The following is a 72,089-nucleotide window of genomic DNA, read 5'->3' on the forward strand; positions in this document are numbered from 1 at the left end:
GCATTGATAGTGCATCATATTTGATGGGGTAGATAAAAATGGTAATTGCTATGGCTTTATAAAGTTGTGAGACTAGAAAACCAAGTTTTTTCATAGCTATTCCAGTACAATCAGAAATTTAAAATGTCTTCTACTTTCCTTGCCCTAATTGTCCAGATAGGCAGTGACATTTTTAGTAATGCATTTTTGTGTGATGGCTTTACTTTAACCTGTGTCAGTCTTGGAAACAAAAGGAGAATCAGTATATTTCTGTGTTTTCTATAAGCCTGTCAACTTTTAAGCTGTGCTTCCTTTTATAGCTATACAGTTTGAAAATTTTAGAATTCATATACTTCAACCTCCTTATTTCCCCCTATTTATCAGCCAGAAAAAATTCAAAACCCTTAGTTTGGTATTCCAGCTTAGTTGTTGGGTATTCTTTCTTTCTCTTGCTCTCAACCTCCATATATCCCCTGGTAGAGATGGAAGGGAACTCTCCAGTTCTCTAAATGGGGATACACAACATTTAGTGATCCTATGCTTTGCAATTTCTGTTATTTTTGCCTAAAATGCCTTCTAATCTCTTTGTTTGTCTGAACAAATTTTTACCAAACCTTCACAATTGAGCTTTTGTATAAAGTCTACTCCAAGTCATACCCAAGTGAGCTCCTTTGTTACATCTTTTATTCAGTTGTATCTCGTAATATATCAGTTAGGAATCTGCCTCTCCAACTAGGCTGTGCTTTTTTTTTTTTTTTTTTTTTAAGATTTTATTTATTTATTTGACAGAGAGAGAGAGAGAGAGCACAAGCAGACAAAGCAGCAGGCAGAGAGGGAGGGGGAAGCAGGCTCCCTGCTGAGCAGAGAGCCCTATGTGGGGTTCAATCCCAGGACCCTGAGACCATGACCTGAGCTGAAGGCAGAGGATTAACCCACTGAGCCACCCAGGCGCCCTAAGGCTGTGCTTTTTTGAACATAAAAATCATGTCTTGTTCACTTTCCATTATCAATATCTAGGTTTAGGGTGGAAATCAAACAGATCCAGATTTAAATCCATTCCAGCACTTACTCTACATGATTTTGAAAAACTCTGCAGAACCCATCTCCTCACTTGTGAAACGGAGATAATGTTTGACTTGCCTAGGCTTCGGTAGAATTCATCATATTATGTAAGGAATGTAGTACAGTGTCTGAAGCATAGTAAACATTCAGTTAATTCTTGCTAAATAGTTGTGGGTAAATGGACATTTTGACTCACTGGTAGTATTTTGTTTGCTACTGATTTCTCAAAGACAATTTCATTTATATTTGAGATCTACATTGGACATTTATTTGTATTTGGTTTGGTCCATTTGTGCATGGATGGCTTTCTGTTCCACAGTCTGCCTAAAAAATAAGTTGGAGTGGTTAAAAGAGTTGTCAAAGTCCCTAAAGAAAGTAGAATTTCCAGTTCTCTCAGGTAAAGGAAGATTGACGAGGTCTTTGTAAATGTATCTATCATCTGATGTGTAAACCTGATCTTTAGTTCTTTAGAAGACAGGCCAAACCAGAGTGCCATCATAGTTTTCATCCTTATATCGGAAGGTCAGGCATTTTCTACAGTCTTCTCTTATTTTCCGGGCCACGGCTTTATAAATACTTCTCTCCTGGTTCAGATCCCCACAGGGTGAATTAATGACTATTTTAGGGCTCAGTTGTTGAATAAATAATCATGAAAAGGATTGGATGGGAAAGTAGGGGCTATTCACTAGAGACTCCTATTATTAGTGACACTACCACTAGTAAAATAGTAACCAACATTTTTATAGCAATTTACAGTGTATTTGAGGGCATCACTAGATTTCATTATTTAGTTTATTACTTACCATGATACACTAAGTTGGTTACAACAGATGTAATTCTTTCAGATTGATTGTTTTGAAGACAGTGTTGTGTAGAAGATAAAATTATGGGTGTTGAAATTAGGCCCAGGTTTGTATTTTTGCTTGTCCACAGTTTCATAACTTTAGATAGGCTACTAAAACCTCTGAAACCTCAATTTTCTCATTTATAAAATAAGAAAACAGTACTTTCCAGCTCAGAGCATTTTGTATGGCTAGTATTGGAAAATATGAGTATAGAATTTAGACCAGTGTGGGCAAAGAATCTGCTGTTAAGAGTTGCTCCAATTGTTATTGATGTGGTTAACTTCCTTCTCAAACTCTGCATACATCAACTACAGATTACCTCACCTCAAACTGAAGATTTTGTTTTTAAAAACCTTCACTTTTTTGGTTTGTTTTCTCTTTATTTGTGGAGGGCGTCATCATGCTCTCTCTTACACAGGTGGGGAGAGCATAGGTAAAGCTGTATTTAAATCTTCACTTTCCAGCCTGTAGCTTAGAAACTGCCAAGATCTCCTAGCCCCTCTTAGTTCAGCTGACCTCCAGGCTAGGTGTGCTGTTCCACATCAAGTCTGCCTTGTTATTCCTTGCTTGGATTACTTTCAAACCATCAATGTGACACTGAAACTTCTGTTTCAGTTATAATCTATTCCACAAACATATTCCTTCCTCCATGTGTTTTCACCCTATTGAGTCATCTTGTCCCTGGAGATCTAAATCCTGTCCTTCCACCTTTTGTGCTATTTATTAAAAATACTAGTTCTTGGGCACTTGGGCGGCTCAGTTGGTTAAGCGCCTGACTTGGCGCTTTGGCTTGGGTCATCACCAGGGAGTACTGGGATCGAGTTCCACATTGGGCAGGGGAGGGGGGGTGGGTCCCTGCTCAGCAGGGAGTCTACTTCTCCTTCTCCGCTTCCCACTCTCCCTGGGATCCTCCCTCTCCCTCTATTCTTCCCCCTCACCCCCACTCACATAAATAAAATCTTTAAAAACAAATACTAGCTCTCTTGTTTTCAGTGTTAGTCTTTATCAAATGCTTATTTGGTGTCAGGAAGTATGCTAGATGCTGTGATATGTTCTATATCCAGTGTATTTGCTTCTAACATCCACAGAATCCTCTTCCTAGTCGGTATGAATTGTTTTAGACCCTTTTGGAGATAAAGAAACCAAAGCTGCCAGAGGTCAAGTGCTTTGCTAATGGTCTTTGTAGCTCTCTGTTTGCTGCTGGAGCAAGGATTTGAATCTAGTGGTCTTTAAGAGCTCTGTCTCTCAAACTATTAAGATCATTTGCCTTCTCTTGGGTCGCTTGTCCAAATTTTCTTTCTTCCTGATCCTCCCTGTCAAAATGTCTCTCTCTTCTGTTTCTATTACCAATTGTCTGTGCCTTTTTTTTTTTTTTTTTAACATGAACTGTCATAGTGTGTTTTGTAATGAAGGTCTTTGTGTATATATCTAATCTCCTATACTGTGTTCTCAATTCAATAAGAACTTACACCATTTCCTTTTCAACTTTCATTTCTCTTGGTGCCTTAATAGATTCTTACATGAAGCAGGTATTTACTAAATGTAGAACTGCACTAAATTGAATTAAATTGATTGCATTGACCCAGTGCCCACAGGTATTCAACACAGAGGCTGGAGTTGAATCAGGTTTCTCCTTAAGCCATATGCACTTTAAAGCCTCACACTGTCAAAGAAAGTCAACGCTAGAAAAACAGTAAAAGTAAAATCCACACTGTGAATTTTGATTTTATCTCACACCTATGTCACTTTTTCTCTTTCTACATAAAGTGGGAAAAAATTACATAGATTGCAGATGTGCATCTTAAGGATTAAAGTAGAGAGCATATGTAGATCATTTAACGCATTCTCAGTCCCTTATATGCTAGTTAATAAATGGTAGTTGTGTTCAGTATTGTCCTTCCTATTATATAACAATATAAGAAGTAAGAACTACGAGCTTCCTTCCAGTGATTTTTTTTTCTTTTTTTTTTTTTCAAAGTAGGAATCAAAATGAGAGTGAGGAAGTCTGAATGAATAAACAGAATTGTTTCTAACTAGAGTAACTGTCAAGTCTGCTATGAGGAATCAGCAACCTTAGAAAGTGCTCCAGGCAAATCAGAAGGAGAGTGAGCCAGTTTTAAGTTAGAACCAAGGCTAATAATCCCCACTTTGGTTTCATTAGGTAGTTGGTAGACAGAGAATGGTTGGGAAAATAGAATTGAATCAGTTTAAACTGGAACAGAATGTAAGAGTAGAGTCCATGTGCATTGACTTTCACATGCATGAACTTACTTAACAAGCCACCACCTTATGAAGGGAAAACTGAGAGACTGTCACCATGAAAAACCAGTCAGCAACCAGAATAGAAGAGGATATTCAGAGTAGGCCATTTACAGAGAAACCATCTACATTTTTTTTTAAAGATTTTATTTATTTATTTGACAGACAGAGATCAGAAGTAGGCAGAGAGGCAGGCAGAGAGAGAGAGAGGAGGAAGCAGGCTCCCTGCTAAGCATAGAGCCCGATGCAGGGGTGGATCCCAGGACTCCAGGATCATGACCTGAGCCGAAGGCAGAGGCTTTAACTTACTGAGTCACCCAGGTGCCCTGAAACCATCTACTTTTAATCTCACCTTGACACTCGAATGACATTGTTCTAGTCTATGAAGCAGATATTTCTGTCCTTTGTCTCCCAGATTTTACAAGCAAGAAAATGGAGCCCCAGAAAGACAATAGGATGGTAAATGTATCCAGTCTCTGCAGATAAGAAATTTGTGATATGATTTCTGTTAAGTTAACTTTTCATTTTTTTAATGAAGAGTATGTTGTGGAATAAAGTAATATAAATCAGATTTCAGAGGTGACTTAGAAACCTACTAAAGATTAATTTATTAAAAAATATTTATTGAATGATATGTTAAGAATAATGGAGTAAATTTAAATGCAGTATTACAAATAACATTAAAAGAAAACAAAAAAACCCAAAAAAATCCGACATACTCTGTTCTCAAATATCTTAGTCCATGGGAAACAAAGATAAGTGAACAATACAATTTGGTGTGAGTTGTCCTGTGATAGAGAAAAACAAAAATAATGTTAACTTTTTTTTTTTTTTTAACAAAGTCTTGGGTATTGTGCTAATTTTTTTTTTTAAAGATTTTATTTATTTATTTGTCAGAGAAACAGCAAGCGAGAGCGAGCACAGGGAGACAGAGAGGCAGGCAGAGTCAGAGGGAGAAGCAGGCTCCCCGCGGAGCAAGGAGCCCGATGTGGGACTCGATCCCAGGACGCTGGGATCATGACCCGAGCCGAAGGCAGCTGCTTAACCAACTGAGCCACCCAGGCATCCCTTGTGCTAATTTTTTAAAAACTCATTTAGTTTCCCCTAAAAACTTATTAAGTACTGTTGTTACCACTAGTTTATAGACGTGAAACTGAAATAGAAAGGGGAAACTGGTTTTGTAAAAGCAACAGGATATCAGAGCTGGGATTTCACCTTGGTTTCAAAGTTTGTACCTCTAAATTCTAGATATGCTACATCCCTAAATTGCTGTTGAAAATAGGGTTGCCAGATAAAATACAGGGTATCCAATTAAATTGGACCTGAGGTAAACAATATGTATATTTTTTTAATTTAAGGATTTCAATATATGAATTCTGGGGAAACATAAGAATTTGTTCTGTAGCAATGATTTAGTTTTTGGGTTTGGCACTTTACTCCTAATCACAATCTCAGTTAATCCTCATGAGTTCTCTGTAAAACAGATATTAATAGGTAAGTATTAATAGTCCCAGGTGGCCCATGAGGAAACTAAAGCTCAGGGGAAATTATGCAGCATGACTTACTCCTCAGTACTTTCACTTATTACAAAGCCATCAAAATGATGTTTTAGTGAGCAATTTAGTCATATGATAAAATGTGATACGTTGATATACCTAAGAATGAGGATATGCAATTTTGATATAGTGCATACTCAGTTAAAATAGACAAAAGGGCAGAAAAATTACAATATGATTTTTAATTTCATTAAGATATCGGTCCCTAAAGTTAGTACATTTGATTTCTCCCTTTTCTTCATTCATGGTTTCTCTTCCCCTTTAACATTTTATTAGCATTTTTGAACATGACTTGTTGGAATATTTTGTTACTTTTTGATGGAAACTTTAAGGTGGCAATAAGGCAGAAACCCTGCCATGTTCAGATCTAAAATGATAGCACAAAGGTATGTTGTAATGTCTGCTAAACTTAGTTCTAGGATTCGGTTCTGGCTGTTTCATTTAATCAGTCAAGTTTTGTGACATTTCTGCCAACTTAAAGGCACAGGGCTCAAGGCTTAAGCTTTAGTTTCTAATATTTAAAATTGTTTTAAAAAAGAAATAATAGTTGTTAGATTATTTCTAACTCCCTTCCAAGGTTGGTATTTTTGGTTTGCCTATGCATGGCTTCCATGTTATAGTTGAACCCCGACATAAACTGAAAGTCATGGAAAAGTGTATGCAGGTTGTTTTGAGGAAAGAAGCAGACAGAAAAACAAACAAATGAATGTAACCCAAATCATTTATATACAAATTACCCTCCACTTAATATAAATTACTCAGAGAATTACCAATTATGTACTAGTATAAGCCTAGTTTAAGTACAATAAAACTATTAAATTCAGCTGTTCCTTTAAGTACAATAAAACTATTAAATTCAGCTGTTCCTGAAACAACTTGTTCTCTCACAAATATTTGAAGGGTATGGAAGATAGATTTTAACATAGTCTTGAGATGGAGATCTTTTATTAAAATTAAAACTTTAAAAAAATTATTTATTAATTTATTTGACAGAGACATAGCGAGAGAAGGAACACAAGGAGGGGGAGTGGGAGAGGGAGAAAACAGGCTTCCTGCCAAGCAAGGAGCCCAATATGGGGCTCGATCCCAGGACCCTGGGATCATGACCTGAGCTGAAGGCAGACACTTAATGACTGAGCCACCCAGGTGCCCCTAAAATTAAAACTTTTAAAGAAAATTCACTCATTTATAGAACAATTTTGAACACCTTTGCACCCTGAACACTTCATTAGAAGTGAAACCTGTGCAGAGAAACATGAGTTGTGTTTGTTACCACTGAGTAGTTCATAGTTGGAAGAGAGGAGAAACATGTAAAAGAAATAAATATAGGTTACTTGTATGACCTCAAACTCTTCAGAGGCTCACATATCCCTTCCTCAACTGCCTATAACTATTCCCAACAGTCTTGGGCAGTTTAATCCACCACTTGTGTTTTTTCTCTGAGAAAAATGCACATTTCCCATATATTTGTACCCACTGCATCTTGTGACCTCTTTCTGCTAACCGCTGCTCCTGGCTTCTTCATCAGTTACATCTGGCTGGTTGAAACTGTCCCTTTGTGTCACTATAGTGTCAAGTCATAGATTTAGGTTATCTCTTGATTCCCCAAAGCATAGATGGCATAGACTATCAAGTTCGACATTTCACTAATATAAAGGGATTTCAGCATAGAAAATGTTATATATAACTCTCTTAGCATTCAGTTTACAGGCACAAGTAATCTTGGACCCCTTGCAATAATTTCATGATCCCCAAAGAGCTCACATCCCCTTAGGTGAAAACCCTAGTAATAGAAGTACCAATATTCAGAATCCAGAAGATGAATTCTAACATTGGACTTTGAATTACCATGCTAGACATATGATGGAGATTCCCAAGGGGTTGGGGCTATGAAATTTTGCCATATCACTTAATCTGCTTATAAACTCTCAAAGGCTCTCTAACATTCAAGCACGAGACCAGGCTCCTCCAAAAGGCACACACATTCTCAAAGCCCTCCCTCCCTTACTTTTCCAGTGACTTTTCTACCATTCCCTGCTCCAAACTCAAAACCTCAGTAATACCAAAATATATGCAGGTTCAGGTCTCTGGCAAGGAAATATCATGTCTCAGAGCCTTTGCTTCTGCTGTGTCCTATGTCCAGGAGGTACTGCTTACTCCACTGCTTAGCTAACTTTTTCAGGAAAGTCTTATTAAAGCCTCTGTTTCTAAGTCCATTCAGTATTTGCTGTCATATTGATTTTTAAATGAACCTTTTTATTGAATTATATACATGAAAGTTATCATGAAACAGGAAGATATTGGCTTTAGCATTAACCTATCAGTATTCATATCCAAATCATGCTACTTATTACTATATAGGTTCCCTAGGCCTAAGTTTTCTTATTAATAAAAGAGATACAATAGTAATATATTAGTGGAATTATTATGAAACCTGTAACATGTTCATTCAATGTACAGAGTTATTCAATAAACAGTAACTACAGGCATACCTTCCACATATTGTGGGTGCCGTTTCAGACTGACACAATAAAGTGAGTCAAATGACTTTTTTTGCTTTCCCAGTTCATAGCAAAGTTATGTTTACACTATACTGTAGTCCATTAAGTGTGAAATAGCATTATGTCTCCAAAATGTACTTATCTTAATTTAAAAAATACTTTAATGCTAAAAAAAATGCTAAGCCTCATCTGAACTTCCAGTGAGTGATAATATATTTTTTTTTGATAGTGCAGGTTCTTATCTCAGTGTTGATGGCTGTTGACAGATCAGGTGGTCCCTGAAGGTTGGGATGGCTGTAGCAGTTTCTCCAAATAGGACAACAGAAGCTTTCCCCATCAATTGACTCTTCCTTTCGTAGACAATTTCTCTGTAGCATGTGATGCTGTTTGATCGCAATTTACCATAGCAGAACTTCTTTCAGAATTGGAGTCAATCTTCCCAAACCCTGCCACTGCTTTATCAACTAAGTTTATGCCATATTCTAAATTCTTTGTGTCATTTCAACAATTTTCACAGCATCTTCACCAGTAGATTCCATTTCGAAAACCACTTTCTTTGCTCATCCATGAGAAGCAACTCCTCATCCGTTAACATTTTATCATGAGATTGCAGCAATTCAAATAAAATAATAATGAAAAAGTTTGATATATTGCAAAGATTACCAAAATGTGACAAAGAAACACAGAGTGAGCAAATGTTGGAAAAATGGTGCCAGTACACTTGCCTCAAAGTGGGGTAATCACAAACCTGCAACTTGTAAAAAACACAATATCTTCAAAGCACAATCAAATAAGACATGTCTGTATCATAATTTGCCTCATTAATGAAGACTGATAAGAAAGCTGTATCAAATTAACAAACTTTTAAATTGACTGAATTTTATTTTATTTTTATTTTTGTTTCTTTTGGGGGAAAGAGAGAGAGTGCATGTGCAGGGCTGGGGTGGTACAGAGGAAGAGGGAAAGAGAGAATCTTAAGCAGGCTCCATGTCCAGCTCAGAGCCAGGCATGGGGCTTGATCTCATGATCCTGAGATCATGACCTAAGGTGAAATCAAGAGTCTGATGCTTAACTGACTGAGGCACTCAGGTGCCCCTGAATTGACTATTAAACACGATCATTTTGTAACATTCTTATGAAGCACAGAAACTCTTCTGATATTGGCCAACAACCTTATGATAGCCTTTTCTATGTAAAAATAAGACCTTTTTCTACTGGTCTAATTATTTATTGCTGTGTAGCAAAGTACTGTAAAACTTAGTGGCTTAAGACAGTGCCAATTACTTATTCACTCACAAATAGAGTAGGATTTGGCTGGGACAGCTTGTTTCTTATCCACTAAACATCAGAGGAAAGCACTTCCACCGAAGTTTGGAGATTTCCCATTCAAACTGGCATGCTCACAAGGCCAGGGATGCAGGCTGTGTTTCTCTCCACCCGGTCCTCTCTGAGGACTGCTTGGGCTTCTTCAGAGCATTGTAACCAGGTTCTATGAGTGGCCAGCCTAAATGGAGACTGCCAGTTTGATAAAGTCTGAGCCAAAAACTGACACAGCATCATTCTCCCTATGTTCTATTTGTCAAGAAGTCACAGAGCCCAGATTCAGGGAAAGACACATAGGCCCCCACCATTTGGTAGAAACTGTGTTAAAGAATTTGGGAGACATGTTTTAAAAGTATATCTCTCAAACCTCCCAGCATTTAATGCTGGAGTTAGGAAGTGACTGCAGACTAATCTGATGCTAAAGCCCATTTCACAAATGCTAAAACTGACTTGAAGAGAAATACAGAAACTTTAATTTGCTCAGGGGAAAATGGTAAATGAATTCAGTCTTTAAATTAGCTGTCACAATATGATTCACATGATAAGATGGACCAGTGCTTGTCAGTGTACATTTAAATCATGATGCTTTCTATGGGGCGCCTCGGTGGCTCAGTTGTCAGATGTCTGCCTTCAGCTCAGGTCATGATCCCAGGGTCCTGGGATCGAGCCCTGCATCGGCCTCCCTGCTCAGCAGGAAGTCTGTTTCTCCCACTCCTCCTATTTGTGTTCCCTCTCTTGCTGTGTCCCTCTCTGCCAAATAAATAAAAAATCTTAAATAAATAAATAGGTAAATGATGGTGCTTTCTATCAATGTACTGGTTGCAAATCTAAACAAACTGTGATATACAGCTATAGTTTTACCACTGTGGACCGGTACTTTGAGCTAGAAACACACAGTGAGGTTAGTAAAACAGTAAAAAACAGTTTTCATGGCTAAATGATATCAAGTTAAATCATTTCTGAACCATCTGTTTCTACGCAAACAATGCCTCTTTTGCATACATATATGTTGTTTGGATTTAGACTGATTAGCTGCTTGTACTGTTTCTACAGTTTTAGCATACTGCTATTTTTTAGTCTATGACGTCATATGTGGATAGAAAGTAATGACAAGCTATCTATAGGGATATAAGGCTAGTATATAAGGCTAGTATGTGAGGCAGCTTGTGCAAAGTAAAATATTCTATAATGTCTATGAAATTGTACCAGAAAAAAGAAGCTGAGAATTTTGTCAGAGTTAACAAAATTGGTGGGTTTTTGAGTTCACTTTCCCTCTGAACTTCCTAGTAGCTAAGGGAAAAAGCTTTTTATTAGAAACAAAAAAATAATTTAAAATATTGGTAATTATTCTGTAATCATCACATCAAACTATTCGTCCTTTCCTTGTGCACTAAAATAACCACAATAAAACTGTAGTAATCTAGAAATGACCCAGTTATGCAATTTACTGAAGAGAATCAATGTTGATTTTTTTTTTTTTTTTAAGAGTTTGAAATGTGCTGGCCAGCTTTGGTTCTTTTACAGGAACTACAGACTTTGAAGTGAGGTATGGGCAAGGTTCACTATAGTTTTATATTAGACAAAATTTTACTCTAGAACCTTTTAGGATAGTCTCCCTAACCCCCCCCCCCCCAGTGGGGTCTAGGTAATAGATGCAATAATAATTAGTAGCATTTATTGAAGTATTTATTGACTGCCTAGTATAAACTAAAGAAGTATATTGATTTGTTAAGCACCTCTTCTAGAAGTATTGCCTGCCTTCTAGCCAGGATCATATTATTCCTCTTATGCAGAGAAAATAGAGGTGCAGGGTGTTTCCTTAAAGGGGTCATTCAGAGTGCTGCAAGTTTAAAAAGGTAGGCTATAAAGTAAACTAAGTCTTAATCTAGAACCCATGGGTACTTTTGTTTTGACTCCACATAACCACAAGCCACAGAGTATGTAAGCACAGAGAAACACCCATGTTGGAAGGAGAACAAAAGATGTATATGACAACTGGTAACTTAGGGTAGAAAGGAAGAATGAGTGTTGTATATGAGGGGAAACAGAGTCATCCCCTCATCCTACTCTCATAGAGGGTATACATTTACACCATCACCCCATCAATCCAGAGCCTTCTCTTCTTTGACTATTCACTGTTTCTTACCTTGGTGGTACTCCTTAGAGCAGCCAGACCAAGTCAGTTGATGGCTGTGTCATACTACTCATAAGTGTCCCATAGATACTGTGTTTCCTTCAGTAACAGAAATGCCTCAGAAGGCAGTACTGCAGCTTTCCCCACATTATCCTCCCTTTGAGCTCACATGGGACTGCCTGCAAGGATATTTGCCCCCTGCCTTATGCTGTCTTTTATTGCTCTTCCCCACGGAAGACTCTTCTCTCTTTCCCCTCTCCTTTCCCTTGGAAGAAGAATCATGACATTGCATTTTAGTGCAATTCCTGCAGCTCCTAGTGTGCTTAACCCACATTGTAAATATTCACTGGATGGGACTTGGTGAAGCAGTTTGCAGCCAACAGAGTATTTGAAGGCCTTTGAGCTTTTTCATCTTACTATTACTCTCTCAGCATCAAAATGTATGGATTTACATAATGTTTTAAAGTGATTTCACTTTATAAATTTTATTTGATCCTCACAACTGTGAAGGCAAGTCATAATGATTATATCTGTATTACACGGATAGGAAACTGAATCTTAACCAAGCTAATTAACTTGACCGAGTTCCCATAGCTTATCTTATAAAATATTTCTTGAATGAAGGTTGGATAGAAAGAATGAGGTAAAATCTCTATAACTGCATGTTCAGTGTTCTTTATAATGTGCTGTTTTGTCACTCCGCAGACATTGGTTAAACTGTTTCCAAAAAAGATTTGGAAAGCTTAAAATGATTTGAAATAGCACAAGTCAAGTCAGTGGTAGTGGAAGGGTGAGGGAAAGAAAATATAGTGGTTTTTTTGTTGTTTTTTGCTTTGTTTTGCTTTAATTTTTGAAGAGATAATGTCTCTCAGGGAGTGTGGATAGGGCAAAGTAGTATGGGGCACATTTCTGGCAACTGGGAAGTATAAGCCAACCCTCGAAAGTATCATAGTGTTGGTGCTGCATCCTCTGCTTACTTTGACTTTGAAGAACAGATTTTCAGGTTTTCCGTATTTTTCCCTCATTAAAGGCCTTAAAGAATAAAAGGTAAAAAGCACCTATAAACTATTTCTGATCTTGCTCCCCATCTCAGCTCTATGAATAGAATTGTCTCTTCCCAAAGCTTTAATCAGTGTCTCACTGAGTAAGTAGTGATAATCAAACAGATTTTTAATAATTTAACCCATTATATTTAATTGGGCTCTTTAAGTTACAGGAATAAATAGAAACGGATGAACCTTTAAATCCCCTGGCACTAGATGCTGTTTACCTGATTTGCTTCAATGAATCAACCTCCCGATCCAACTCTATCCTCTATGGAAACACACACACACACACACACACAACACCCTGCAATTAAATATATGGTGCTGGATCATTTCTTGCTGGCAATAATTATATGGGAGAATTTAGAATCTCATCAGAAGGTCTAATTTGGAGTAATAAACCTTCTAGCTAATCTTATACCTAAAGTCAACGGTCCTACTCTAATGTTGATGATAATGTGGAAGCCTAAAATAACAGACTGAATGAAAGATAACTATCACACTAGATTATTTCTGTGCTTGAGTATAACACACACTATGAGGGAGATTGTCTTTTCAGAGTTAGGAAAAGAGATTTTTTTTTTCTGTTTTGGATGGTAGAAATATTATTCAAGGCACCAGGCCAATCTTGAATAGGTAGAATGCTTGAACTTTTGTAGGCTGAGACTGATGGCATTGCAGGTAGAAGAGACAACAGAAGCCGAGACCACATGGGAACAGTAATGAGTTCTATGTGACTCAACTGTTTGAAGGAAAGATGGATGGAGGAGAAGGCAAGCCTTCTCACTCTATACTTTTAGAAGGTTGCCTTAGGTGTGTCACAGATTTGGCTGCTGGGCTGAAATGCCTTGGGTGTTTTGTTTGTTTGTTTGTTTGTTTAGGGGGTTCTTTTTGTGGTTGGTTTCTTTCTTTCTTTTTCTTCTTCTTCTTCTTAAGTAACAGAAATAATCTTTAATTTTCTAAGAGATGGTGAGGCTAGACCTTAGAGTAGGTAGTGTTTTGAAGTAAGGATATAGAAGAGTTTCTACTCTAATGTAAGGTTAGAATCATAAAGCAGTGATTTACAGAAATTGAAACTAATTTGGAACTAGAAAATGACTAAAAGTTCAAAGAGAAAAGTAATGACAATTCTTATGGATATAGGAGAAAGACCAAGCTGGAAAAGGAGGGCAGCAAGGGTACCTGTGTTCAGTGCAGTGATTCAGGAGAATGTTTTGGAACCTGTGCAGAGCTGTCCTGCCTGTGGCTGCCAGGCAGTGCTGGTCCTTATGAAAGGCTAGGCCTAATTGCCAGTGACTGTTAAGATACTAGAACAAAGCTATGAAACCAATGCTATGCAGAATTAGGGGAGGAGGAGGATGAAAAAAAGGTACTACTTTAAGAAATGTCTAAATGAAAGAAGCAGACAGGAAAGAAGGGAACACTAAACTTAGAGTTTCTCAGGAGCTAGACAGAGAAACTGTTGGTAAGAGAAGATGTGAATGGATTAAGCAAGTAGGAGACCAATCGCAATCTTTTTTTCAAAGAAGTTCTAAGAATTTTGGAAGTAAAGACCTGGTTGTTAACAGAGCACTAGAGGAAGAAACCATCTTTGCCCTCACAATACTTGAACTCTTGGGGGACAGCTGGAGGGAAAAAGCTGCCTTTTGATTATGCCGAGTTAAATAATTCAGAAGACAGGTTGAAAGTTAGGAAATGTTATGCAGATATGGCAGTGAAGACAATGTTGTGAACGAACCTCCTTTCTAAAAGAAGTGTTATTTACAACTGAGACTTTGTGGATACCTGGGTGGCTCAGTAGGTTAAACATCTACCTTTGGCTCAGGTCATGATCCCAGAGTCTTAGGATTAAGTCCCACATAGAACTCCCTGCTGAGCAGAGAGCCTGCTTCTCCCTCTGCCTGTTATTCCCCCTGCTTGTGCTCTCTCTTTCTCTGACAAAGAAATAGAACCTTAAAAACAAACAAACAAACAAACAAAAAACCTGTGATTTTGCAGCCTCAGAAATTGAAACATTGCCCCTGTGTTCAACCTTCACTTTAGGTTTTTTTTAGCACTTTTTTTTTAAATAATTTTTTAAGTTTTTTATGAACATATAATGTATTATTAGCCCCGGGGATACAGGTCTGTGAATCGCCAGGTTTATAACACTTCACAGCACTCACCATAGCACGTACCTTCTCCAATGTCTACCCAATGTCTATTACCCCACCACCCTCTACCTCCCCCCCGCCACCCTCAGTTTGTTTTGAACCTTCATTTTAGTCTTTTTTTTTTTCTTCACCTTTCCCCTCAATAACGCTTATAGTCAAATACCTCTGCACACTATTTCCTTGCAGTTCTGGCAAACTACTGTTCTTTCCTTCAACTTCAGCTTTTCCCTGCTCTGGGACCTTCCCCACCATCACCAGGCAGGTGTAGATGGCTCTCTGAGCATCACTCACCCTATGTGCAGAACCCTGGTTAAAAATTGTCCCCATGATAGAGTGTTTACATTTCTTTCTTCAACCAAAGTCTTGAATTCAGGAACTATAGATTTCCATCCTGGTATCACAATGCTTAGCATATGGGAAACACTGGGAAATATATGTGGGAGAAATGGCAGGGTATGTTGATAAAGGAATGTATCTTTTTAATATCCATAAAGGTGCAGATCTTTGCTTGGTAGCATCCTGGGAATGTTTCTCCATGTGTCATGACCACATTTGTTTTGCATTTTAGTCCATTACCATAATAATCACTCTCTATTTGGAGCTTATGCATTTGAAAATAAATTGCCTTGCCTAGGAAATAGGGGGAGGGAATGCTATTAAATGGCCATAATTGTTATTACTTTAATAGTCACCTGCATATTATGAAATCTGAACAGAAAAATTCAGCTGAAAGAGCCTAAATGCTTAGTCCATTATTAAGTATGCTTTCTTGGTGGGATGATATTTTACAGAAAATATTTTCCTATTCTACTAAACTCTATTTTATTTAACAAAAGCATGAATATATCCTGAGGTGGGCTTAAAAAGTAGCAGAGCTAGTCCAAAGCCAAAAAACTATCCCAGCTCTGGAGCTAAAACTACAAAAAAAGAGAATAATGGCACTAGGGACAAGGACCAAATGTGCTGAGATTTCTCTCCTGTACATATCTACATGTTTGAACAGTTCAGCATAGTTAGAATTTCTTCCTTTTCTCCCAAAACTGGGCTAACTCCCATCTCACCTATTCCTTAGGGTTCACCACTCCATGAAGCTTCCCTTGTTTTCTCTCAGCTAGTACTTCTGTTATTTTTACATTCATCTAATTATGATTTCTTATATGTCCATAATTTATATTAACTGATGAACCATTCAGGGAAATGGTCTTACCCACCCTTGAATTCCCTAGTGCCTTGTACATTGGTAGCTCCATAGAAAGGACTCAATAAATATAAAGTGACATTATCCAACCATGGTTCTAATGATTGGGAAGCTCAATAGTCATAAGTTTTCTGATCTATACTATGTTATGTATTTGATTTAAGTAAACAAGACATAATAAATTTTAAATTCCTTGGGAATTGGACCATGCTATATTCAACATTACACTGCTATTATTTCTTTTTTGTAAGAAAACAGTGGTTCTCCTTGTATGATATAGAGCTATAAAAACTAAAAGATTATCAGTACCATAAAATAACTTTCTTTCCTTTTACTTTCTGAACCTCCTACTTCTCTATTTCAGTTGGTAAGTGAATTTTATTCTCACATAATTTATATATCAAGGAAGATAATTTTTTAAGTACTTAGAATTACTCTCTTTTATTGAGTGTGTATTATATGATGGGTGTTTTGCATAAATTAGTTTTAATTTTCACAAAAACACTGCATGGCATAGGAAATATGGAATAACATGAAAGAAGATGAAGTTAGATTACAAAGGAACTTTTAAGCCCTTTATGTGGGCAAAGTTATCAGACCCTATCTTGTTGATGATGAGAAGATATTGAAGGATTTTAAGTAGAAAAGCAGTATGATCTGATATTTCAACACCAAAACTGCAAAAGAAGAAATTGATGTGTCTGTACCTGAAAGGCCTTTTTTTCTCCATTATTAGATAAAAATGAGTATTTTATGGTTCTATATGATGATGAGGTTTTTTTTTTTTTTTGTATTTTCTAAGTATATGTGAAAAATATCATTATGTTAATATTGAGGAATAAAAGGAGAGTTATACAAATCTCCCACACAGAAGAATTCCAGTTGACTTAATTTATATGCTCTGTGCTCAAGGAAGTAGTACATAACTTGCCAACCTTGAGGTATAGCCTGCACATAGTGACTTCCTTGCAAGGATCTAGTATAAGAACGGGCATGGCAGGGAGGGTCATTTTTCAGGGGAAAACCTGATAAGCACCACTTTAATCAGGTGATCAAGGTCAGCATCAACAGTGGTAAGTCATGTTGAAAGCATGTACCTTTGAAATAATATGAGTAGGATGGCATTTTACCTCTGTGGTCTTCCTCCCCCAAATCCATAACCCATTTCTAATTATGAAAAATTGCAGACAAACCAAATCAAAGAACATTCTATAAGGTTCCTCTCAGTGCTCCTTAAAATTGCTGAGGTCAACATGAATGTGGTTGGCACAACCAAGAGAAACTTAAGGAGACATGAGAACTAAATTTAATGTGGTGTTCTAGATGAGATCCTGGAACAGAAAAAGGACATTAGGTAAAAAATCTGAATAAAAAATAGATTTTAGTTAATATTAATGTATAAATATTGGTTCATTAGTTGTAAGAAATGTACCATACTAATATAAGATTTTAGTAATATGGGAAACTCTGTGGAGTATATGGGAACACTCTGTACTGTCTTTGCAACTTTCCTATAAATCTAAAACTATTCTAAGATTATAATAGACTTATTATTTTAAAAAAAGGGAATTACATCTTCTAAATGCTATGTATTGATTCATTAATGGGTGAGGGGATGGGAATTTTTACTAAGAAAAACAAAATTAGCTTTTTGAAGTTTGGGTAGAGAATGTTTTATTGAAGTATATCTTATTTCCTGAAAGGAACTTAAATTTTCTTGATGCTTGGGGCTTTTCTTAGAGGGAGGACTTTGATTTTGTGAAATGAGCACTAGATGGGGAGTCCTTCCTCTTCCAGTGTGTGATGTTGAGTAAGTTTAGCTTGCATTTTATCTATAAAATAGAGATGGAAATCTCTGTCTATTTGAAAGTGACAGCATGTCAAAAAGTAGACCTGAGAAGAGAATCTAATACCTAATCTTGAAGATAATTTGAGACAAGCAATTGAAAACAAAATTTCAAAATGAAAAGCCTTGTGCAGAGGTAAAAGGAAATCTTCTAGACTTGACCATCTACATATCTCACAGACACCTTTACTGTAGCATTTTGAATTCCAAACCTATAATTATTGTTCCAAATACAATTCTTTTTGGACTCTTAAACTACCTTATGTCTTTCATTCTCTTCATGTCAGTTGCACATTTCAGAACTTATTAAACTGTAATGGAAAGTAGTATCATGTTAATTCCAATTTAAGAAGATCATACAGCCTACTATGAATTAGGCCCTTCCCCTCCAACATATTCCACAGTTACTTCTGTGATGCACTTGGTCCTCACATGTGCTTAAAAAGGGTCACTCAGGTTTGCTGTTCTGACTCTGTACTCTCTGATACCTCTCATCCACAAGAATGCAAACCCAGGGTACAGAGAGATTTCTCACTATGGAGAGTCATTGATTTTTTTTTTCCCCTCATTTGCTCCAATTAAAGAATGAAGAGCATCCCAAAGAACCAAAGCTTAGGCTAAAGTTTTACTAATATTTTACTGAAGATTGACCACAACAGAAAAGAAGTACAATGTAGAGAATAACAACCTCAGCCCAAAACAGAACACACCCTGGAGTCCCTTTTCCATCTAAATTTCTCCCTCCTGGATCACCTCCTCTTTCCAGCTTTATTGAGATATAAATGACATATTTTAGAAATAGTAATTATCTTCCTCACTTCTGACCTGCCTCCTGGGTCTGGGCTCAGCTTGCTACCTTCTTCTGTAGGATTCCTAGGCATTTCAGTACCTCAGAGTGTAGATCAAACTAACTCCCGGTACCAAAAGGAGGTGACTTTTTTCTTCATCTTAAGGTAAAGCATTTTATATTAGCTTGTTAGGGCTACCGTAATAAAATACCACCAGGCTGGGTGGCTTAAAGAACAGAAATTCATTTTCTCATAATTCTTGAGACCAGAAGTCCAAGATCAGTGTATTGGTAGGTTTGGCTTCTTCTGAACTTCTCTCCTTGGATTCTAGATGACCACTTTCTTTTTGTGTTTTCACATGACCATCCCCATTCTGTGTTCTATTCTCTTCTTCTTGTGAAGATACCAGTCATATTGCATTAGGATCCACCTCAATGACCTCATTTAACCTTAAGTACCTCTTTAAAGGCCCCATTTCCAAATAGAGTCACATTCTGAGGTTCCAGGAATTAGGACTTCAGCATATGAATTTCATGGGCTGCACAGTTTAACTCATCTCCCTTCTGAGTACCTGTTTTCTGCCACAGAACTGAGCTTTTCCTAGGATGACTGATGCTAGGAATATTCATTCCCTTCATGGGTTACTTCATCTCTATGCACAGGAATAATTTACAGCTATAGAGTTTGAATTTGAAGAAAAAAAGCCATATGATAGAAATACATACATCTTTTCATTATAACACTCAACTGGATTCTAGTTGGGCTGCAATACATTTAGGACTATTTCTTTTTAGATTCTTCTTTTTAAAGGTTCAGAACATCTCTGGGTCACCTCTTCACAATTGAACTCATCATATAATACAGCAATTATCTATTCACTGGCATGTTTTCACAAATAAACTGTGAGGTCCTTGAATGGAACTGTGCTTTACAAATCATGAAGCACCTATTACAGTGCCTAACACACAATAAGCACATAGTAGGTGCTTGGTGGGATGATCACATTGCATTTACTTAATGCTTCATTCAACAAACATGCATTCATTGAATGTGAGCTCATTACTAGACAGCATGGTAAGTACAGAAGAAAAAGCAATTCATTCTTTACCTGTTTTTATCATTTGTACTATACACTCAAGTCAAACCACCCCAAATGAGCAGGTAGGTATTATCTCCCTCTTATGTATCTGTATTTCCACACAGAGTTAGAATTGTACTCACAGTACAGTATGGGCAGTGTAACAGAGCTATGAAAGTAGAGCTAGAACACTGGTGATCTGGTCTAGCTCAACTATCAGTTTCTCTAAATTCTGGTCTTTTCCTCTGTAAACTAAAGAACTGGCTTATTTAGTTGGTTTCTACCATAGACATTCTTTGTTATACAAAAAATGTGGACGTTAGTATGAGATCAGTTCTTGAGCAGTTCATCTGTGTCACCTGACTGAGTGTCTGAATGCTAAATCCTGAAATGTAGAATGATTCTTACAATAGACTAGTGTCCAGCAGGAGTACATGGGCTTTGTTATTCTATTAATTGAAGTCATTTCACAATTTTAGTTCAGTCATTTGTTTCATGCCTGAGTGACTTATAATAACTCTATTCGGTATTCTCAAAATAGGAGCAAAGAAAGAGAAACAAACAAAAAATCCTCCTCTGCTTATCCAGTTGAACAATCCGCTCCTATTATATACTAGAAAGAATCAAAGACTCTATTATTTTTCAAGTTGTGGGTGCAAATTTTATTTTGCATTTTTGTATAAAATGCCTATAACTTTTAAGGTGGAGAAGTACAACCAAGACTCCCAAATTTCCTTCACAATATTTGAGCTTGACCAGGGTTCCTTCCTTCAAATCACCAGGGCACAGGTGGTCTGGAGGCCGTAAACTGAACTGGCAGAACACCTGCGATATAGAAACCTGATAGCAAAAGAGATTATAAAGGGAGACATACTGTGTAAGACAGTCTGGTTTCAAGGAGAAAGCATTAAGTTCTAAGGTTGGAGAAACATGGTTCCAACTTAGAGAAGAGAGAGGACTAAAAGTCATCATGTTCCAGGAGAGTGATACAAGATTTTAGGTAAATTAGCAATTACTACTTATTTAATCTTAAAAATAGTTAGGACCCCTGACATCCTGCCCCCATCCTTATTCTCCATATAGCAAGCTGATCCAAAAAAGCCCATGTTATAAGTTACTTGTGAGTGGTATACAATCAACTGAATGATAATTTTTAAAATAAGTCTTGACCATTTTATTTGGAAGTTAACTCCCCCCCACCACCACCATGATGGGTGCAAAATGCTGATTTTCTAACTTGGCCTTCCACCTACTAACCAGTTGGCACCCAGCATACTGTTATGAACAAACACCTTCACTTGGCTCTTTATCCTTTATCAAAACGCAGGTTCAGCTGTCTGTCGCTAAAAAGGCAATACTGCAGAGACTAGCTTTGATTGGAAAGGAATGTGAGTTTTATTCAGGTGATTGGACACAGTGGGAGAAGGCAGACTCTTGCAGGAAAGGCCATTTTGAAGTTTCTGCCTGGCCTAAGGGTTTTTAAAGGAGTTTGGGGGTAGTTACTCAATAAGGGAAATAAAGTGATCCATAACATTTCTTGAGTATGTGCAGGCTTGATGGTGCCAGCTACAGACAACATCTCAGTGCTCTGAGGTTGTGTGAAGGGAAGGGTCTGGTTCCTAAGTACCTGGGGGTTGTGCAGAGGTGCTCTGTTCTTTCTAGGAAAGAATGCATGATCTATATATATACAAAGAAAGGTTAGTCTATCAGTCATGGGACTAAGGGTGCTTGTTTAAGCTACAAGACTATGAGTTTGGTTGGAGGGCTAAGGTGGCTTCTTACCTGTCTGTCTCTTTGTCATCTCTCTCCTTCTCTCTCACCTATCACCTAGCTACCTAGTTATCACAAATGGATTAGAATTAAGGTCTTGAGGCACCTGGGTGGTTCAGTTGTTAAGCATCTGCCTTGGGCTCAGGTCATAATCCCAGGGTCTTGGGATCTAGCCCAGCATAGGGCTCCCTTCTAAACCGGAAACCTGCTTCTCCCTCTCCCATTCCCCCTGTTTGTGTGCCCTCTCTTGCTGTGTCTCTCTCTGTCAAATAAATAAGTAAAATCTTAAAAAAAAAAAAAAAAAAAAGAATTTAAGGGCTTTCTTTCTCCAAAGTTTATCCTGTATTTTTCATTTACACCAAATTGTTAGCATTTTTTTTAAAAAGGAAAGAGCTTGCTTTTTCTTTAAAGGAAAGAGTTAGTCAGCTCATAAACTGATTCCTTATTTACCTAGTAATTAGCTCATTATTATGGTAATTAATGTGTAATAAGTGTCAGTAAGTAACTTTGTGCGGGAGATCCTGCTTTCAGGAAGATCACTGTTTAGGGAAATATACATGTAAGTATCTAGAAAAGAAGTTACTGTACTCCTGTATTTTTATTAAAGATCAATTAAAATGTATGACCTTAATGTTGTTATGGCTAACTTAATAGGATGACTTTGATAATTCAGTATAGGTTGAAGACAACATCCATAATCTCAGTGGATAAATCCCAAAATTGCAATCAAACCTGTCCTTCCACTCATTTTCCAAGAAGATGAGTTATGGTTGATACTAAAATGTTAAGAATAAAACTATAGATAAATATAAAGCACAAGACTTCCCATTTATAAATGCAGTATTTTCTATTTTAATCTTCCTCCAAAAGGCTAGTATGAGAAAGGTGCTTAGGAGGAAACAAGCTCATTAATGTCTTTCTATCACTCTCTTGAAATGCATTCTGAAAAAAGTTCTGAGTAAAATACGTGAATGGTAAAACAGGTGCGCTTTAGTAGGATTTGGGCTGGTAAACCAACAGAACCTTGTATTTATCTTGGTAATTTGCATGTTAGGAATTCTTTTTATGAAAGGGGTAAATGAGCCAGGAATTGGACACAGAAATTTTATGAACACTGTTTCTGAAAAGTTGAAACTGGAGGTCCCTGAGATTTTACAGCTGCATTCTTTTTTTTCTTTTTCTTTTTTCTTTTTTTTTTTTTTTTTGTATTTGACACAGAGAGATCACAAGTAGGTAGAGAGGCAGGCAGGCAGAGAGAGAGAGAGGGAGAAGCAGACTCCCTGCTGAGCAGAGAGCCTGAGGAGCCCAGGACCCTGAGATCATGACCTGAGCTGAAGACAGAGGCTTAACCCACTGAGTCACCCAGACACCCCCTACAGCTGTATTCTTAATAGCTGTTCCCATCCCACCTGCCTGAATTATCTAATCACTTAAAACACTGATGGAATAGGGTAGAGTTTGGGGAATTGGGGAGGAAACTAGCATATACTGAGCAGCTCTGAAATACCAGGCTTAATTATGGTTTCTTTTTTGACTGTGTAAGATAGATGTTTATACCCATTATATAAATGATGAATTTGAGGTTCCAAGAAGTGATTTGGCAAAGATTATAGAGCTGGTAATTGACTTTGCTTAGGTCAGACTCACTCCCTGCCAGAACTCGGGCTCTTTTCACTGCAGAGGTTTCTGGTACGTGAAGTATAAGTCTAGGGTAACTAACCATTAACTCCTATGCAGATGTCTCGTGAAGACTTCAGGATCATCTGCAGAAAGCAGCCTATATGCTGATGAAGGTTGTCAAGAGGCATCTATCCAATCGCCTCTGGAGAAACGCCTATTTCAAGGCTTAAAAATGACAGTGTGCATTGTGCATTATGCTTTTAAAATCCATTATCTAATTTGATCAGCAATGAATTTCATTAGAAAAAATATTTTTATTAAATAATTAACTTCATTAGCTTTCATTATACTAATGGACGGGAGTAGAGCTAAGAGGATAACATCAAACTCTACCAGGCTAAAGCCCTGGCAGGCTGATTTGTTCTGTTGCTTTTGAACTTCTTTGTGAGCTCCTTTCAAAGCGGTCATTAAGTTGTGCTGTGTGTGACGTGTTGAGTCACTCCTCCCCTGTCGCCATTCAGGTGCAGCCTGCCACTTGGCAATTGGGCCAGCATCTACAAACGGGTCTTGATAGATCTATCCTCGTAATACTGTGGCACTTAATCTCAATGAACAAATAGGCTGGCATCCAGTTTAGACATCCAAGGGCTGATCTCTTTTAGAAGCAGCGTGCTTGGTAGAGTCTGTCAGGAGGTAGATGGCTTTGGCATTTGGGAGTTGAGTCACCTCCTGGAAAAGTGCTGTTTTCTCCAAGCGTGTCCAAAAAACACTGGCATACAAGAATGGTTTAAAGAATCTACTTACTACTTATCTCTTTTTACAGAGATAATATTTGTTTTGGGTTGTTTTATTTGGTTTTTTTTTTTTTTTCTTTTTTTTGGCAAACATTTCTTTTGCTTTTATTGAAATAGAAGAAAGGAAAAAATAAGGAAATGAAAATGAAATGTGGATACTTTCTGTGGTTAGAGATTTATTTCAGTGCTTTACCCACACAGTAAGTATCATGAAATCTGCTTTAAAATGCCCATTTAAAAGCTATTTGGTTTTAAGTTGCTGTTTCATTAAAAGATGGTAATGCCACAGCAGAAGATCGGCTAATTATTTTAACATGGACTTAATAATACTGGTGACTTCAATATAGTGCAGGCTGGATGGGGGCAATACAGCTTAGAGGCTGGATTCAACTTTGTGGATCCAGAAACTTTTTCAGTATATCTAGTGATGATTAAGTTCTTGAACATTTGAGTCACATTAACCAGGTTTATTTTTGATAATCTGAAAAACTCATGTTAGCCAGCAATACCTGGAATCCACATAGGGCTAGAGTTGCAAAGTGACCAAAATTCTCATGCCAGCTAGTCAGGGCACTGACATTTCTGAATGCTGCTGGAGATGTGCTGGCATTTTTTAAAAATATTTGAACTAATAATTTCTTTTTATTAGATTCTTAACAGATTGTTTTTATACATTTCTTCCAATATAATAGAGTGGTAGTCTGTTATATCTACTGGTTGTGGAATCAGAAAATACTGAATTCTAGTTCCTCTTCTACCAGCTAGTTGTTTGACTTTAAGCAAGCCACTGATACCACCTGAACTTCAGTTTCTGTAGAACATGGATAATAATATCTCCTTTATAAACATTTTCTTTTTTCTTTCTTTTTTTTTTTTTAAAGATTTTATTTATTTATCAGAGAGAGAGAGGGGGAGAGAGCAAGTACAGGCAGACAGAATGGCAGGCAAAGGCAGAGGGAGAAGCAGGCTCCCCGCCGAGCAAGGAGCCCGATGTGGGACTCGATCCCAGGACGCTGGGATCATGACCTGAGCCGAAGGCAGCTGCTTAACCAACTGAGCCACCCAGACGTCCCTATAAACATTTTCAAAACTTAGAGATAAAATGTGGAGAAGGAAAAATTTTTTTCTACCCTTCTGGATTCTTTTGGCTAGTATATTGACTAAAGTGACATGAAACATATTAAGAGGAAGAATATATAAATTTAATTTCATATGTATAGGAGCTCAAGAGGACACAAGAGGCTCCAGGACAGGCAGTTGACCCTTACAAGCCATCCTAAACTAAAGAGAAGGGGTAGGGGTCTGAGGTTTCAAGGGAAAGGAAGATAATTCACAGAAGATAGGAAAAGTACTTGTGATCTCTCTCTGTCGAATGAATAAATACATAAAATCTTAAAAAAAAAAAAAGAAGATAGAAAAAGCAGATGTTTTATTAACAAATGTTTGCCATGCTTTGTAGTGACAATGGGACACTGAGAGGAATTTGAGCAAAGGGGCCCTGACAAGCTCCCCCACCTTATGACACCTAGTTCATTCTCTTTGTAGTTATTTCCTGTGCTACACTATTCCTGGACCATACCCTCTCTCTAAATTCTAAGAGGCAGGTAAAGGGAAGATAAAAAGCTCTTCCTGAGACTTTTGGACCTTACTTATGTTCAGCTCAAAATAATCCACATGCTATAATGGCATATTTTGAGAAGCTCATTCTGAACCCTGTCAGTATAAAACATCAGCTACAGAGCTTAATACTTAATAGGTATTCAATAAACGATGGCATTCACCACCGCCATCACAACCACCACCAATGTCATCATCACCTTAAAAGGTTTATTCTAATTTTAGACGTACCCTTTTTAGATTTACAAGTTCTACTTTCCTGATTTAATTTGGTGGAATTCTGTCCCTTAGGGCAGCTTCTGCTCAAGTACTACGTATGGGCTCTATAAACCCCTTAGAGGGAAATGTATTACCTAATTATAGAAAAGTATATATAAATATGTATTATATACATACAAAGATAAAGAGAAAAACAGAGAGCCACCAATGTAAACTTATACTATTGATGTTATTTAAAAGTGTATCTAATATGACCTTAATCTTGGCATTCACTTTAGGGAAAAAAAATATATAGAGAGAGAATAGCTACCATTTACAAACATCCTGCCTGCTATGCATGCTACCTCATTTTAATCTTCACAACAGCCATGAAAGTTAGAGTGTTACTGTAGTTGTACAGATTAAAAAAAAAATAGGGTTAGGCAAAGTTAATTAATTTTTTTAACTTCACACAATTAAAGAGTATTTGATGTGGCATTCAATCCCTAGGATAACTGAACCTGTAATGCCTGTGAATATTTGTGATACTCTACCTTTCAGAAAACACAAACCACTAAACATTAAGATATATGGTTAATAAAAGGCCCTCACTTTGAACTCAGTAGTCAAAAAAGGCTTCATTTCTGTTTGCTTTCAAGCTGTGTTGAACCTTCACACATTTTGGAGATATTAACTCTGTATGAAATAGAGACTGTAGGTTAAAGCATGGACTCAGAGCAGAGGTCTTGTTCTATAATGTTTATAACTTTTAGTTCTACTCAGAGACTAGGCAAACAATACTTCTGCCATTTTTCATTGTATCATTACCTAACCAATCCCAACAGAAGATTTTAATCCTTGTCAAATAATCATTGAATATGACTTCTTTGAAAAAATGTTGATATTTCAGTTAACATAATGGCAGCTCCTCTTACACCTTTATATTAACTTTTCTTCATACCAAAGAACCAGAAGTTACAGTGGGGTCTTCTTATTTATCTGTGGCCTGCCAAACTAGTAATATTTCAGATGTGGGAATTTTCTTTCCATATTTTAAAATAACATTTTATGAATATAGCATCATTGTAATAATAAATCCAGACCCTGGAATGAAGTCTACTTTCTCAAACAGAATAGTTTTTAAAGTTACCAAATTAAAAATCTATAGTAAACATGGCATTTTCCTCTGGGACAATTAAAAATGGTGTTTCTCTGATGTAAGTTTTGAGCAGAGTACAAGGCTATCTAGATAAATATCATAAAGAATCATGTAATATTTTCAATGAGCTCAGGACTGGGGATTTAAGAGATGAATAATATGCAGACCTTGGTATTAAATAAGTCATAGTCTAGTGAGAGTAAAAATTAATTACAATACAGTATGATAATTGATATGACAAAGACAGTTCAAGCTGCTGTGGAAGAGTTCAGGAAAAGGTCATCAGTTTGGAATTAGATATATTTGGTTCGAGGCCCTTTTGAAATATCCAAATACAGTAATCAAGTGATGGTTGATTGTAAGAATGTAAGAATAACTGATACTTTAAGAATTTTGGGAGATGTTGTTATTGATATTAAATAATGTGTTGAGAAATAAACAATTTAATTGGAGTAGTACCTAACATTTGTTGAGAAATTAGTATATATTGGGGGCTGTGCCAAGTGCTTTATGCACATGATATTAAGTCTTGGCAACAGACTGTTAGTTTTAGGTGTTAATCCTGTTCAGCTCAGTGTGGCATAGCATTTAAGAAGGGAACCTAGAATTTGAACCCATATCTGCTTGAGTTCAGCCTGGCCTTGAAACAAATGGTGTTCTACTGCATGACTTCAGATAGTCAAAGGTCAAGTTGTCTCTCCGATGATGCTGGAAGCGAGTTGTGACTTGAGAGCAAGGTTACTGAATTAGAGCTTGATGAGACTTTTATGAAAACTGGCTTTGAAGTAGAATCATCAGGTCAAATTCAGACTTTGCTACTTGATCACGGTGTGACTGTCACTATGATATTCATTATTCATTGCCCCCCTGAGCTCCTATAAAAGGAATGATAACAACGCACACTCTGCAAAAACACTGGAAGGATTAAAATTAAACACAGCAAAACACCTATTCTGAGTTTAGTACATCATAGGTGACCTGTAGACATTTGTTTCCTTTTTTACCATGTGCCTTTTCCTAAAGAGTCCAGGAAAAGAGAACTTATTGCCTGCTCCACTGAGTGTGTTCTGGATTTTAGAGCAGAATTTCTCAAATTCAGTAGGAGCAGGAATCACTTGAGGATTTTGTTAAAATGTGGGTTCTGAATCAGTAGATCTGGGTAGTTTCTAATAAGATTCCAAGAGATGCCGATGCTGCTCTCTGATTGCACTTCCATCATCAACATTTGTATTCTCAGAATTTTTTTTTCTTTTGTGCTGCATTAAGTTCTTCCAGCTCCAAGTCAATTTCTTCCCACTTTGCTTTCATACCAAACAAAGAACAACTATTTTCACAGTCAAAGTTAGTGGAGATTTTGGATACCTTCCCAACACATGGAGTGTTATTATTTGAAAAATAATTGAACAAGAGGAAAAAGCTATCTAAACAATTATATCAATACTGCTGAGCATTCCTACACTTTTATGAAAACTGTAGCATTTATAGTGCATTTATAGTGCACTATCTAAAATATTCATTTATAGTGCACTATCTAAAATATTCAACTGATTCAGCCATTCAACATATTCTTTGAGAGTCTATGTCCAAAGTAATGAAGGAATAGAAAAGACTGAGGTAGAACTTCATGTTGCTTATAGATTAGCAGGAAAGAAAGACAGAGATCGTGACAAATGGAACATGTAATAACTCTAAGTGGAAGTATATTCAGAATTGTACAGTGATAGAGAGAAGGGTCTTCCTATCTCCAGGGGTGAGGAGACAGTCAGGGAAGGCTTCCCAGAGAGTATTACAGCTTTACCATCCCAACCATCCTCATTATCATTTCCATTTTCTCTAATAGTCATTGCCGCCATCTTTACAACCATCAAATAGCATTTGTTAAGAACTTGCTGCTTACCAGGGTACTATGCAAGGCATATTATATGCATTATCTCAAACAATCCTCATAACTTCCTCAAGAATTCAGTACTATTACCATTATCATTTTACAGATGAGGGAATTATGCTTAGAGACGTGAAATAGCTCTCTTAGCATTAAAAGGAAGGCCTGAATTCAAACCTGAGCACTTACCCTGAAGCCTGTGTCCTTAAATATTATGTTGCAACTACCTCGATCCACTTTATTTAAAATAGATGGACACGCAGTCTTTATGTACATTGTGCATAAGTAAATGTTTTAAATTTTAAGGTTGAGAACCCTGATATCCATAACAAATAAATTACTTTTCCAAATAATTGGGTAAAGGGTGAGGGCTAGGCTGAAGTGAAGGTTTCTATCTAGAGTCCCACATTTTTCTATCATATTTCACAGATCCTGAGATAGGAGTAGGGTAGGTAAATTATCAGGTCCTTATATACCTACATTCATGTCCTATATCTGCATGCCATGGAAACAATTCCCTTCATTTCATAGTCTGTAGGTCTATAAATATTCTGGTTCTGTTTCAAAGCCCTGGTGTTAATAACACAATCTGATTTTTATCTTTGGTTCTGTTTTCCATTTTAGTGTTATTTCATTTCTTTTGCTTTTCTTGATTCCTGGGAATTATGTTTACATTATTAACTATACAGTTTTTAGTCCCCCTCTGAAGAAACCCTACTGAGTAATAATCTTTCACCTTCTAGAGGCTAGGGAAAACCCAAAAATAATTATTGACTCAGGAGAGATGTTTGTCTTTAGTTCAGACAGGCATTATTGTCTCTATCACTTAGTTCTGTTTTCTTCCTTCTCTCAGTCCTTCTGCATATTCTCACTTTCTATCTTCTCACCTTTTGCTCTCATTCTTTTATCCTTCCCTCCTTGCCTTCATCCCTTCCATCTCCCCACCCTTTCTGGGTCTCTTCTGAATTAAAGAGGTGAACATTGTATTGCCATTTACAATTTTGTGATGCATGTTTTGCATTTATAATTGCAGTGTGACCATAGGGTGTCCTGACATACTGGGTTTACTATTGAAGAGAACAAGGCAATATTTTACCTTCACCCATTGTTGACTTTGTGAAGTCAAGAAAATTCAAGTCTCAAAAAAAAAAAAAAAAAAACCTCAAGAATCTGCTTTAATTTTCTCATCTGTAAAATGGAAAGAATACATTTCTCATAGTATAGATGAAAACAAAATATTGCCTGAAATAGAAAGAAGGTAAAGAATGAAAGTTCCTCTTCAGTTCAAGAAGATACAGAAAAGTTTTGATTTAGGCATGCTGTTGGACCTTGTTTTTGTTTATCTTTATAAGTTATTATGACTCTATCTTATACCATATTGTAGAATTTCCATTGACAAAAATTGCTTCTCACTTATTTTCTTTTCCTAATAGCCCAGCCCAATTGTAAGATAGATACTCAAGAAGTAGGGTATTTATTGAATGGATTTAGGAGACAAGCTGGATCAAGTCAGGCATATAGACTTTATTATCAGACAGGCTTGGTACTCCCTTTTTCACTTGGCCTCCAAAGCAGCCTGTCCTATAAAGACGCATCCAGGTTGGTTTCTCTGCCAGTGAGAGGTTTTTGGCAGCCTTTCCCTCTAAATTGAAGTGTAATAGAGAAGACTGCTTGCCCAGCTGCCACCAACTTCTTAGAAAACTTGGATATTTATTCAATTATAGTTTTCCCATGGTGTTCCCCAATGCTCTTTTCAAGGACTTTTTTTTTAATCAATTGAACAAAAATCTTATAAAAATAGTACTGCAAAGCAACTCCTACTCACAAATATGCAGAATCTGGGTTATGCATTTCTTCTCTGGAAGTCCTTTCCTTTGAAACACTGCTCCCCAACTCCATTGTTCCCTAGGTCCCCGCCTGATTTTCCAGAGTCCTGTGACTCTACATCCTCTCCTTGGACACGCCTATGCGTCCCCTGTGCTTTACTAGTCATATAGTCATCCACACTTGATGGTTCTCAAATATCTGTACCTCTGATCTGGCCATTCAGCTCTGTTGCACAAATCCACCATGTTATAATACTTTATGGTTGTCCCACAGGCACCTGAGCTCATCACAGGAATGAATTTATAATCCATACATAAACTTGTTCTCCTTCTGTATTTACTACCTTGATGAATGGAGTGAACAGCCATTTAATCCTCATGACTGCCTTGTAAATAAATACTATCACTGTCACTTGGCTGATGAGGAAACTAAAACTTGAAGAAATCATGTAACTGGAAAATGAAAGAGCTGGCCTACAATCCAAGATCATCTCCTCCAAAGACTGTGTCTCTTCTGATAAGCTTTGCCACAAAGGAAAGAACAGGAACAAAGAGGAAAAAAATATTGGTTCATTACATAGTGAGGTGCTTGTAAAACACCCCGGCTGCTGTCTCAAGAAGCACTCAAATGAACCTAATCTTGCTTCGTTAGACTACATATTTTGCTCAGAATAAATTATAAACTGAGTAACTTAATGGAATCTTTTAATCGTTGAATTTATTTTATTTTATTATTTATTTATTTTATTATTATTTTATTTTATTTATTTTATTTTATTAAATTACATGATGATACTCTTGGAGATTATACGTGTCAGCAATCTCTCCTTCAGCCATTGCTAAAACAAAGTCCTAATAGAAAATAATTGCATAATTATGAGATGGTGACATCTGTACTAAGGGGAGAGCAAGTGACAAGCTGACCTTGTGCTCTAGAATAAGTACTTATTTGAGAACTTTTCATGAGAAAAACTATTTTTGGTTTATATGCAAGTTATAGATGAAGTACCCAAAAGGTTCCAATGTTGTTAGTAAAGATAAGACAGTTTATTTTTTTTTAATTTTATTTATTTATCTGAGAGAGAGAGAATAAGAGCACAAGTGGGGGAAGGGGCAGAAGGAGAAGAATAAAGAGTCTCCCTGCTGAACAGGGAGCTTCACATGGGGCTCAAGGTGGGGCTCAACTTGGGGCTCTATCCAAGGACCCTGAGATCATGACCTGCGCAGAAGGCAGACACTTAACCAACTGAGCCACTCAGGTACCCCAAGATAAGGCAGTTTTAAAAATACACAGTAGTCCCAGTATCTCTTTTTGTCATTGCCCACATCCTGTATGCTGTTGGGCTATATTTCCTGGAGTCACCTTGACATGGTGCATTTAAAGGGAAGGGAACCAATGCTAGGATTGTTTTTAGGGCTTGATATTTATTGTTATGGAGTTTTTCCTATTATAAGAGATTCTTGTTACCTGTTGAATAGGTGATTTATTTTTAGGAAACTTCTCTCTTGTCTAGGACTATTCTAACAATATTTATTTAAAATACCAAGTATACCTGTTTTTTTTTTTTTAATTTTTTTCTTGAGAAAGAATCTTATAGAAATAACTCTCCAAAGTCAAAATCGATTTTATGTAATACAGAAAGTAATTCTGGCCAATACTTGCTCTGTATGATCTGTCATAGAAGGACACCTGTTAAGAAGAGAGGAACCACCAGACATCCAGATGGTTCTTCGCAGACAAAGCCATTATGGATCTCCATTGCTAGAGAATTTCCCTTAGTTTTGCAGACTCAAAAACACAGATCTATGGTGCTATAGACTGAATGTGTCTCTCTCAAATTCATATGTTAAAACTTATCTTCAGTGTGAGAGTATTTGCAAATGGGGCTTTTGGAACTCTGTCCTCATGAATAGGACTAGTACCCTGATAAAAGAGGTCCAGAGATAGCACTTGCCCATTTCCCCATGTGAGGACATAGTCAAAAGAAGGCAATGAACCAGAAAATGGGTCCTCACCATATGAATCTGTGGATGCCTTGATCTTGAACTTTCCAGCCTCCAGAACTGTAAGAAATGCATCTCTGTTATTGATACACTACCCAGTCCATAGTATTCTGTTATAGCTATCTGAATCTACCAAGACAAGTGATAAGTGTGTGGGAACTCAGGTAGATTTGAATTTAAACTCCATTCTATACTTCTTCCTAACGGATAACCTTAAGCAAATCCAGTCATCTCTACATCTTAGTTTCTACATTAAAACACACCCATAAACATGCACACACACACACACACACACACACACACACACATAAATATATCTCAGTGACAGAGTAGGTGAAGCTTAATACTTGTTGCTATTGTTATGACCTCAGCTCATGGAAGAAACATGGGAGTAATGTAGAAGAACATAGCTATTATATTGCTATTTCTCTGTCACATTCACAATGACCAAGCTTGAGAGATTACTATAAAAGCAACCACAATATTAAGTGGGGGGTTATCTCATTTCAGTAATTGAAAATCTTTTCCTTTTATGCAAAGCATAAAACAGGTTGTGGTAGTGTGTGTGGAACTGTGTGTTGAAGAGAGGGGTATGAAATTATAATAAAAGGCAGATTAGCAAACACAAATAAGTTAGTGAGCGTCCTAACATAGCAAGACTACCACTGCAGTCCTAATCCTAGATAAATAAAAACATATGTCCAGGGATGCCTGGGTGGCTCAGTTGGTTAAGCAGCTGCCTTCGGCTCGGGTCATGATCCCAGCGTCCTGGGATCGAGTCCCACATCGGGCTCCTTGCTCGGCAGGGAGCCTGCTTCTCCCTCTGCCTCTGCCTGCCATTCTGTCTGCCTGTGCTTGCTCTCTCCCCCTCTCTCTCTCTCTGATAAATAAATAAAAAATCTTTAAAAAAAACAAAAAAAAAAACATATGTCCAAAGACTTACACTCAAATGCTCATGGCAGATATATTCATATTAGCCAAAAAACAGAAGTGGTTCAAATGTTCATCAACTTATAAGGAGGATTTATAAGCAAAATTGGAATATCTATACAATATAATAGTATTCACCAGTGAAAATGAATTAACTGTTAATATACATCATGCTAAATTAGAGTCCAGATATTAAAATAAACGTTGAATAATAATGAAATTCTAGAAAGGGGAAAGCCGTAGTGATAGAAATCAGTAGTTGTCAAAGACTAGAGGTGAAGGGGGAAGATGTTGACTACAAAGGAGCATGAGGGAAAGTTTGGAGTAATGGAAGTAGATTAAATACTTTTTATTATGAATGCCATTATATTGCTGTATAATTTGTCAAAATTTTTCAAGTTGTACTCTTATAATTGGTCAATGTTATTATATGTAAATTATATTTCAGTAAAATCAATGAAAGAAAAAAATGCTGAAAGTTCCAATATACTCTTTTCAGTCAAAGGCAATTTAAAAAATACACAGTATTTCTCCCCATTTTTCTAGTGATCAAATTGTTCTAACATGAGCCAATTTAACCAAACACAGAACCTCCTAAACATCAGATGTCATCCCAGACTGTTCTTATAGCAGCCTAGATATTGTTACTGTCATTTTACTGATGAAGAAAATAAAATTTGATGAAGTCTTTTTGCTGGGAAGTAAAAGAGCTGGCCTTCAATCCTGGATTCATGCCACTCTAAACCTACATCTCGTCCAATTAGTTTTATCAGAGAGAAAAAAGACAAAAAAAGGAAATTTGCTAGAATAACAACAACAACCCACAAATACAAACCACAGATGCCCACACAAGTAATGATTTAGAGTTAATAGAAAATAGTGTTCTCAATGACTGTATAGTCCTTCTGTGATGTTAGCTGCTTCACAAGTAGAAATTCTTTTGCCTAGCTTGCAGTGAGTGATGCTGGCAAAAACCTTTCTCTTCTTCCTGAGAACATAGCCAAACTACATTTCCCAGGATCCTTTGCAGTTAGAGTAGACATGAGACTAACTGTAGCTAATAGAATATGAGTGGGAATGATATGTACCACTTACAGGCATGGTAGTAAAAATCTTTCCACATGGTCCTTTATGATTTTTGCTGCTTTCAGCTTGGGGAGGTAGATAGTCCCAAGGGCAACCTTGAGAGTTATGAATTGAAGATGTTAGAATTACCATAATCTTAGTTTATGAATAACTATGTAGAGAAAACCCCTCTCTTCAACACACACTTCTACACACATACTACCACTACCTGTTCCTGCCAAACTGGAGCCAGTCTTTAATATGCTCAACAAACAAACTCTATTATGTTGAGCTAACATTACTTATAGGCCTATTTGTGACAGTAATCTAGTCTATTCTCATTAATATTAACTAGAGTAGGCTAGTTAATATTAACTAGCATAAAGACTAGAGGCAAACTAAAGCCTAGCATCATAGCAGGCTGAGTAGTCTGCTTTGTTATTTTTATTAAGCCCATGCCAAATCTCAGATCTTATTACTTTAATTTCAAATTATAGTCAATTTTGGATATTCTGTCCATAGGGAAGGGGACAGTTTGTTTTAAAACCCAAGGATAGCTGGTCTTTGGTGCCTATCCAGGTAGAATCAGTAACCCTGGACCCAGGATTGTCTTGCTAGCTTTGTACAAAGAAAACTGTTTCAAGGAAGTGTAGAAGAGGCATTTACCCTGATAAAGACTTATTCTTAAACTAAAGCTCTGTCTCCTAGAAAGTCAGATTAAATCAATGTCCTCAAACTTGGCCACTCCTATTAGTAATTTTTTTCCTCAGAAAGGGCATATATAACCTGAGGGGTTTGGACTCAAAAGAGCAATGCATTTCCCTGAGACAATACTCACATCATCCAGATTCATTTTTTTCTTTCCTTGGACACTGTCCAGATATGCACTGCTAACATTGGTTTTCCTCTCTCTGCATTTTTCTGAACTGCCATTGCTAACAACCTATTTTCTCTTGACATATATTTTTTCTTCTTTAGCTTAGCTAATACCAGTAAGTCAAGTCTTGTTCTGGCTTGGGAACTATTCATTCTCCTTACGAAGACTATTCATATTTCTAAACCCATCCATTATGTGTTGATTTTATCAGTCACACATTGTGAGTACTCAGACATTATTCAGCCAGTGATTCATTCCAACTCACCAATATATAGATAAAAAATAAAAACAAGTTAAAAAACAAAAGCCTTTCCTCATTCAGAGACTGTGTTACAAAAGTAATCAGTTAAATGATTTGCTTATGTTTTGTTTTGTTAGATAATATTGTGTATATAAATGAACCCATTAGATCTAGGTTCAAATACTTGCACAAAACCTACTGGGGATATGCAACTTGCATCAATTCATTTCAACTATCTCACCTATAAAATAAGAAAATAAAAAACACCATGTGGTTTGGTATATGTAATAAAACATGCTAATTCCCTCTTCTCTCTGTTCAGCAGAGGAAAGGCAGCTTTGTATTTCCTATCTTGTGGATACATTACATTCTCTAGTATAAATACTTACATTTACTTGTAAGATGTTTCTAGAGAGTTCTCAAGTATCAGGTGGGATGTCTGATGAAATGACCTATTGAATAAATCACTTGCAAACTTGAGGGCCTGGTTGGCTTTTGACAAATCATATACAAAAATACAAAGTATGCGAGCAATTTACAGTGTTAAACTTGCCAGAGATTTCAGATTGTGAATGATGTTGTTCACTTATCTGTGACTGAAAAGCCAATGAGTGAGGGCCAAGATGCATTAGGGCTTGGTTCAAGTCCACAGTGCAAACAGAAACAATTACTTTCCTCTTCACTATATTTAATATTGCAGTACTTTAATTCTCCTTACAAAATAAAGACTGCTTATAAAAATAGGGAATCTTGGGAAATTATCACTGAATTTAACAAGGAGCTGAAATTTTAATTAGCAATGAAGAAACTGTTGATCAGAATATCTGATAATGAATCAGACTAAGTACACAGAAAGTTTCCTCACCTTGTAAGTATGTAAGTAGAGGCTGGTTGACAATATTTAAAAAATGTAAACATCTTGATTAGAAAGTAGAACATCAATTTTTAGAAAGACTGAAATGTACTAATTATGTGACCTTATGAAAGTTACTTAGTTTGAATCTGGGGTTTGTTATAAATGAGGCAGACTCATGATCCCTACCTTAGAGGATTGTTATAAGAAATAGAAATATCTCTGAAGTACTTAAACAAGGTGTTACACAGAGTGGAAAGTAAAATGTGGTGACAGTAGTTACTGTTTAAAAAGAAATCCCTACACTAAGTTGGCCATTCAGGAAATCACTACCTTTAAGATCCTGTTGTCTGAAATGGTCACCTGCTCTGTGATGTTTTGGTGTGCATCAAAGAGATAATACTAATGGAATTGTTCTGTAAATTGTAAATATTTTGCAGACATAATTTGTGCAGTATAAATACCACCTTCATTATTACTATTTCAGTTCTAAATTTGTAACTCTGCATATAAGGTAAACAGAATGATTGATTCATGAGTGAAAACAATTATTTTTTCCTCCAAGACTAATCTTCTTTTATAAGAATTTGGTCTGCCAAATAGAAAGAAAGAAGAACTTTAATGCCTTCTCTCACTCTTCTGTCCTTCCACTTCTCAAGGACTCTGTAATCATGATGAGCATTGAGGTCACTGTTGATCACCTACCGAAAAAGTCTCCATTTAATAATTGTATCACAGTTCTCTTGACACCTTGTTAAACAGTCCTAGCAAATATAGGTAAATGCCTAGCAAATATAGGTAATAGCTAAGTCAGGCTCCATCCCAACCCAGTGTAGCTGTTCTACTGTTCTAAACCTTGACAGTTTGTTTCTGTCTATTTTTCATTAGTTTTTGCAGTTTTCTGGTGCTTTATCTCCTGCTTATGAGAATCATAGTGGATGATATAATGAATATATTAACAGTCAGTTTTATTTCCTGTGACATCTAATATATGTCCTGTTCCCCAAAGCTTTAAAAAGTGAATAATGTAATATGATAATAAATGAGAACAATAGGAAAAGGCAACTTATTTGCTCAAGAGTCAGACTCAGTATCTGGACCCTATTAAATTAATATAAGAAAAAAATAATATAAGAAACCACTTTACAAAGTGAGTGTTATAAATAGACATTTTTTATACCCTTATCCAAACTTCAGAGCCCTCATTTAATTAAGGGCTGTTCTACAGATTCTCACTGACCAAGAGTCAAGTTTGGCATTTTTTATCTTAGTACAGATAAATAAGCTTAAAATGACCCAAACAGCTATATGAAAAATGAAAAGGAAAAGAAAAATTCCTCAAGATTAAGAAATCATTTAGAATGCTTTGAAATATGAAGTCTCCAATGAGGATATCACTTCTCTGCATTAGAAGAAGAAGGATGAAGAGATGGGGAAGGAGAGGAAGAGAAAGATGAGAAGAAGAGAAAGGAGAGGGGGAAGGATTTCCAGAGAGAAAAGACTAAAACTTCATTACTAGAAACCTCAAGTGTGAGAACTCAGTATTTCCTTAGGCAAGGAATGAAAAGAGAACAACAAAAAACAAAACAAAACTAAACAAAAACCCCAAAACAAAAATAAAAAGCAAAAAGAGAAAGAGAACAGAAAACCATAGACACTTGCTATCATCTCTCTACATGGACTACTCTATTAAATTTTAGTTTCTAGAGCTTTTCTCTCTCATCTGGGATAAAACAGTTCATTCATTCATCCAGCTACCTAGTCTGTCATCACACACTGACTATCAACTATATGCCTAACAATATACAACATCCCTAAACTTATTGGACAATGGAAACCTATTTTGTTTTGAATTTTCTTTCGTTATCATGGAGCAATGACTAGTATTTCATAGGGTGTGCTTTGGAAATTAAATGACAAATGATAGGAGGAGGCCATTCGGATGAGTACAAACTGGGGTAAATTCTGAAGGGATTTAGGATTTTAATATTTTAGAAAAATATACTCCTGCATCATTAGCATAATGATTATAAGGGAAAAGATAAGTGCTAGGCAAGAGAATAGTTAAAGAATCTATATATTAGTGCATATAAGGAACAAGGAAGTCCTGAAATAAGGTAGTAGTATTTGAAAGAAAGGAAAATAGCTTGTTAATTTCCAGAATTCCTGGCAGGGTCAGGCTATATAGGAACTGTAGGAAGACCAGAAGGAAAATAGGGGGAAAGATAACGTGTGCATTTAGATGCATTGGTTTTGAGGATCTTTGAGTATGAGTGTTTAGTAGGATATCCTAGCATTGTGCCTGTGGAGTCTTTCATGAGTAGGTAGATGTGAAAATTATGACAGTGGGTGGTATTTTCCACTGTTACAAAAGGAAGAGCATAGGCTACTTCATAATTTTATAAAGCCACAGGTTCTGATTAAGGAGTCTGTCTTGTTACATAGGGCAACCATGACATAGCATCTCCACCCATTCCTTGGTACAGGCACTTTATCAAACTTACTTGCCTCTCCTTCTAAAGGCCCAAGAGGAAAAATAGCTAATACATCACTGAACTACTCACTCAAAAAAAAAAAAAAAAAAAAAAAAAAAGTTCAATAAAAAAATCCTTTTATGAGGCTTAAAACATTCCATTTCCATGGGTTCAGATTCTACTGTTTTTTATAAGACTATCTTAGAAATAATTTATACAAACTATAAAGTTTACAGAAGAAAGAAAAATAAGAAAAAGATGTTTATTGGCAAGGTCTCCTTAGAGACTTGTTTTTTTCAGTGACATGTAAAACCCATTTTGGAAACATCATATTTTGCAATGAATTCAGATTTAAAACAACTGTTTTATGTTAACTATAAAGATAAATTTTATTTCCTTAATCTTTCACCTGGGGAATGAGTTAAGTAAAACTGGGCATCAAAAATAACAGGAGTATTTGACTTTAGTTTAGCTCCCTTGTTTTTATTTTACAGTGAATGCATCTGACTGCACTTTATTTGGTGACACAGAAAAAGGAGGGGTGTGGTATATGACACAGGAGCCAGCCAGATGCATGGACAAAGCAGCATTCCAAGCCTCCAATATCTTTTTGCAGTAGTGGAATTAGTTTCATTTCTCTTCTGGTTTTGCCACCACCTAACCTCATGACCTTAGTAAGGTTACCTCATTTCTCTAAAATTCCCCCTTATCTATAAAATCAAGGATTGAACTAAGTCCCCTTCTACCTTTATACTATATAATTTTAATTTATCATATTTCCTTTCTATGATGATTTTATTTGTATAAACATTCCAGAAAGTTGGTTTAGAAAAGAATCTGATTTTTAAAAAAGAACACATTTAATATTAAGAAGAAAAAAGTTCCCAATTCCTAACATTTTTCGGTCAGAACACAGAGCTTTCTCCTACCTGAAACTATGGATTATGTATTTTTTTCATAGTAGTAGTACTATATTTTTTAAGAGAGAGAAATGGGGGGTATGGACAGAGGGAGAGAGAGAATCTTAAGGAGGCTGCATACCCAGTACAGAGCTGATCACAGGGTTCAGTCTTCCAACCCTGAGATCATGACTTGGGCTGAAATCAAGTGTTGGATGATTAACCAACTGGGCCACCCAGGCGTCCCAGTATTACTCTTTTTTTTTTTTTTTTAAGATTATATTTATTTATTTGACAGAGAGAGATCACAAGTAGGGAGAGATACAGGCAGAGAGAGAAGTGGGGGAGCAGGCTCCCCGGCAAGCAGGGAGCCCGACACGGGGCTCGATCCCAGGACCCAGAGACCACGACCCGAGCTGAAGGCAGAGGCTTAACCCACTGACCCACCCAGGCGCCCCTGTCCCAGTATTACTCTTAATGTGATGTGCTAGTGACTCAGAATATCCATCCTATTTGAATTTATTCTTAAACTTTAATTAGCATATTTCTGATTATTATAATCACTTATTGGTATCTTTTCAAAGCCAGAGTATAAAGATCTTTATAATAAAGTCCCTGCCTATGTTTCTTGCACTTTTATCCTTAATCATAATTCTAATTAAATTAAAATAAACTGACTTACTTATTGTCTAATGCTAATTCATAGTGTCTAGTTCCTTATTGTTAAAAATTTTTGGTTTATCTTTTGATTTTATCAGGAATCATATAATGGCATTAGAAAGTACTGCAGATTCCCTCCAAGTGTTTCTTTTCTTCTTTTCTGTCCTCTGTTGACTGCATGCTTATTATTTATGGCAAAATGGAAGGCTCACAGTGAAATTCTTGATTGTACTGTATCACTGTATAAGGGCAGTTGAAGATCTGAGTGTTCTTAAAATTCTTTGGAATTAATGTCTGTCACATCAAAGGACAATGACTTGAGAACACTTGATAGGAGTTATAAATAAGCACCAACATTGAATCCCCTTCCAAGGATTTTACTTCAGATTTTCCAAGCAGAAAATTGGAGAGCCACATGTAGAAGAATTAAACTGTACCATTTTCTTATACCATACACAAAGATAAACTGAAAATGGATGAAAGACCTAATTGTGAAACAGGAATCCATCAAAATACTAGAGGAGAACACAGGCAACAACCTCTTCAACCTTGACCACAGCAACTGCTTGCTAGACATGTCTCCAAAGACAAGGGAAACAAAAGCAAAAATGAACTATTGGGGCTTTATCAAAATAAAAAGCTTCTGCATGACAAAGGAAATAGTCAACAAAACTAAAAGGCAACCAACAGAAGAGGAGAAGATATTTGCACATGATATATCAGATAAAGGGCTAGTATCCAAGATCTATAAAGAACTTAATGGGGTGCCTGGGTGGCTCAGTGGGTTAAAACCTCTGCCTTCGGCTCAGGTCATGATTCCAGGATCCTGGGATCGAGCCCCGCATTGGGCTCTCTGTTCAGTGAGGAGCCTGCTTCCCTTCCTCTCTCTCTCTGCCTGCCTCTCTGCCTACTTGTGATCTCTGTCTGTCAAATAAATAAAATCTTAAAAAAAAAAATTACCAAACTCAACAACCAAAAACAATAATTCAGTCAAGAAATGGGCAGAAGATATGAACGGACATTTCTCTAATGAAAACATCCAGATGGCCCATAGACACCTGAAAAAATGCTCAACATCACTTGGCATCAGGGAAATACCAATCAAAACCACAGTGAGATACCACTGAATATTGCACCAGTCAGAATGGCTAAAATAAACAAGACAGGAAACAATAAATGTTGGCAAGGACACGGAAAAAGGGGAACCCTCTTACACTGTTGATGGAAATGCATGCTGGTATAACCACTCTGGAAAACAGTATGGAGGTTCCTCAAGAGGTTAAAAATAGAGCTACCCAAGGGAGGAGTCAAGATGGCAGAGGAATAGCAGGCTGAGATGACATTAGGTAGCAGGAGATCAGCTAGATAGCTTATCAAACCATTCCAAACACCTGAAAATCCAACAGGAGATGGAAGAGAAGAAGAACAGCAATTCTAGACAGAGAAAATTGACTACTTCCTGAAAGGTAGGACCTGCAGAGAAGTGAATCCAAAGTGACAGGAAGATGAAGGGGGAGGGGCTGGCTCCCGACAAGCAGTGAAGCAACAGAGCACAAAATCTGAACTTTTAATAGTCTGCTCCACTGAGGGACATCGCTCCACAGGCTAAGTGGGGCTGCAGCCCTCGTGGGGACAGCATGGTCTCAGGTCCTGTGGGGTCACCAGAAGCATCAGTGATGTCTGAGTATTTCAGGGCTCTCAGGTATTAGAGCAGGGTAGCCGGCTACAGAGACAGAGCCGAGGAGTGAACTCTCAACTCAGGGTTACCTTAAACTGTGATTCGTGGCAGTCAGACAACTGTTCTTTGAGCAGGGACCCACAAGTGGCAGATCCGGAGAGACCTCCCTGGAAGAGCAGCAGTGATCTGCTGGGTTTGGAGACTCCAGGCAGGGCTGTGTGCCAGAGACAGAGATGCTCGGTCACAGGCCAGGTAAACTTGGCATGCAGCCGGAGGCCAGAGAGATGAGAGTGATTGAGTGCACTGAGGAGTGGGGACCCCAGCTCTCTGCTCCTCTGGGCCAGAGATTGGGAAGCCGCCGTTTTCATTCCCATCATCCGGAACTCTATAGAAAGCGTTCAGGGAACAAAAGCTCTTGAGAGCGAACCTGAGCAGATTACTTAGCCCAGACCCTGGCAAGGGCGGTGTAATTCTACCTAAGGCAAAGACACTTGAGAATCACTACAACAGGGCCCTCCCCCAAAGATCAGCAAGAAATCATGCTCAGACCAAGCTCACTTATCAAGGAGAACAGCGGAATTCCAGAGGAGGAGAAAGCAAAGCACGGAATTCTCTCCATGATTCTTTAGTCTTGCAAAGTTTTTTTTTTTTTTTTTCTAATTTTATTTTTACCTTTTACTTTTTCTTTCAAAGTTTTTTAACTAATTTCATTTAAAAAATCATCTTGAACCTTCATTATTATAGTCATATTATGTCCTTCATTGTATCTAACTTTATTTTTTATATACACATAGGGTTTTTTTTTTCTAAAAAAATTTGGGATACAACTTCTAATAGATCAAAATATACCCTAAATCTAGCAGAAGGCTTTATTCTAGTCTCCACCCTGAGCAAATTCTCTCCACATTCTTTTTCTTTTCCCAACCAACTTATCTTTTCAACTACATTTTTAGAACTTTTTGAAAATGTTTATCTTTGCAGTCATATTCCATCCCTTCATAGTGTATACCCTTATTTATATATATATATATATATATATATTTTAATATATAAGTTTTTCTTTTTTAAAAAATTTTGGGAGGTAGTTACTTCTAAGAGACCACAGTACTCCCAAAATTAAGTGGGTGGCTCTGTTCTATTCACCAGTCTAATACCTTCATTTTCTTTTTTTCTAAAATTTTTTAAACTTCTTTTTGCTCCCAAACTTCCTCCCACTATTTGGGATCTCTTCTGATTTGGTTAACTCACATTTTTCTGGGGTTTTTGCCACCCTTTTAGTATTGTATTCTCTCCTTCATATATTCTTTTCTGGATAAAATAACAAGGCAGAAAAACTCATGACAAGAAAAAAAAAAAAGAAAGAAAGAAAGAATAAGAGGCAGTACTGAAGGCTACGGACCTAATCAATACAGACATTAGTAATATGTCAGATCTAGAGTTCAGAATGACAATTTTCAAGGTGCTAGCCGGGCTCAAAAAAGTCATGGAAGATATTAGAGAAACCCTGTCTGGAGAAATAAAAGCCTTTTCCGGAGAAATTAAAGAACTAAAATTTAACCAAACTGAAATTTTAAAAAGCTATTAATGAGGTGCAATAAAAAATGGAGGCTCTTACTTTTATGATAAATGAGGCATAAGAGAGATTTAGTGATAAGAAGACCAAATGATGGAGAATAAAGAAGCTGAGCAAAAGAGACAACTACAGGACCGTAAGGGGAGAATTCGGGAGATAAGTGATACCATAAGATGAAACAACATTATAATAATTGGGATTCCAGAAGAAGAAAGAGAGAGGGGAACAGAAGATATATTGGAGCAAAATATAGTAGAGACTTTCTCGATTATGGCAAAAGGAAAAAGCATCAAATCCAGGAGACACAGAGAACCCCCCTCAAAATCAATAAGAATAGGTCAACACGCTGTCATCTGATAGTAAAACTTACAAGTCTTACTGACAGAGAAAATCTTGAAAGCAGTCCAGGACAAGAAGTCTGTACATACAATGGTAAAAATATTAGGTTGGCAGTAAACTTATCCACAGAGACCTGGCAGGCCAGAAAGAACTGGCATGATATATTCAGAGCACAAGATAAGAAAAACATGCAGCCAAGAATACTATATCCAGCAAGGCTATCATTGAAAATAGGAGAGATAAAAAGCTTCCAGGACAAACAAAAACTAAAAAAATTTGTAAACACCAAACCAGCTCTACAGGAAACATTGAAAGGTGTCCTCTAAGCAAAGGGAGAGACTAAAAGTAATAGACCAGAAAGGAACAGAGACAATATACAGTAATAGTCACCTTACAAGCAATGCAATGGCACTAAATTCATATCTCTCAATAGTTACCCTAAATGTAAATGGGCTAAATGCCCCAATCAAAAGACACAGGGTGTCAGAATGGATAAAAAAAAAAGTCTATATGCTGTCTATAAAACACTCACTTTAGACCCATAGACACCTCCAGATTTAAAGTGAGGGGGTGGAAAACAATTTACCATGCTAATGGACATGAAAAGAAAGCTGGGGTGGCAATCCTTGTATCAGATCAATTAGATTTTATGCCAAAGACTATAATAAGAGATGAAGAAGGACACTATATCATACTCAAAGGGTTGGCCAACAAGCATACCTAACAATTTTAAATATATGTGCCCCTAACATGGGAGCAGCTAACTATATAAACCAGTTAATAACAAAATCCAAAAAACACATCAACAATAATACAATAATAGTAGGGGACGTTAACACCCCCCTCACTGAAATGGACAGATTATCCAAGCAAAAGATCAACAAGGAAATAAAGACCTTAAATGACACACTGGACCAGATGGATATCATAGTTATATTCAGAACATTCCATCCCAAAGCAACAGAGTACACAGTCTTCTCCAGTGCACATGGAACATTCTCCAGAATAAATCACATCCTGGGTCACAAATCAGATCTCAACCAGTACCAAAAGACTGGGATCATCCCCTGCATATTTTCAGACCACAATGCTCTCAAGCTAGAACTCAATCACAAGAGGAAATTTGGAAAGATCCCAAATACATGGAGGCTAAAGAGCATCCTTCTGAAGAATGAATGAGTCAACCAGGAAATTAAAGAAGAATTGAAGTTCATGGGGCGCCTGGGTGGCTCAGTGGGTTAAGCCGCTGCCTTCGGCTCAGGTCATGATCTCAGGGTCCTGGGATCGAGTCCCGCATCGGGCTCTCTGCTCAGCAGGGAGCCTGCTTCCTTCTCTCTCTCTCTGCCTGCCTCTCAGTGTACTTGTAATTTCTCTCTGTCAAATAAATAAATAAAATCTTTAAAAAAAAAAAAAAAAAAAAAGAATTGAAGTTCATGGAAGTTCATGGAAACAAATGATAATGAAAACACAACATTTCAAAATCTGTGGTACACAGCAAAGGCAGTTCTGAGAGGAAAATATATAGCAATACAAGCCTTTCTCAAGAAATAAGAAACTTCTCAAATACACAGCTTAACCCTACCCTAAAGGAACTTGAGAAAGAAGAACAAAGAAAGCAATCCTAAGCCCAGCAGAAGAGAAATAATAAACATCAGAGCATAAATCAATGAAATAGAAACCAAACCAAAACAAAACAAAAAACAAAACAAAAAAACACAGTAGAGAAAATCAACAAAACTAGGAGCTGGTTCTTTGAAACAATTAATAAGATTGATAAACCCCTGGCCAGACTTATCAAAATGAAAGAGAAAGGACCCAAATAAATAAAATCATGAATTAAAGAGGAGGTATCACAACCAACACCAGAGAGATACAAACAATTAGAAGAACATATTATAAGCAACTATATGGCAGCAATTTTGTCAATCTGGAAGAAATTGGATGCATTCCTAGAGACATATAAACTACCAAAAGTGAATCAGGAAAAAATAAAAAACCTGAACAGACCCATAACCAGTGAGGAGATTGAAACAGTCATCAAAAATATCCCAACGGGATACCTGGTGGCTCAATGAGTTAAGCCTCTGCTTTCAGCTCAGGTCATGATCTCAGGATCCTGGGATTGAGCCATGCATTGGGCTCTCTCCTTATCTGGGAACCTGCTTCCCCCTCTTTCTCTGCCGGGCTCTGCCTACTTGTGATCTCTCACTCAAATAAGTAAATAAAATCTTAAAAATAAAATCCCAAAAAACAAGAACCCAGGGCCAGACAGCTTTCCAGGGGAATTCTAACAAACATTTAATGAAGAATTAGTTCCTATTCTCCTGAAACTGTTCCAAGAAATAGAAATGGAAGGAAAACTTCTGTACTCATTTTAGGAGGCCAGCATTACCTTGAGCCCAAAACTAGATAAAGACCCCATCAAAAAAGAGAACAACAGACCAATGTCCTTGATGAACACAGATGTGAAAATTCTCAGCAAAATACTAGCCAGTAGGATCCAACAGTACATTAACAGGATTATTCACCACGACCACGTGGGATTTATTCCAGGGCTTCAAGGTTGGTTCAACATCCGCAAATCAATCAATGCGATACAATACATTAATAAAAGAAAGAACAAGAACCAAATGATACTCTCAATAGATGCTGGAAAAGCACTTGACAAAGTACAGCATCATTTCTTGATCAAAACTCTTCAAAGTGTAGGGATAGAGAGTACATACCTCAATATCATCAAAGCCATCTATGAAAACCCCATGGAAATATCATTCTCAGTGGAGAAAAACTGAGAGCTTTTCTGCTAATGTCAGGAACACGGCAGTGATGTCCATTATTACCACTGCTATTCACATAGTATTGGAAGTCCTAGCCTCAGCAATCAGACAACAAAAAAAATTGAAGGCATCCAAATCGGCAAAGAAGTCAAACTCTCACTCTTTGCAGATGATGTGATACTTTTTGTAGAAAACCTAAGACTCCACTCCAAATCTGCTAGAACTTGTAAAGGAATTCAGTAAAGTGTCAGGATATAAAATCAATGCACAGAAGTCTGTTGCATTTCTATATACCAACAACAAGACAAAGAAAGAGAAATTAAGGAGTCAATCCCATTTACAATTGCACCCAAAACCATAAGATACCCAACAATAAAACTAACCAAAGAGGCAAAGAATTTGTACTTAAGAAAACTATAAAGTACTCATGAAAGAAATTGAGGAAGACACAAACAAATGGACAAATGTCCCATGCTCATGAATTGGAAGAACAAATATTGTGAAAATGTCTATGCTACCTAAAGCAATCTACATGTTTAATGCAATCCCTATCAAAATACCATCCTTTTTTTTTCCTTTTCAAAGAAGTGGAACAAATAATCCTAAAATTTATATGGAACCAGAAAAGACCCTGAATAGCCAGAGGAATGTTGAAAAAGAAAGCTAAAGTTGGTGGCATCACAATACCAGACTTAAGCTCTATTACAAAGCTGTCATCATCAAGGTAGTATGGTGCTAGCACAAAAACAGACACATAGATATATGGAACAGGATAGAAAGCCCAGAAATAGACCCTCAACTCTATGGTCTACTAATCTTTGACAAAGCAGGAAAGAATGCCCAATAGAAAAAAGACAGTCTCTTCAACAAATGGTGTTGGGAAAACTGAACAGCCACATGCAGAAAAATAAAACTGGATCATTTCCTTACACCACATATGAAAATAGACCCAAAATGGAAGAAGGACCTCAATGTGAGAAAGGAATCCATCAAAATCCTTGAGGAGAACACAGACAGCAACTTCTTCGACCTTAACCACAGCAACTTCTTCCTAAGAATATTTCCAAAGGCAAGGGAAGCAAGGGCAAAAATGAACTGTCAGGACTTCATCAAGATCAAGGCTTTTGCACAGCAAAGGAAACAGTCAACAAAACCAAAAGACAATCAACAGAATGGGAGAAGATATTTGCAAATGACATATTAGATAAAGGGCTAGTATTCAAAATCTATAAAGAACTTATCAAACTCAATACCCAAAGAACAAAGAATCCAATCAAGAAATGGGCAGAGGACATCAACAGACATTTCTGCAAAGAAGACATCCAGATGGCCAACAGACCCATGAAAAAGTGCTCCACATCACTTGGCATCAGGGAAATACAAATCAAAACCGCAATGAGATACCACCTCACTCCAGTCAGAATGGCTAAAATTAACAAGTCAGGGAATGACAGATGCTGGCGAGGATGCGGAGAAAGGGGAACCCTCCTCCACTGTTGGTGGGAATGCAAGCTGGTGCAGCTATTCTGGAAAACAGCCTGGATGTTCCTCAAAAAGTTGAAAATAGAGCTACCCTACGGCCCAGCAATCGCACTACTGGGTACTACTGGGTATTTACCCTAAAGATACAAATGTAGTGATCTGGAGGAGCACGTGCACACGAATGGTTATAGGAGCAGTGTCCACAATAGACAAACTATGGAAAGAACCTAGATGTCTATCAACAGATGAATGGATAAAGAGGTGGTATGTGTGTGTATATGTGTGTGTGTGTGTGTGTGTGTGTGTGTGTGTAGGAATACTATGCAGCCATCAAAAAGAATGAAATCTTGCCATTTGCGACAATGTGAATGGAACTAGAGGGTATTAAGCTTAACAAAATAAATCAGTCAGAGAAAGACAATTATCATATGATCTCCCTATATGAGGATGTTGAGAAACAACGTGGGGGATTTGGGGGGATAGGAAAGGAATAAATGAAACAAGATGGGATCGGGAGGGAGGCAAACCATAAGGGATGCTTAATCTCACAAAACAAACTGAGGGTTGCCGGCAGAATGGGGATAGGAAGAGGGTGGTGGGGTTATGGACATTGGGGAAGGTATGTGCTATGGTGAGTGCTGTTAAGTGTAAACCTGGCAATTACAGACCCATACCCCTGGGGCTAATAATACATTATATGTTAATAAAAAATTAAAAAAAATAATAGAGCTACCCTATGACGCAGCAATTGCACTATGAGATATTTACCCCAAAGATATAAATGTAGTGATCCAGAGGGGCACTTGCATCCCAATGCTTATAACAGCAGCATCCACAATAGCCAGACTATCGAAAGAGCCGAGATTCCATCAACAGATGAATGGATAAAGAGGATATGTGCGTACACACACACACACACACACACACACACACACACAGACACACTCACACACAAAATAGAATATTACTCAGCCATCAGAAAGCACGAATACTTGTCATTTACATCTACCTGGATGAAACTGGAAGGTATACTATGCTAAACAAAATAAATCAATCAGAGAAAGACAGTGAAACCATATAAAAACATATATAGTTTCATTCATATGTGGAATACAAGAAATAGCAAAGAGGATCTTAGGGAAAGAGAGGGAAAACTGACTGGAAAGTCATCAGAGAGGGATAAAAGCCATGAGGGACATTTCTGTAATTTTTTTCAATTATGCCATGAGAGACTCTTAACTATAGGAAACAAAGTGATGGTTGCTGGAGGGGAGGTGGGCAAGGGGATGGGGTTCTAGGGTGATGGACATTAAGGAAGGCAAATGATGTAATACACACTGGGTATTATATGCAACTGATGGATTGTTGACACTACCTCTGAAACTAATGATGTACTATATGTTGGCTAATTGAATTTAATTTTTTTTTCTCCAAGCTGTTTTTAATACCAGAAAATAACTACTGAGTCAGGCTAGTGTATGAGGTAGGAAGAAACTCAGTAGGGGGTGGGAAGAGAGGAAAAGGGAAGAGAATATATCCTATAAATTCTGATTGGCATTATAACTAGCAAAACAGGTAAAAGTTGGAGAGCCATGGCAGTGGATGTTGAGAGAAATGACCATTCTCTTTTCTGAAGAACCCTGGCCAACTGGGTAATAAATGAATCATAGCTGGTGACTGGAAGGAATGTTCTCATATATATTTTACTGAGAGAGTTCTGTCTTTCTGAGAGAATATATTATTGAAAATATTATTTTTATAGAACCTGCAGACCCTAGAAAAATACATCAAAGCTAAGTAGGGGAGAAAAAAAGAAGTCAGTCTTAATTCTGGGGAAAGACAGGGAAAATAAAAAACAAAATTAAGTTGGAAAAATAACTGTCTCTCAGATCATAGCACTTTTTCTTTTTTCTTTTCTACATACAGCTTTTACTTGGGGTTAATGGAATTTATTCATGCTCTCTGGTCTGCAAATTCTTCTTCCACACAAGCCGAATTTCTCAGTGGTGCTGAACTGCATCAAATATTTAGTCTAAATTCATTCACTACTTAAGTGTCCTCTAGCAACAGTTTTTCTGGACATAATGGATGTTGTATACCCAGTGGAGATTTTGTAAAAAAAAAATCTTATTCTGAATTTCTGTTCTATTTTGGTACCTAATACTCTGTTATTATTTATTTGCTCTTGGTTGTGAGTTTTTTGAGGAAATGGTCTTTTTCTGAGCTGTTTTGTGTCTCCAGGATTAAGCACAGTGCCTGGCATCTAGGAGGGACTCAATATATGCCAGTGTTTTGCATGCAATGTAAGAATACTCTACACAACATCTATAGTTCTATCTCTTCTTGTCATACATAGAAGAAACTTATTTCCTTGGTGTTGGTGACAAAGATCTATAAACTATGTTGATTATCCCCAAGAAAGAAAACAAAAACCAAACTGAAATAAAACCTATCAGGCATCTACTATCTATTAGATTGTGCCCGGGGATATCACTTAAATTGTTTACTTAAATCCTCACAGTAACCTTGACAGAGAGGTATTATCACCCCATTTTGCCAATGAGGAAACATTAAGGCTCAAAAATATGGGTTAATTTGCCCTTGGTCTCTTGGTCTTTAAATTTATAATAGTTAAATCAAATTATAAATCATGCTGAAACATAGCTCTAGAAGCAGTACGGTGTGTGTGTGTGTGTGTGTGTGTGTGTTTAGAGAGAGAGAGATAGAGGCATACAGCTAGCTTCAATAGGTGAAGTTCCTTTGAGTGATTTTTTTGTTGTTGTTGTTCTTGGCCAATCAACCAGTGCATCCTGTTACTGATGAAGCTCTAGAACCTAGGTGAGGTTCCGTGGGCTGAGGTCCGGAGTGGATGACCAAGAAAGAATTCTTGAGACATCTTTGGTGCAAAATGGTGGTTTATTAAAGCATGGGGACAGGACCCGTGGGCAGGAAGAGCTGCTGCCCCAGGTTGTGAGGTATGGCAGGTTATATACTTTGAGGTTGGGGGAAGGTGAGGGGAAGGGAGGTTTCAACGGAGTTTTCATATGTTAAAGAGCGCCTACAAGGTCCCGGGAGGAGGCCTTGCCCTTATGGCCTGATCAATGATGTCTTTAGGTCAGGCATTAGCATCAAGATAGTTGGGAGATTCTTGGTGGGGTGTTATGATCCTGCTATCATTTACATTCCCTTCTACCTTAGCCTCCTCCAGTTATGGTGGGGAGGGAGACATTAAGGCTTGAGGAACTGAGAGTTATTTGTCTCTGGAAATTTGTGCTATTGATAAGGCAACCTCCCTGTTTGTAGATCTCTAGGACATCTGCAGAGCAAGGGAGATTCCTGTCCTGCAGGATTGTGATCTCTGCATGTTAACTATTTGCTTATTGTTCATGGCAGTCAAGGGGGCCTGAGGAATGTTACACATATTACGGAGGGGAGCTGGTGGAGAGGGGGGTGTGAGGCGCCAGCTTTTGCTCTGTCCTCAGCCAGCCTCCTGCTCCCTCATCATTACTAATACTGATGGACTAGGCTCAAAATAAATGAGGCCATGGTAATGTATTTCCAAGTAGTCTTTGAAGCCATCTCCCTCTGCTCAACTTCTGTTAACACCAGGAAGGAAATATTGAGATGCTACCTACTGGTATAGACATTCTTATAAATAAATATCTTATCTTTCAGTTACAGTGTTAAGTTTCTCATGATCTGGACCATGGCTGACCTTTCTGAGGAAATGGTCTTTCATCTCTTTTTTCCTCTCCCTATTTATAGCCTCAAAGCCCTGGTATTGTTTCTTCCAGCATCTTCCTCACTGCCCCCTGACCTCCCTCCAATCCTATTCACCCTAATACAGATCTGATCATGGCACTATTTTGCTTACCACCCTTCAAATCTCCCAAAACTTCCAGACAAAATCCAGCCCCCCCTCACTTAGCATTTAGAGTGTGCTCAATGCTGCTGTGCCTTCCTCTGCTGTCACACATATGCTGCCTCCCAATGTATGTGCTCTAAGTACCAATCACAGATGGTTCCTTATTCAGAACAGCCAGCCCACTCATTGCATTTCCTTCATTTGTGAGACCCACTCACCCTAGATTGTGTCCTGTTTTGTCTCTGGTTTGGAAATATGCCTACTTAACCCTCAAACTCCATCTTAAATATGATCTTCCCATTTTGCCCTCTCCAACATTCTCATAATTGTTTTTTCAGCACTGCACACATATTTATTCATCAGTGATTAAATTTACTGACAATATCCCCTTGTTTGTTCCTCTTACTTCATGATGTCCTGTTTTGTTGTTTAACAAAGTTTATGTGCTCAGTAATGTTTTTGAAAGAAGGAAAGAACTGGCTAGGGCCTGGACCTGTTGAGGGATGGTCAAATGTCAGCATTTAATTACCTTTTTCCTCAGGTGTGATTAATTCTTATGTTGATGCTTTTTGTGGCTTGTAAGGGCCTATTTAGCCAGAGCAGCTCCATCCTGACCCTGCCCCCCACTCCTTCAGGGAACTTCCTTAAAAACAAGTCCCAGAAACCAGTCACAGGTAACAAAGCCCAAATACAAGGGTGGGTCAGGCCAGGTGGAGGTATACAATCAGTGGGGGGTGCATACTGTCTCCTAGCTACCAAGGAGTATGGGCCCTGCCCTTTGGGTGCCCTTTGGGTACCAAGTCTGACCAAGGTGATAGGCTAGTTTAAATATCTACTATAGGGTAAATTGTAATTCAGTTGGTCATTTATGTATGACCTAGCAGGACTGTGCAGCTTTCTCTGTGTTACAGTCTCATTAGTCACCTGTGCGTGGCCAGGCCCAACCACATGGCCTTTGACCTTAAAAGCTAGTTTGTAAAGAGCGGCATTGCTTCTTTGCAAGAGACGGCCCTGGCGGGTCAGTTTGATTATCAATGCTTGGCTTGGCCTTCGCTTTGTATCAATCTCGCTCCTTTGACCATGGACCCAACATGGCTCTTAAAGAAAAACAGGTAAATAAGTATGGGAAATTATAATTCCATTCTTAAAGTTAGACAAAGAAGTTAAGATTTTGATACTCATTTCTTTTTCTGGTTCTAGAAGAAGAAAGAAGGAATTGAGTTCTAGAGGGAAGTGTTAATATGAAGAAAAGAACAAGAACTAGAGATGAAAATAGAATTGAGCTCCACTACCATCCTTATCATTTAATGCTTTTTAACCTTTATTAAGTCATGTGTCATGCATAAAGAAGAAAAATACAATAATAGAGGTACAAAATAAGATATATCTCACCAGAAAGATTAACATTTGTATAAGCTATCACCTTCAAAAGGGGTTAGTAGAGAACTGGCCTCAAAATTTGGGTCAAATGAATGTTTATCTTTCTCTTGCCTTTCCTTTGATTCACCTCTTCATTCTTTTTCTCTTTTTCCTTGTGATTCAGTTCCTTTGTCCTTTAAGACACAGATCAAGGATCACTTCCTTCAAAAAGCCTTTTTTTATCAGGATAAATAGGGATTATGTGTTTTTTGGGGTGTGGTAGGTGGATGGTCTCTGTATTTTCATAGACCCTGTGATTCTTTCTCTGATAGCTTCTGACAGCATAGATTTCCCCCCCACATCTGTGTTTCTTCCTTATTGGGGAGGGTATATCTCCTAAATATCTAGGAGATATACCCTTAGTGAAATGTTCTTAGTGAAATGTAACTTTTTAACATATAGTTATATGTTAGACATAACCAAAATCTGAGCCAATAGCATGTATTTTATCTTTATGAAGACATTTACAGACTGTCTCAAATTCAGCCTCTTTTGGGTATTTTTATCCCTCCCACAGTGTTCCCTGCAGTACTTAGCAAAATGTTGGTATACAGTGGCTGAGCAGACAATGCTTACTTATGGGAAAGAACCTATGGAGCTATAATGAAATTAGTCAGTTTTTAAAAACTACCTAAGTAGATTGAATTATTAATCATTTTATGTCATGCCTTTTATTATTTTTCCACTTTACAAATAGTAATAGAAAGCTCCAAAATTTTGAATTTTTCCTTAAAAGGACTGAGATAAAGGATTTAAATATTTTTAGTCTTCCCCCACAACACATAATTTGTCACAACAAGCATTCATTGTAGTTGTAAGAGACAATTGCTATCATCCATAATCAAATATGATTTTAAAGAATTAAGGGATGCTTAAATAACAAAATAATAATTCATCAATACAGAAACTTTTTCTTCAGAAAATCACCTATTGCTTTACTAAGTTTTATTCTAAACCAGCATGTCATTTTTCTCACGTGAATAATAGGCTGTAATATCCCTCTAATGTCACAGTTATTCACATTTGTATCCTATTTAGTTGTTAGCAGAGTGCTTTTATGTGTATCCAGTCTTTGGAGTGAGATGCAAGATTGTTCTAGTTCCATTTCACAGATGAGGAATATGAGTCTGATGTAAAGTTATTTCCAGAAAAGCACCATGAATTTAAAGGACAAAGCCACACTGGAAATCTGTCTTCAAATTATCTTGCTGAGGCCCTAATACAATTTGCCAGTAAGTAAATGTCCTATTGTTTCTTCCCTAGTAAGAGGAGCATGACCACACAATTTTAAGACATGTGTTCCATCTTTTTTTCTACTTCAGAAGCCTGAAATATCCTTTTATTGTCCTTGACCATTTTCCCAGTAGAATAATTGGCATATATGAACTTTATTTTTTTTTTTTGCTATTTAATCATTTTCTAATACCTCTATTTTGTAATCTCACACACAGAAAAGTTCAAATTGTAATTATTATCTTTAGATAACATTCATTATTTTGTAAACATTTGGCTAAAATGTTGCTGTTGCATAAGCAGAGATGAAAATCTGGGGCTAACCTTCAAAGAAATTAATTGATGCTTTGATGGCAAGATAATTTACTCTAGTGTGATCGTCTCTCTTATTTAGTAATGGCTCCTGTTGCATTGTGTGAAGAGTGATGAAGCTGTGTCTAGCTTTGATAAAAAGGATGCCATGATCTACTAGTAATGTCTATAATGAGCAAAGGAGGCGAAATGGGTGTGCATAGATAAAAAAAATGGCCAGTGTCATGTATAATATTTCTTTGGATGAGATTAGTGATTTTGTTTTATTTTTTGAGAAAAAAATATTTGTGTATTTTATTTTATTTTTTAAAGATATTATTTATTTATGTATTTGTCAGAGAGACAGAGAGCACAAGCAGGCAGAGTGGCAGCAGAGGCAGAGAGAGAAGCAGGCTCTCTTCTGAGTAAGGAGCCCGATGTGGGACTTGATCCCGGGATGCTAGGATCATGACCTGAGCTGAAAGCAGTGGCTTAACCAACTGAGCCATCTAGGTATCCCTATTTGTGTATTTTAAATTTCATAAATAATGTATGCTCATTGAATAAAAATAAAACAATACCAGCCATGTGTAGGAATAAAATAGAAACATCTTTCTCCATTATGCTTTACTCTGACGTGCTTACCATTAGTGCTTTGGTGATTGTTCTTATATAGTTCAGTCTATGTCTATACTATGCACACAAATATTTAGACACTATAAATTTATGTAAATTATATCACATACATGCATTTATCTTGGATATAGGTATCTATTTTTTCTTCATTTTCTTAAATATTTTTGTAAGTTTATTGATTTATTGATCCACTGTCAACCTTTCTTCTTTCTCTACTATCCCAGTACTATCTCAGGTAAGTGATGTTGATATTTATCCATGCTGACGTAATCACACAGATGCATATTACACATATGGATGCACACAGGTGCGCGCGCGCACACACACACACACACACACACACATGGTTTTTGTCAATATTTATCTAAAATGGGATTGCTTTTTACATATTTCCCAACACCTTGCTTTTTTTCTGCTTTCTTTTTTTAACACTCTGGAAATCCCTCCAAGTAAACTTCCTGAGCTATTTTCTTTAAATGGTTTTCCATAGTTTAAAAAGAATTTTGATAAATTCAACCTCAGTTTCTAATTCAGCTTCAATAAGTCACTGAGGTAGTTATACTAGATACTATTTTTTATTCTTACAATACATAAACTATAGTTCAGAGAGATTAAGTGACTTGTTTAAGTCAGATAAGCATTAAATGATAAGGAAAAAAATAATTTTTGCCTGGATCTTCCTATCCCAGGCGCAGTGCTCCTTGTCTCCAAATAAGAGCCACAGTTAATTTTAGGATTATACCAAGGAAACTTAAAGAAAAGAGGGAAGGGCTCTACATTCACTGGTTTACAACTCAGTCATCCAAGGTCACTGTCATGATAATCTACTTCTAAAGTATTATTACATCCATTTTCCCAAATGAGGATTTGAGTCAGGGTTTATAGAGTATGCCCAACTTCCCCTCCTCTGACAGAGGCAGGAACCAAGCCCAGTGTATGGCAAATGCCAAATCCTGTATCTTTTTTTTTTCTTTGAATAATAGTGCATTAAATCTGGATCTGAACATTATGTATCCTTTTCTTTAAAATTACTTTAAAAAAATAACCTTTGGAAGCCTGTGTTTTTATTGGTCATTATTTATCTCATTCTAGTAAATGGATATCTTGGGGACATAAATGCAACGAATGAGGGAGATTTTCTCTGACCTATTGGCACTCAATGCCATAGAAGCAGTAATGAGATGAAAGAAAGTACCATTCATTGTCATATTGTACCTGTGCTGAATTAGTAAGTAAATCTTGGGGGTTTAGAATTTGGACTCTCATATCTGAAAATACTACATTTTATCTCTGGCCTCCTGATTTTTAAGGACAAGGCTAAGTGGGACTAAGGCAAAAGTCCTTGGGCAACTGCCATAATGTTGTTTCTTTATAGTATATGAATAATGAAAAAAAAAGCCGCATGTATTTTATATAATCCAATCATCACATATAACTCATACAAAGTGCTAGAGGTTTTTCCCAGATGAGCGTTGCTGCTATGTCAGTTTTCAAGGACATGATAATATGTCCATATGTGTATCCATATATATGTTTAATACCCATAAGTTTTCTTCCTATTCATGACATGCTTGGTGTTTATTTTGTGTGGGAGTTATAAAAACCCAGATAAATATCATGTGAGTGGTAAAAAGAAATAAAGTGCTGCTTTGCCAAGAAAAAAAAAAAGTTCTGAATTTTAGGATATAAATGGTAATTTAATATATGTCACCATAAATTTTGTGTTCCATTGACTAGTTGATTTTAGGAGTTACAAGATATTTTTAGAACTATAACAAGTGTAAGATGTTCTCTATTGTATTTACTACTTACCATCAACAGAGTACTCTGCAAAGAATGGAACATTAGAACAAACTGTCAAAGTTTACACAATAAAATGTGAGGCCAAAAATAAGCAATTGTGTTAGGCATTTTAACTATAAAAATAGATCAACAATGTGATGGCCAAACGTACTCCTTTTTAAAATCTATTTAAATATATAAGCTTATGTCTATAAAAGATTGAAGGTGGCATACATATGGGCATATAGTAGTTTTTAAAGGTTGAGATCTTGCCATTTGCAGCAACATGGGTGGACCTAGAGGGTATTATGCTAAATGAAATAAGTCATACACAGAAAAGAAAATAACATATGACTTCATTTTTATGTAGAATCTAAAAAATAAACAAATGAATGAATGAACAAGAAAAAACAAAAACAGACTCTTAAAAATAGAACATACTGGTGGTTGCCCAGGGGAAGTGGGTAGGGGTATGGGCAAATAGGAAGAGGTACAAACTTCCAGTAATAAAATAAATAAGTCACAGAGATGAAAAGTACAACATAGGGAACATAGTTAATAATATTGTAATGACATTGTAGTGACAGACAGGGACTATACTGTGAAATAAGCAGTAAGTAGTGTATAGAATTGTTGAATCAATGTTTTACGCATGATATTGATTTAATATTGCATGTCAGTTATGCATCAACAATAATAACAATAATAATAATAATAAAAGGAATACCATTAAATTGAACAGTTGAAGCTGAAGCTCTAGGTCTCTCTCAAAAAAGGCAATTGCCATCAAACTATCAGAGAACTCCAGTGATGTTTTAACGTTTTGTTGTTGTGTATCTAGCAGAGGTTGTTGTCTATCTGGTTTTTATTTTTCAGTGTGTTATTTGAGGGTGTTATAGGGAGGAGGGCAGTCAGAAGCTGTAACAATTTTTGGTAAGTATTTTTAAACCAATCAGATTGACTGAAAAGCCAGTTTTGCAAAATGTTCACACCCAAATACTTACATAATAAAGACCCCACAAAAAGGTTATTCTGCTACTTCCTATTTCTAAGACATTTAGCTCTGTGTTACCACATGTCTTATCTTATTTGATGATCAAATTAACTATGCAGTAGTATAGTGATCATTATTATTTGCACACTACCAAAGAGGATAACTTTCTGTTCTAATAAATTGCAACAGAGTTAGAATGGGAAGTAAATTCTATCTGATTCAAACACCAGTTTTCTGCACTACTTGGGCTGCCATTGGGAAAAACCTTCATTTCTACATAACTGACTGTTGTGAAATTTATAAGAATTGTTTTAAATCATGGAGAGTCAGCTCTTTTTTAAATAGAAATGTACTTACAGTTGCAGTCAGTGACCTTGTTAGTAGGTTTGAAATTGTATACAGCTTCAAATTACTGGAAAAATTCCAACATGAACACTTATGTGCTGCTGTGTACAAATGAATTATAAATAATTTTGCACAAGTCTCTATAGAAGGTAGTATAAATTAAATCATTTCATGGTATGGAGTGGTCTAAGAATATACTTAGGATCCTAAAATTTTTTCTTCAATATATGTATAGATGGAATATATATTAAAATATATAGATTAAAATGTATATTATATATAATTTATAATATATATTAGATTCTCTGTTAGATCTAATTGATGAGGCTAATTGAAAGGTAATTTTACCTTAAAATATATAATACTATAGTAGGTAGATGAAATATGTAATTTTATAAATTTTTGTGCTCACTGTTCAAGGTAGAGTGTATTAATTACCATTTTATTGCTGAGACTAATGTTGAGAGAAGTTATATACTTTCTCCAGGGAACATACTAGGAAATGGCAGAGCCTGGTTTAGAATTCAGGTTTTTCAGTTGTAGTTTTGCAGAACTACAGCAAATTTTGCAGTGCCTTCCTTTGTAAACCAAAATCTGAACTTGGCAAAGATAGTCCAAAATAACCAATTAAAGACATTTCCCCCTATTATGTGTGTATGTCGGGAAGGGAGGGGCAGGTTATATTTCACCTCAGCTATATTAATGGTCTTTTAAATTGTTTACTTCAAGTCTACCTCACATGGTCAGTACTCTCATGCTTATCTGTAGGGTGTGCCTAAGCCTGATGCAGGTCCATAAACAGAAATAAGATGTGTTTCTTAGTTGGATGATCCATTGCCTAGTATGTCTTTCACTTGGGCACAAACTCACATGTAGGTACAGGATGGAGGTCTTGGTTTCCTTAAGCCAATATTTTTGGTATGGAACTTCACAACAGTGCATTTTAAATTAATCGTAGTGGATGGGGGGATGGGTGAAAGGTGAGTGGGGTATGAGTGAAATAGGTGATGGGGATTAAGGAGTAGACTTACCATCCTGAGCACTAAGTAATATATAGAATAGTTGAAGTACTGTATTGTATACCTGAAACTACTATAACACTGTGTGTGAAAAATACTGGAGTTAAAATAAAAAACTTAATTATTAATTAGGTTAATCAACCACTTAACTACACATACTTTTCAGTATCACTCATTTATGTGATGATTATTGCTGAGTGACTTAACAGAACTGTTACTTTAGTAATCCTGGGAGCCAAAGTCAAAGTTATGACAGCTTTCAAGGCGTTAAATATTCCTAGATTCTCAGAACCCCAGAGGTGGAGCAAGATTATGACTTTGTCCAATCTACATACTTGATAGATGAGGAAACTGAAGTACACTGTTTCAGGAAAAATTTGGACTCACAATCTGGCCCTGTCTGCATTCCTTGCCTCATCTTTGTTCTTCATGGCCCTTAACAAGATGATCTCTCTCTGTTGCAGCACTCAGCCCAGTTCTCTATTTTTTGAGAGCTTTCCTTGTGTGACGCAGGATCTACCTCTACCCACCTCCCCTTATTGCCACAGGTAGTACAGTGGGCCACCATTATAATACATTTAGGGCTGTCTTTTAGTCTAATGTATGCCTCTCTTTCTGACATGTATGTATCTGTGTCTTTTTACCATTGTTATTCCAGCCTAAATACAGTGTAGTTTATATACTAATATTGGGTAAATTTATAGCTCTATGCCAGCATATCACAACTGAAGCAATGAAAGTATAGGGAGATGCATCAGTGTTCTTTAGGGCTTCTGTAACAAAATAACAAAACCTTGATGTCTTCAAACAACAACAATTAATTCTTTCACAGTTCAGGAGGCCAGAAGCCTGAAATCAAGGTGTTGGCAAGGTTTATTCCTTCTGGAGGCTCTGAGAAAGAAACTGCCCTATTCCTGCTGATGGTTGTATGGTTGTCAGCAATCTGGTCCTTTGGCTGCTTAGGTGCATCACGTCAGTCTATGCCTGTGTATTCACATGGCCTTCTCTGTTCTGTGTCTCTCCATGCCACTTCCTCTTCCCATAAGGGTATTTCTATCCTAAAGAAAAAATTTTTCAAAGTAAAATAAGCCAACAGATCAAATAAGCCATCTCAATTCAGAATACTTTCAAATGTTTGCTTTTGATTCATTTGTTTTCCATGATGGAAGTTCTTCTCCCAACTTTCAGATTACTTTGAATGTTCACTTACATTATCCCACATCAGCAATGCATTATCATGCCCCTTTTACAGATGAGGAAAGTGAGATTCAGACAGTTGTGCCATTGAGTCAGAACTGCATGGTTAGTAGGTAGCAGTGCTGGGTTTCCAACAAATTCCTCTGATTCCAGATTCCTAAGCTCTCTCCTAATGACCTGTGTCTCTGTTGAGATCATCTCTTTTAAAAGCCTCGATCCTTCTCAATTTTTATAGTAATGCAAAGCTAAGTAGAGTAGTAGGGAGATCAGAGGTGGTCTTGGGATGTTTGTGCTGCACCATTCATGGACTCTAGACTTTTCCTCCACCTTATGTAAGGATTGTCCATAATAGTAATTAAATCACAACCTGGCAAAAATGTTTTGAATGGAATATTCTCAATGAGAGGCAAGAGGAAGATTCCATGATTTCCTGGGATAAACTTGTTATTGACAGATTTATATCAGTCACTTGTACTTGATTAAAAATTTAAGCAAAACATATTGCTTGCATTATTGTAGAGATTCCAATTAAAACAAAACAAACAAAAACCCGATTTTCTGGCACAACAATCCTGTGAAGTAGATATAATTGGGTACAGTTTTCAAAAGGGCAAACTTAGTGCCTCCTTTCCTAGAGGCATTTTCATTTGTAATTTTTAAAAATATTTTCATAAAAATCTCTGTGTTCTGTTATGTAGATTCCATTTATTAGTTAGCTTACAGGTGGAAGAACTTTGTTAATCATTGAAACCCCTAAATGACAAGAAGTTGTGGCTGCTTATATAACCTCTCTGTCCTTGTGGCTTCTGGTTTTATTGGTAGTTAAAAAAAAAAAAGAACCAACATATTTGAATATTTTTGAATATATAGATTTACAATAATAGTCTATAATAATAACTAATTATAATATTATAGGTTAAAGGATGACAAAGAAGGAGCTATATGGACTAGTGGAAAATCCCTGGCTGTATATTCTACCAAAACTTGGGAAGTAGGGAATCACCCTTCCTTTTACAAAGGAGGAAACTGAATCATAAAGAATGCAGAGAATTAGTGAGCTTACCAGCAGCATACAGTGTGTAATATTTGTATCACTCGACTATGAGCTATCCAAATATTAGAGCTGGGAACAGGGATTTTTACTTATTCTGTATTACTTTTATGCTGATGCTTAAAAGCCCAAATTCTGCTTGGTATAACATCTACAGTTTCTGAGAAATCCCATTAGGTTGGCCCTATTACTGCTTTGTTTTCTAAATTCTGTCTTGGTTAAATAAATATAGTAATAGTCATTGGCAAAGCCAGATTTCAACTTTTGGTCTTTTTTTCTTTCAGTCCACTGCTTCTATAACTCATTTCTCTAACAAATAGTATTGCAGAAGATAGCCCCCACAACAAAAATTTACCAGCCTAAAAATTACAGTTAATGAAATTAAAAAAGAAAGCTCTATTTTGTTAATTAATGTATGTTTCATGATAAGTAGGCTATTATACCATATTCAAATCCACATATCTGTTGGAAGATTTAAGAAAAAGCTGGTATTTATGATAGTACTGTAGATGGCTTCTGTTTTGTTATGTTTATTTATTTTCTCTTCTAGTACATATATTCCAGTGCCTACCACAGTGCCCTGCACATACTAGATTTTTAATAAATACTTACAGAATTGAAAGAATTGTTGTATAGGTAAATCATTACTAATGATTGTTGAGTCTCTGCTGTCCTTCAGCCAATTTATATGCATACTCCCTAGTCTTAGAAATACTACTTTAAAGAAGATGTTATCATCTCTACTTTTTAGATTTAGTTCCATATCCCTAAAATTGGCTTAGTTGCATTTGGAATCCCTCCAAAACTTTGGGAACTAATAAGAGTCCCTGCTGATTTCCTGGAAGCTCATTCTGTGCATATTAACTATCATAAAAAGAAGTTTCTATACCCACAGAATCTAGAAAGTTGTACAACATCGGTAATTTTTTATTAAAACACATGATGAGTTTACCGTAATATAAATATTTCTGACTTTTGAAATTTACATTAAATTGGACTTTTATCACACATATTCTTATTTGGAATATGTCTCCATTGTGATTTGAGATTATAGCATGTCCAAATGAGGATTGCTGAAAAACAGGCAAAGAAGACTGCTGCGGTTTCTGACAATTCTTTTTGGCATATCTTCCTCATGTGCCAGGTTTTTATTTATTTAATCTTACATGTTTTCCTTTGTTAAATTGGAATAAAAAACATGAAAATAATAAGGCAATTTAACTTCAGCTTCTTACAGAAAAACCTTCAGCGAATTGGTTAAAAGTGTGTGTGTGTGTGTGTGCATGCGTGTGCGCATGCCTCCATGTGCACATGTGTGCACATGTATGTGCACATGTCCTCAAGAAGCATCTATGTGAGCAATATGTTGGTATGTCTTGACTACATTAGAGGAAGGGGCACCTGGCTGGGTCAGTTGGTGGAGCATGTGACACTTGATCTTGGGGTATTGAGTTTGAGTCCCACATTAGATATAAACATTACTTAAAAATCTTTAAAAAAAATTAGAGGAAGATTTTCTTCCTCATTTTATGAAGTAGTTCTTATTTATGAGAAGGATGGGAGCTAAGAGTGGTAATTGACATATATGAAATGCCAGCTCTGTATCAAGACTTGTGTTGGGTATTTTGGTATATATCTATTTTCATCATTTTAACAAACATGTATGAAATATTTCACTGAACTTTAAACATGAAGGTAAGAATTCTGACTAGGGAATAAACATATTAAAATATGCTCAACTTCACTAGACATAACGTGGATTATTAGCATGACAATGAGATTTCATATCTCATCTAACAGATTTGGAGAAATTGAAATATTTAACGGTTGGCTGGACTGTGGAGCAACTGAATCTGCTGGCAAAATGTAAATAGTATTATTATTCTGGGAAACAATTTGACATTAATTAGAGAAGTAAAAAAAAATGTAGATGATTACATGGACCTTTTTTTATGGGTGTTTCATTAATCAAGGATTATGATCAATTTAATTTGAATACTTGATGTTCATCTGACTAGACTGGGGGTGATAGACTCTGTATACTTCCCTGCAGTAGCCATCCTAAGAGTTTACCCTAGTGACACTCTCATACATCCAAAATGCTCATAGATACAAAATGCTCATAGAAGCATGTTTGTAATGACAAAACAATACAAAACTGGGGGAAAAGACCCAAATAGGTATAGTCATAAAATGGTTAAATAAATTATCTTATTATAGTTGTATAAGAGAATATTGCACATTAATGAAAGTCACTGAACTACAGTTAAATATATTCAATGGGATGAACTGCAAACATAGAATGGGTGAAAAAAGCAATTTGCAGAAAAAAATGCATTCAGTGTGATACATGTATATAAACTTCAAAAACATGAATAAAAACAATATCTTATAGGGATACATATATCTATAGGAAAACTCTAAAATGTTGTAAAATAATGGCTACTCTAAAAGTTCCAAGAGTTTAAGTTTTTCTCATAGTGAGTGGAGAGAAGGGGATGGGTCCTTAGAGAGATATCCAGGGATCTCCGGTGGTACTGTGACATTTTGTTTCTAAATGTGGGTATACATAGAATTATTTTATTACTGTTCTTTTTTTCCTTTCAAGCGTATTTCATGTATTCTTCTGAATTAATCAAATGTTAAATACAAATTACTTTTAGTGAGGTATATCTTAGAAGTGTTAAATAACCTATCCAAACTTACATAGAGAAGACCCCATTGATGACTCTGTGATCCAGAGCCCATGTTCCCCATTTCATTGTTGACTTTGCTCAGGGGAGAATCCTCCTAGTACATAGCCCAGGAAGAAATGGATTCTTCTGATGATCCTCTTATTTTATTTTTTCAGTGAAAGCTGTGAACAAGCAAGCATCTTCCTTTGTAAATTTAGCTGCCAGAAAGTTCAGTGTAATGTAAATGTCCAACTATAGCATTAACACTTAACTTAGCATAGACACTTAGTCCATATATTGTCCTTCTTATAATTATTTCTGATTTCTTACCTTTAAAACTGATTTATTACAGCAATCATATTTCATTATGCAATATAATATTTTAAATAATCTAATTTTTTCTTACAAATAGAAAATTAGAAGTTTTATGTAAGAAAATAAATAATTTAGAACTATTTCATTCTCCTTAAAGATATGAATTATTACCTTCAAGTCTGAATCCATAGTTCTTTTTTTTTCCCCCTTAATCTCCTTAGGCCTTTGAGTTTATCATGTTTCTAAAACTAATGAGTTTTCATAGCAAAGAAAACAATCAACCTGTGGAATTGGGAGAGACAGCCTATGGAATTAGAGAAAATATTTGCAAACCATACATACAATAAGGGGTTACTATCTAAAATAGATAAGGAAGTCAAACAACTTAATACCAAAAAACAATTAATCTAATTAATTTAATTAATCTAATTTAAAAATGGGCAGAGGACCTGAATAGATATTTCTCTAAAGACATGCAAATAATCAATAGGTATATGAAATATGCTCAACATCACTAATTATCAGAAAAATACAAATTGAAACTACAGTGGGATATTACTTCACATTTGTTAGAATGCCTATTATGAAAAAGATAAAAGATAACAAGTGTTGATGAGGATAGAGAGAGTACTGTATACTGTTGGTGGGAATGTAAATTGGTACAGCCATTATGGAACAGTATGAAGGTGTCTCAAAAAATTGAAAATAGAGGAGTGCCTGGGTGGATCAATGGGTTAAAGCCTCTGCCTTCAGCTCAGGTCATAGTCCCAGGGTCCTGGGATCAAGACCCACATCGGGCTCTCTGCTCAGCGGGGAGCCTGCTTCCCTCCTTCTCTGTCTGACTCTCGGCCTACTTGTGATCTCTGTCAAATAAATAAATAAAATCTTTAAAAAAAACCTGAAAATAGAGCTACTATTAAAATTAAAACTCCTACTTTTAGGTATATATATTAAAGGGAATGAAATCAGTAGCTCAAAGAGATATCTGTGCTTCTATGTAGCACCATTATAGCATTATTTATAGTAGCCAAGATATGGTAATGACTTAGGTATCTGTTGATAGATAAACAGATTTTTAAAAATATGGTAAAAAATGTGATATATGTATTCCATTCCAATAATTCCGTTCCATTCCATTCCAATAATATTCCATTTTATATATATAGGCATATGTATATATATAAGGCAGAGACAGAAAGGCAAAACGTCATGTATACCTTAAATATGTACAATTTTTATTTGTCAACTATCCTTCAGTATAATCAGAAATTCAGAAAATCAGCTACTAAGAGGGATAAAAAAATAAAACCACTGAGTTCTCAGCTAGGATAAAGCAGGTATATAGAGTTGTCCTCGAGAAATGTACATACTCCAGGTGCAGTTCAACATTTGGAGAATATGCCACAAAAGTAATCACAAGGAAACTTCTCCAGAATTAATCACCTTTTGAAAAGATTGATCTATAAAAGGCCCTACATAAATATGTGACTATCTTTCTAGGTATGGAGAAAGCGGTAAGAGACCAGGAGTGGATGACAGTTGGCTTTGAGTTATTTAGGGGAAACCCTTGGCTCTGTTTCACCACAGTTTTTCAGAGGGCAACTGAGGCCAAGATGATGGGGCATACTCTATTCAATTGAGTATTCAGCTTTTCCCATAATTTTACTATTTTTTCCCCCCAGGATGAGGATTAGTAACTTCAGTAATTTATCTGAGCAGTAAAGCCCAGTGTCATTAGAAAAGTGGGCAGTATTGACTTAAACATTATAAACCAAATTTATATAATTTTCACAGTCATTCTACATCCCATGTACAAAGAAAAGAGCAAGTACTGAAGAATCAAAATGACATGGTTTGAATCTGAACCCTGCCACTTCATAGGTGCTTAGCTTCTTATCCCATCAAACTTAACCTGTCTGTGTTTTTCTTTATAAACGTCTGAAATGGGAATGGAAACATATATCTTTCATGGTCATTATGAGGATTATATGACTCATTGTGTATAAGGGCATAACACAGTATCTGTAACAGTCCTGTTTCAATAGTAAATGTTAGCTCCCATAGCTACAGTGTAAAATAAACATGAATTAGTAAATTAATGTATAGTTTCTACACTCAAGCATTGTTTAGGTGATTATTGACTGATTCTTTCATGCATTCCTTTTTGACTGATTCATTTAGTCATATAACGATCATTTGCTGATCACCTACTACATGCGAAACAAACCAGCGTTTTTGGGAAATACTGTGTCATGAAATGTTATATTCATCACCTGAAAGAATGTATGAGGAATTAAATCATTACTCAGATGACAGAAATATTTTCTATAAGCATTCCCAGAGGCAAAAATATATGCATATTAACAACAGTAGGGGAAAAACAAAATATATTAGCATTTATACATGGTTGTACAGGCAGAACAAGCTAGGGCAACAAATGGGGAAACAGACCCAAGAATTCTATTTTCTCTCCACATCAGACCACAAACCAGTCCCTAGGATTATATCTTTTCATTTATTCTGGTCATTCAGTCTTTTGTCCATTCTCCACTGCCTATTCTTACTTTCGTCTATCTCTCTCTATCCACCAACTCATCAGCTCATCCATCAAATACTTGCTAAACCCCTACTAAATTCAAGACACTAAGAATATAGTTATAGGTCCATTTCCTCAAGAACTTCATTACCTACTTCCAGTATGAGCATAATTAAAGAACTTTGGGTTAGTTTGTTTTAGTAACATTTTATATAGGTTGGTGGCTGTGAACTTAAGGATGAACACCTAGACTGAAATGTAGTTTCTCTATACAGTGAACTTAAGCAAGTTAACGAACATTTCTTAGCCAGCATTTATTTAGCTATAAACTTGGGATTGTAATAATGCATATTTCATATTTCATGTTGGTACAGATGAAATGAGATAATACATAAGAAGCTTTATTTAGTATTTGAAATGTTATGTGTTTGAAATTTTAGGTGTTGTAAATGTAAACGATGTTAGGTGATGTAAAAGAACTAACTTGATTTTGGTGTGAAGATGTCATTCTCCAGAATGGACCCATAGGACAGTGCTTTAAACCGTAGTTACATTATCCAGGGAGCAAACCAAGGTATATGAGATATTTTGCAGGCATATAGAATAGCATTTGTAAAGGCACTGTGGGGATTGAAGGCTTCGATGTGAATATCTGTTGCCACTTTTTCCCTTCATTTTTCAAAGCATTTGTGGGGCAGCAAGTAAGGAAAGCAAGGATCCAAAATGAAAGAAAGCACAGTTCAAGGAGTGAGAGCTTAGAAATAGGTACTGAGGGTTCTCTGGCTGAGTCCCTGGAGGTCTTTAGGAGCTTCACAGGTTTAAGAGCTAATTAATATTAAAAGGGGAATAAACTTCTATTTCAAGCACTGAGTTCTCTGATTTGATAAATGGAATAAGAAAATATTACATCTCACTAGAAATTTTAGTAGGTTTAAATTCTTTTAATTTGGGATGTCTGGATGGCTCAGTTGGTTAAGCAGCTGCCTTCGGTTCAGGTCATGATCCCAGCGTAGAGGGATCGAGTCCCACATTGGGCTCCTTGCTCGGCAGGGAGCCTGCATCTCCCTCTGACTCTGCCTGCCACTCTGTCTGCCTGTGCTCACTCATGCTCTCTCTCTCTGACAAATAAATAAAATCTTTAAAAATAAATAAATTCTTTTAATTTTATGCCCAAGCAGGTCTATATGTTTTTTCCCCCAAATTATCTGATTAAACATAAGTTTTTTTTGTATTTAGGGCACTAGAGAAAAAAATAAAAAGGAAAAAGAAAAAAAATAGAACTTTTCTGTGCAACATAGTTGATGAAATATATTGTATACAGAAAAGTAGACTATATCATTTGCTATTAGAATAAGCTCATTTGATGGATCATAAACTATATTTAAAGTGTGCTTAAGAAAGAAGAATGACATCAAACACTTGTAAGTTCCTTGAGAGCAAATGTCTAATCCTGAATATTTACCACCAAATATCTACCACAAGGCAATGAAGTCTATAAATACTCACTGAGTACTTAACTGTTCTGTTAAATTGAGATTTTAGAGCATGGGCATATATTTTGATTTTTATAGTGCCTACAATTATAATAGGAATTTATGAAGTTATATTTTATAATTATAAGGTTTCTTACTTTCAAGAATATTAACAGTGGTTCATGGTCACAGAACCCAGTAGGAAGAACAATTCAAGTTAACCCTATATGATATCAGACATACTGCTTCTTTTGACTGCTTTCAGATTTATTATATCTTTTCATTTAGCAATACTTGCATTTCTCCTTTGCATCAGGCAACACATTAGGCATGAATAAAAATGAGGTACAAATGAAGACATGGGTCCAAATTGCTAAACAAAGATATAAAACAGGAATAGCAGAAAACTATATTATCAAGTGGTAAATGTTAAATGCTATAAGGGATATAGATAAAATACTGTGCAGCCCATTTATTTTTTGAACAGGAATATTCTCCACTCTTTTAGAACTCATAACACCTTCAACTTTGAGATGGAGGAAAATAAGATCTAAGGGATCTTGCTAGCTAATCAGAGTCTCTTGTCATAGGCAGTCAAATTGGTTAGCTCATTTAACACTGAGAACCTTCTATGTGCCAGCTGTCTTTCAAGTCACTTTATGTAAGTTGACACATCCGATCTATGAAGTAGATACTTTGTTGATTCCCATTTATAGATCAGGACACTGAGGCACAGGGAAGTTGATAATTTGTGCAAGGTCTCTCATGGAGTAAAAGGTAAAACCAGGATTTGTACCTAGCAGGACTGGTTCCAGAACCAACATTCTTACTTATTATGACATATGCACTATCCCTGAAAAAGTCACATTTCCGGGGCGCCTGGGTGGCTCAGTGGGTTAAGCCGCTGCCTTCGGCTCAGGTCATAATCTCAGGGTCCGGGGATCGAGTCCCGCATCGGGCTCTCTGCTCAGCAGGGAGCCTGCTTCCCTCTCTCTCTCTCTGCCTGCCTCTTCATCTACTTGTGATTTCTCTCTGTCAAATAAATAAATAAAATCTTAAAAAAAAAAAGTCACATTTCCCATGCTGACAGACAATTTTTATTCAGTGTGGAAATGCCATCTTAGATACAAGTACAGGTGCTATAGAAGCTCAAAGAAGGAAAACTTGATCCAGGGTGTATGTGGTCATAGGTGAGAAGGTAAGATCACACCTAAGTTAACATCAAGGGATAAGTAGGAGTTAAAGAAGAGAAGAACAAAGAAAAGCTTGTGCCCAAAGTGAGGCAGTTGCATAAATAGCTAGTACTATTAAAGAAATCTTTAGGAAGCAACGAATATAGCACATTCGCCCACTCAAATCTTAAAAATTATGTTCCTTAAAACCTCCAGAGTTGGAGGATATGCAGCTGGGCAAAACTAGAATGAAGAGAGACCGTTTTGATATGTGAGTATGCAGAGGTCCTTATGAATAATTTTCCTTTGTTTGTCAAAGTAAATGAATAACAACAGCATACCAAATGAAGACTGTAGTAATGACATGTTTAAGTCTGCGTAATAATAATAAATGAATAAGTGACACTCATTTACTTGTCACTTGCTAGAAAAAATTCAGGTTCTCTCTTGCTCTTTGTCCCAACTCAGTACTCTCTAGCCTAGAGAATTCAGGAATGCTGTTCAAAACTCTAGGTTTAATTTTCCAGTTTTCTTTATTTTTAAGACTTCATTGAAAAACCCTGCTCCTGCTCTGTCTTAATTTTGCCTCATATCCCTATTTCCAATCTTTTCTTTTCTTTTTTCTTTTATAATTATCTACAAAAATAGGAATGATTTAGTTGCTTTTTCCTGGAATAAAAATACTTAGTTACTAAAGCTCTGTTTAGAGGACAGTGCACAGAGTGCCTGGGAAGCTTCATTTGTTGAGTGCCTGACTCTTGGTTTCAGCTTAGGTCTTGGTCTCACAGGCATGAGCCTCCTGTTGGGCTCTGTTTTCATTGTGGAGTCTGCTTCAGATTCTTTCTCTCTCTCCCTCTTGCCCCCTTCTTGCTTTTTCTCAAATAAATAAATAAAATTAAAAAGAAAAAAAAAGACAATACATTTATGCTCCCAGTACAAATGAGGAAACTACTAAATGGAGAGAAAATCATACTGCATGTTGGAGTTGCAAAACCATACTAAATGAAGGTATAGAAAACAAAGCTAGAAAAAAGATGCAGATCTTAAACTTGTAGTTTTACTACTTACCAGCTATAACTTTGGTAAAATCATTCTCTCTGAACCTCAGTTCTCATCTGCAAAATATAGATAATAATAGTACTTCTCACACAAGATTATGTTAAGTTTTAAAGTTATTAAGTCATAAAAGGGCCTAGCCCAGTTCCTGGCATATTAAAGGTGGTTGCAAAATGTTATTCTGGATAGTTGGAGAAGAGCCAGATCATGGCAGATTTTATATAACTTGCTAAGAATTTTAAATTTATCCTATAAGCTGCATGACTCCAGCTACAGGACTGAAGCAGTTCAGAGATAGGGTCAGATACTTATTGAAAATGGATGGGTCTTCCACTTAGTGGAAGATCGGTTAGAAATGTGCCTACCGGAAGTAAAAGTGAAGAGAAAATTCGTTCAGGTTGCATGTACAAGTCATCCCATACCACAAAGACAATATTGGACATTTTAAAATATCAGGTGCCTATCTTAATAAAGGATCTCTTTTAGCAGATACTTTGGGAGGGAAAAAAAGCTTTAGTAATTCCGTGGGTTCCCTTAGGACCATT

The sequence above is a fragment of the Mustela lutreola genome, chromosome 1 (assembly GCF_030435805.1).
Source record: "Mustela lutreola isolate mMusLut2 chromosome 1, mMusLut2.pri, whole genome shotgun sequence".
In the NCBI taxonomy this organism is placed as follows: Eukaryota; Metazoa; Chordata; class Mammalia; order Carnivora; family Mustelidae; genus Mustela; species Mustela lutreola.